The sequence below is a fragment of the Arachis hypogaea genome, chromosome 14 (assembly GCF_003086295.3).
Source record: "Arachis hypogaea cultivar Tifrunner chromosome 14, arahy.Tifrunner.gnm2.J5K5, whole genome shotgun sequence".
NCBI lineage: Eukaryota > Viridiplantae > Streptophyta > Magnoliopsida > Fabales > Fabaceae > Arachis > Arachis hypogaea.
The window spans coordinates 7,795,953-7,868,041 of NC_092049.1; the positions used below are offsets into that span (position 1 = coordinate 7,795,953).

At 26.8% G+C, this 72,089-nt stretch overlaps 5 protein-coding genes across 8 annotated transcripts; 3 read left to right on the forward strand and 2 right to left on the reverse strand.

Moving 5' to 3' along the window:
* Positions 1–7,394: 7,394 nt before the first annotated feature.
* LOC112741315 (NADH-ubiquinone oxidoreductase 20.9 kDa subunit) lies at positions 7,395–8,171 on the reverse strand. Its single transcript, XM_025790244.2, has 2 exons — positions 7,929–8,171; positions 7,395–7,819 (listed from the first exon to the last, which is right to left on the reverse strand). Exons 1-2 carry the CDS (start codon positions 8,080–8,082, stop codon positions 7,668–7,670), a joined length of 306 nt encoding a protein of 101 aa, XP_025646029.1. The 5' UTR covers positions 8,083–8,171; the 3' UTR covers positions 7,395–7,667.
* Positions 8,172–14,381: 6,210 nt separating this feature from the next.
* On the reverse strand, positions 14,382–14,879 carry LOC112742173 (FAS1 domain-containing protein SELMODRAFT_448915-like). The gene has a single exon (XM_025791416.1). The coding sequence runs from the start codon at positions 14,877–14,879 to the stop codon at positions 14,382–14,384; it is 498 nt and encodes a 165-aa protein (XP_025647201.1).
* A 7,093-nt stretch (positions 14,880–21,972) lies between these two features.
* On the forward strand, positions 21,973–25,979 carry LOC112741316 (DEAD-box ATP-dependent RNA helicase 36). The gene is made up of 6 exons (XM_025790245.3): positions 21,973–22,723; positions 23,189–23,511; positions 24,291–24,494; positions 24,588–24,669; positions 25,161–25,259; positions 25,386–25,979. The coding sequence occupies exons 1-6, from the start codon at positions 22,124–22,126 to the stop codon at positions 25,578–25,580; spliced, it is 1,503 nt and encodes a 500-aa protein (XP_025646030.1). The 5' UTR covers positions 21,973–22,123; the 3' UTR covers positions 25,581–25,979.
* Positions 25,980–29,179: 3,200 nt separating this feature from the next.
* Positions 29,180–32,579, forward strand: LOC112741317 (CASP-like protein 2B1). Its single transcript, XM_025790246.3, has 3 exons — positions 29,180–30,249; positions 30,344–30,476; positions 32,024–32,579. Exons 1-3 carry the CDS (start codon positions 30,026–30,028, stop codon positions 32,270–32,272), a joined length of 606 nt encoding a protein of 201 aa, XP_025646031.1. The 5' UTR covers positions 29,180–30,025; the 3' UTR covers positions 32,273–32,579.
* Positions 32,580–33,329: 750 nt separating this feature from the next.
* On the forward strand, positions 33,330–41,668 carry LOC112741318 (protein NAR1). 4 transcript variants are annotated; one of them, XM_025790250.3, is made up of 12 exons: positions 33,330–33,702; positions 37,046–37,193; positions 37,360–37,433; positions 38,369–38,522; positions 38,728–38,914; positions 39,545–39,671; positions 39,837–40,014; positions 40,110–40,159; positions 40,239–40,410; positions 40,579–40,705; positions 40,794–40,885; positions 41,022–41,668. In XM_025790250.3, the coding sequence occupies exons 2-12, from the start codon at positions 37,071–37,073 to the stop codon at positions 41,172–41,174; spliced, it is 1,437 nt and encodes a 478-aa protein (XP_025646035.1). In that variant the 5' UTR covers positions 33,330–33,702; positions 37,046–37,070; the 3' UTR covers positions 41,175–41,668. The 4 variants fall into 4 exon arrangements, with proteins under 4 accessions (XP_025646035.1, XP_025646034.1, XP_025646036.1 ...); XM_025790249.3 differs by having other exon boundaries at positions 33,331–33,702; positions 36,981–37,193; XM_025790251.3 differs by having other exon boundaries at positions 33,382–33,702; positions 36,981–37,193; positions 37,367–37,433.
* The last annotated feature ends 30,421 nt before the right edge of the window (positions 41,669–72,089 follow it).

Genomic DNA, 72,089 nt, shown 5'->3' on the forward strand with positions numbered 1-72,089 from the left:
ATAGAATTTTGTCATTCACGAATAGATTAAATCCACGGCATAATTAAGTCAGAGTAGAACACCTATTTGATATTTAAAAGATTAGAACCCTTATAAATTAGCTCCAAAAGCTACTATATTCTCATATGATATCTGAATGATCAATATACTAACAAGAAATGATAACAACACATCACAAGAAATGAACTGATATAGAACTTCCATGAAATTACTAGGAAAAATTAAGAATAAAGAGTACGAATAGAAGAAGCATAGCAGCAGAAACCTAATGAAGAATGGGAACGATATACTACAACTAAGTTAATTGGAACATCAAGTTCGTATTTAATTAAACTCAAATTATATATACGGGTTGCGCTGCGAAGATGAGGGGACGAGAGAGACAGCAGAAGGAGAGGAAGAAAAGGGATCCATGAATTGAAAAGGCATAATGATTAACTAACCTCCAAGCGTTGAGGCAGCGTCTTGCGCGGCGGCGGCAGCGTCTTACGCAGCGACAACAGCAGGTGCGCAGCGGGGGCAGGTTGCGCGGCGGCGGCGGAGGCGTATTGCGGCGGCGAGGATATGCTGAACGAGATTTGCAGCAGAGGAAGAAGATGAGAGAAAGGCAGGAATTAAAATTGGATGAAAAACCTAGCAGACATTCTCTTCTCTGAATGCTTCTAATATGAAATCAAAAAGAAAAAGAAAAAATTTTAAAAACCAAAACTTTGAGGGATCAAAATCTAATTAGTAATTTTTTCAAAAAAAAGGGGATATATTTTATAATTATTTTAATGATGGTTAATGATACTCCTATAAAAAATAAAAAAAGAAATCCATAGCTAAAATTATAATATTAAAGTATATCATTCGTGTCACTTTTATATCTAAATTTTTTAACCTAAATCACGTACCTAACTTGCTCCTCCACATTAATTATTTCAGATATATGTATATGCTTCTTTATTTTTCTGTTTATTATTGTTGGCCACTAATCATATCTAACTTGAATATGTTATCTATTTTTATATATTATTTATATTTTTTAATTCATGATTTAATGATTAAATAGTCCTGTGTTGAGATATTTTCATCGAATGTAACTTCAAAATTGAAGATTTTTGCACATCAATACGAAGATAGAATAATTCTATTTTAATTTTTTTAAATTTAATTCTATTTTATTTGTGAGTTGAAAATTTTTTAATTTTAACTCTACCTACATTTTAAAATTTTTAATTCTATTCTATCCAATTCTATTCATAGAAAAATAAAATATTTTTAAGTAAATATAAAATTTAATTATTCTATAATTTATATATATTAATTAATAAAATATAAAAAATTAAGTTTAAATTAAAACTAAAAATAATAAAATTTTTAAAAAATTTAACATTAATTTACAAATAGCATAATCATAAAGTTCTTAATAAAATTAAAATAACATAAATAAAAATAAATATTTTGTCACTTTTTTTAATTCAAATTTTTACAACATTACTCTTTAAATTACAAATATATTAATTAAGTAATTTAAATAATTAGTTTAATAGTTATTTTGAGTTTTTATAAAAAAAAATTGTAAATTTAATACTCATTTTTTACTATATATATAATTTTTAAATATATATTATATAATATATTAAGACTGCAGATAAAATAAAATAGAATATACCTTAAATTCGTAACAAATTTTATCTACATTTAATCATATCAAATAGACAATTCTATCCAATCGGATTAGATATCCGTGAGTAGAATATATATTATTAGTTTTATATGCATAAATTTTTTTATTTAAAAAATGCCAGTTTTGAATTCCAAAATATTATACTCTTATTTAAAAAATGCCATCTGGCTTAGGTTTAGTGTTTTAAAGTTCAAAATTCTAAATTGAACTTTAAAATATAGAAGTGGGTCACTGTTTAGTGGAGAATTAAAAATAAAAATGATCGCACGTCAGTACGTCACAAATATAGGTCCAGATGCGTCAGCTAGAGCGTCATATGAGGTAGACAAAATAAATAATATTGAGTTATTGACAAATTATAATCTTATCTTATAATAGGACAACATATAATTGAATAAACAGATATGTGGAATTTTAAATTTGTAAGAAGTCAAATGGCTACTCTTGATGTCTTCACCAAAAAATTGATATAGCTATCAGTAATTTGAAATTTAAATATTTTTATTTTATTGTTAGAGAATGTATTGTGACATATATAACCATAATAAATTTAACATAAAATCAAAATTTTGTTTAGTAGAAATTATTTGATATATTTCTTATATCTAAGATAAATTATCCAAAGATGATCCTAAATGATTTGTCGTGATCGCACCGGTTCCAAGTTCCAACCAACCATACCAACTGATCACATCTATGGAATGTCTTAACTCAGTGATAAAAATAAATAAATAAATAAATAAAAATATAAGGGAGTATATTTAATTCAGAAATCACTTCAAGATTATTTCTAAAGACTTATAATTAACTATTCTTGAGTGGCTTTTATTATGTTATCTCCATCTTTCTATGGTGATTTTTATGGTAATTTTTACCGTTCACAATTGGCGTGAAATTTTTTATTTCTTTCTAATCATATAAAATTAATTATCAATTTAGTATTCAAAAGGTTCGCTATTGATAAAAATTTTTAAAAATATTATTAATAAAACAGACTTTGAATAATTTAAAAATTGGACAAAAAATATAGTCATTGTAAAGAACTACTAATTCAGTATATTTGGTCTCTAGAAAATTTATTTTTCTTAAAAAATTGTAGTCATTCACAATAAAAAATTCACTTAACATAAAATTATCAAATTTTAAGAATAAAAAATTTTATTTTTTAAATAATAATTATAAAAATTTATATCAAAATTTTATTTTTAAATATTTTTTAAAATATATATTTAATATCTAATTTTTTTATTTTATCATATTTTTAAATTTTTTTACGAGTTTCTTTTTCTTCAGCAACAACGTGAATTTTTTTAGTATTATTTTAATAGTTTACTCTAATCATAATTATATTCTACTAATTAAAAGCGGTTAATCTCTTAACGCACAATATTTGTTAATTAATTGAGTTATAAACTCAATTTTATTCATATAGTAATAATTATGCATTTTTTAAAAACATTTAAATAGGTTCAATATTCATCATCTACCAAAATTATATATATCTAAATGTTTAACAAGTTATTAAAATTGACTTTGTATCAATAACGAAAATCAAACTTAAGTCTTAAACAGTTAAATCCTTACAAATTTAATTTTATTTCTAATTAATTAATTATATCATATTTTGTAAATATACAAAGTTTGTGAACAGGTCTAGCAACACGTGAGTAGCTCTCACAATATTCCGTCACCCCACTTAGCCATTTTTTCCTCTTTGGGGACAACCAGGAAAGTTCAGAAGATAGAAATATAAATGGCTCACTTTAAAATAAAGAGGGACAAGATTGAGATAAGTAAAGTGAGTATGGTTAATTGCTTATGTAATGCGTGTACTAGAAAAGTATAATAAGTTCCTTTTTCTACCATCCTATCATTGCACTCATCTCATCCAATTTAGAGTAACAATGATGATATCTATGCATGATCTATCTAGCTTTATCATTCGCAAAATAATAGTAATAATAAAAAAATATTACAGTTATCGTTGTGACAGATATAAAGTTTAATGGTTTAGATTTTTTTTTTCCCTACTATTTTGTGAACTCTATACTTACAAAATTGTTATTTGTTAACAACTTAACATCTAAGTATTTGATTTAATAATAATAATAATAATAATAATAATAATAATAATAATAATAATAATAATAAAATGAAGAGTTTACATGTTACAATGTTAAATGCACCAAGATCTAAAACGACGAATATTTTAATGTACGAATAATATTTTTGTATCTCAAAATAATAAACTAAAAGCCTAAATAATATACTGAGTTCAATGTTCAAAAAACATTATTTAGTCGAATTAACTTTGTGTATTTTCACTGCCAAAAAAAAAAAAATCATACCTATTCAGTATGACTATAGGTAGGATATTCATGTTAAGATTATGAAATTTCAAATTTCACACCATTATTTGGCTGCTAAAAAAGCACAATGAAAAAAAAATCATGACTTGATCTCTGATCTCAATACATGTAATGCTGTGGGATTTTTTTTATTTAAATTAAATAAATATAGTAATTAAAAAAATGAATAAACAGTGAAGTATTTATAAAAATACATTCTGAGACACATTTCGAACGCTGAGGGGGTAATCTTAAAATAGTCATATCTCGGATATTGTGACCTCGTACTGTGAAAGTGTGATGGCGAATCACATCCTGGATTCACCCGGGATATGTATAAGGGTTTAAATCGGATACTAAGCATCTGAGATAGACGCATAACGTGTAGAAGGTCTCAGCACCCGAGATATGAGCAATCGTCGTGGATGGAGTCTCAGCATCCGAGATAACCGGTTGGTAAATCCACCGTTCGGAAGCATGTGCAAAAATCTATATGCAACCCACCCAACCTCCTTCGTACCTACTCCCCCCCATATTGTTCAGGATGACGGTCTTAGCCCATCCAGGCTATCAACCTAGTTTGTACGCAACATCACAGTCTTATTAGACTCGAAAATCACTCCTTCATCACCGTCTCATACTACCCCATTGGGATAAACCACAACAAAGAAGAATTGATTATTCTCCATCGGAACAAAACGGAAAGAAGAGAAAGAAAAGATTGGTTTGTGAATTGTGTGGGGGGAGGTATTAGGATGAGCTTTATAAATAGACTTATTCTCCAACATATCTTGGATGCAGAGACATCTAAACCATAATACACATATCTCGGGTGTTGAGATCCTAATTAAATCTTTGACTATATCTCAGATGTTGAGGGGGGAATTAGGGAGTTACTCATATCTCGTGCTAATACCCTCTACACGTTATGCGCCTATCTCAAATGTTCAGTATCCGATTTCAACTTCTATACATTTCTCGGGTGCACTCAGGATGTGACTCACTGTTACCCTATCACAACACGGGGTCACAGCATCCAAGATATAGCTATTTTGGGGTTATCCCTCACCATCTGAGTGTCCCAAAATACATTTTCGTAAATAGCTCATCGTTGATTCATTTTCGTAATTATTATATTTATTTAATTAAAATAAAAAAAATCCTGTGCTGTGCCACCATATATAGTCACACTCATATCAGTATACCAATGTTATGACTTCTAGTTTTAATTTATTTTTATTTTTTGGACTGAATAACTTGATTATGTTAAAAGATAGATGAACATTTAAAGGAAGATACTTAAAATAAGCCAAATAAAATTTAAGAAGACTATATTTTGAGTGAGTTTATTTTTGTTATCATATATTTGGTCATAATCAAAATAAATATGAGATAATCCTATCCCATCAATGAATAGCTTAAGACAAACATACCCAAGTTCTTCGGCAGATTGACACTTCTTAAAGAAATTGAGATGTTTCCAAAAGAAAAAGGAAACTGAATCATTTTATTATACATGAAAATTCTGTGCTTCGATCAACAGCTTTTTTTTAATTAGTATAACAAAAATGTTTAAAAAATCATTAAATTTATAGATTTTGTGTCAATCATTTCCATGCTATATTTTTTTTTGAAAAAAGAAAAGAAGAAAGAAGAAAGAACTATCTACTTTTGAGGTCATCCACGCCCTCCAAATCCAATCAATCTCCCCTGTTTCTACTTTTGTGTAGTGTAGAGTGTATAGTACTATATAATACCAATCCTATCCCATCATCCTTCGGCCGCAAAGCAATTCAAATGTCACCAGTCTCCACACATTCAAGCTCTCACCATATAACGATAAACGTAATTATGAGGTGTGAATTCCTTTTCTCTCTAAATAGCTCATGTCACCTTCACTTGGAGTAAATCTAGTATTAAGTAATAACCCTTGTTCCCACTTGTCTCTTAGCTGATTTTTATCTCTTTCCACTTCAAAACTATGCAAAAAGCTCATAAATGAGGCTCCTTATAACCACAAATAAAGAAACATGAACGATAAAAAGAGTTCATACCGTAGTATGAACTCTTTTTGTCATTCACTAAATCAATGTGAACGCATTCTCTATTCTTGCCAAAACAAGGTGATGAAAGTTAGATATCATGTCACATAAAGGTAACCCTTTAACTCTGTCAGCTTTAAAGTTTATAAATAGCACTTTACTAAGTGATTAGTTGATTACTATTCACCCAATGTAACTAGGCATTAGGATTTACATTTCTGACCCATGAAACTCACCATGCTTTTGTAATTAGTCCAGATATAGCAACTGTGCAAGATCACATGGCTTGTAATTAATATTTAATAATACACAAAAATTGATTATTACAAGAGTATTCTATGAAGTTTAAAGATATTGATGCCATTCAGCTATTATAGCTAAAAACAACCTATCTCACCAACTCAATTATTCTTATGAAAGTCTATATATCCACCAAACAAATATTGGATACAAGGTATCGGCATCAGAATAAGAATTGGGTACAGAAAAAAAATCCAAATATGTTCAACTATAGTAATAAAATCCATTCATATGCTTCCTTTTTTTCCCTACCAATTTATACAGTAACATGACCATGTTGCTCCTACCAAGGATAATCACAGGTTGAAGAAAAAACGATAAAAAAAATAACCCCATGAAGCATAACCCAAGCAGCTTATAAATTATGTATTAGTGTATTACCAAATTTAGATTTTTTCATTCACAACAACATAAGCTCTGGGGGAGAAAAAATCAGTATCTCCTTAACTCCTTAGCCACCAAGCACATAACATATGACACATATTCATTGCAATAAAAGTAGTACATAAGCATGTATTAACTGGTGCTACAATTTGAAACAGCATGAAACAAGGTGGTTTTAGATTCAGAATTTAATAGCAGAGCAGAGAGTTGGACAATGTAGAACCTTTCGCATGGAGAAACTGGTTGCAAGTATTAGCACCAGAGTTGGACTCACTCTTTATCTCTACACATTCTCTATATGGGGAACAATGACCGTTTTAGTGTTATCACATCCCCTATTTCTCATCTTCTGAACATTCTAAGTGTTAACTGTGCACCTAGTGTTTTATCTCAATCAGAAAAGGGAAAGGCTGATGGCATGTTAATGATTAGCACGACTTCATGTTTAATTTGGTAGCAAATATGGTGACCAATGCTAACATAAGTAAATTCCCCCTTATACCATCTATTAACTTGTATAACAAATGTTCCCTTAGAATCCCTCAAAGATAAGATAACATTGCATTATGAAGGAACTGGTTTAAAGAATGACTATGACTCTTAACTCTTTTCCATCTGAAACTATCTGGAAAGAACAAAACCCCAAACTTGCAAACACACCACAAACTCTCTTGGTATATTACTAAATCGAACCTCAATCATACAGAGCCACAGAAAAATCCACATAACATTGACTTATCATTCCAACAAGACAAGCTCGTCACAAAGGAAATGCAGCTCAAGAAACAAGCAATCCCAACAATAAAGGGAGATCAAATTATTCAGAGCTAGCACCGTAGAGTTAAAAAGTAATAGAGAGGTCCCAAATGTGAAAATAACAACTAATAAAAAAAATTAAATAGTAAAAAAAAAAAAAGAAGCTTATTTCTTCTTGTAGCGAGCTACCTCATCGTCGTTGGGGAAGAAACCCATGAGTCTACCCGCTGAGTTCTGGTAAGCGTACATGAACCCGCCCATGAGCCCAATGAGTCCCCCAGTCACCATGGAAGGTCCCTTGATTCCAGGCTTAATCCCTAATTTCAACCAAATTGGGGGCAATTTTTAATTTTATCATCATTATTATTATTCAATTGAATTGATTAATTGAAATATAACTAATAGAGAGGGAAAAAGAGAGGTGACCGGAGAGGTAACCGACGGTGACCGAAATGCCGGTGAGGGTGGAGAATCGGAGATAATCGAGGGTGCTGAAGTTGCCTACGACTTTGGTGAAGGGAGGGTTGCGATCGATTACAGGGTACTCTGGCTTCGTCGATGCTGTGATGTCTGTGTTCATCTTCGCTTCTTCCTCTTCTTCGCTGAATCTCTCACTCTAGATCGATTACTATAACAGATTAACAGACGCACGCACCACAACACAGCTACTGTAACAGCAGAACTAAGAAGAGACACTGTTTTTTGTGTTGTTGGGCTTTCTATTGGGCCTTACCTCCAGCTTTAGGGATAACACTTTTGGCCCACTCTATATTGGGCTTCAACTTTGCTTTCAAAATTACTTCTCTACAGTACTTAATTTTCTTTACTTATTCTTTTTTTCTTTTTTTTTTAATCTTACCAGAAACCTGCGCAGTATTTAAGACATATTTTTCTGGATACAAATTCAAGTGCAGTCGACTTCACATGAAATTAATAGTTGAGAATCATTAGATAAAAATTTAGTCAGTCAAATAAACCATTTAACAGGTCTCAACTATCAACTTCACGTAAAGTCGACTGCACTTGAGTCTCTACCATTTTTCTGATTTTTTTTTTGTGACTAGACATATTTTTCTGATTAAAAAACTGTTTGAAATTCTATATAAAATTTTTGATTTCTTATACAGAATTTTAACTTCTTATACAGTATATGACAACATTTTATGTTTACTACTATTTTACTGCACTTTTACGGTGTATGACACTCTCATTTTATGATTTTAAAATTTAATTTGTATTTTTTAAAATTGAAAGTTTAATATAATTTTATATAATAATAAATATCTATTCTTTATTAAAGTAATTTTAAATGTTAAAAGTAATTTTATCAAATACAATTTTTATAATCAAGTTAAGTATATAAAATTAATTAGTAGTATTATACAAGGACCGAACTCGGCTAAACATAGCTATTATAATAGCAGTTGTTAATTTTGTTTTATAAAAAATATTCAAGTTTTCAAGAATGGTGATTTAGTAGCGTCATATAGTAGACATGAATGTGATGATGAGGTGAAATATATAATGTAATGAATCATGTTGGAGACAACTCAGATTCAATCAAACTTGCCGTTGATAATCTCGAGATTCCATTATTTAGCGGAACAATCAACAATCTGCATGTTTGCATTCCTGAAGTACCCATGTTTTCCACTATCCACCAAATTATATCTCACTTCTTCTCGTACTTTTTTACCGCTTTCTTTTCCCCATTAAATAACTGCTTCTAAAGCTTAATTTGGTCCAAGTTTATAGAGAGAGATAATATCATGTTTAACTTAATCATATCTTCATCCTAGTAATATAAATTGTAAAAGTTTCTTATAGGTATCAACTTTAATGATTTTTTAACATGCACGCTGAATATTAAAAATGTTACATACATAAAAAAAAATAATTACCATATATTTATGTTTAAATATTATGTATTATTTTATTTTTTTAATATGTATTTTTTATAATTTAATATATATTTTATAAATGGATTAATAATTACTAGTCAGTTCACTAGTCCACTTAAACAATCTCAAATTTAAATCTCGCCTTATGCAATAACCCACTAATTGAAAATACAGTAGAAAAATAAACAAAACGAAGAAACATGATAATTTAAACATTCAAAAATCAGTTTTGAACTTTTGATTGAATTAATTAGTCCCACCATCATGATCATATGATTCATACAGGCTGTTCAAGTACATGAACTTCTAGCTACTTACAATGTCATTACTCATTAGGCATTTTGTTTTGATACCTTTTCTGATTTGAAGCAAACCTAACATCTTCCCTTCTGAGGCTGCTACATGCATGTCCAATTCAAAGCTCAACTCCAAAAACGCCTCTTTCTTTATTGGACATAGCGATGCACAAGTTTATATATTATTACACCACACTAACTACATAATAATAGTAGTAATAAACTGTCACAGATAATTCTAATCAAGTCATCAAAATGGTAGCACCTTAACCTTATTATTATTGCACCTTCAATCAACTTTTTATGCTTGTTATGTTCCTAATTTGGACTAATATACCAACATATCTATATCTATATTTTTACCTAAACATAATGTAGTCCAATGAGAAGAAAAATTAATATAATAAGATTTGTAATGCACGCCTTGTCTTGTAATTTAATCTTCAATCAGTCAAATCTTTGTTCCAAAGCAAGAAGATCTAAGAAGGGGGGGGAGCTAGAAAATAATAGAGGGAAGAAGAATTGAAGTGGGGGTAGCTAGCTTCATTCTGATGGATGCATATATAAAAGAAAGAAATGAGAGGAAAATCCAATCTAAAGCATTAGTGGTATCTGCAGCTTTCATTAGTGCATGCCATTCACATCCAAATGCTTGTGGACAAAGGAGTTGCATAGAGATATGAAGAGAGAGAAAGGAATGTTGGTATGTTTGTACTTGTCATACATAATTTCTTCAATCAAAGCATCATTACCTCCAAACATTATTCCTCCTTCTAAGCCTTTGTCTTCTTCCTATTATACACTGCCCCCAATTCCTCAACCAACAAAAGGAAAAGGTTCATTGTGGTAGAAACACCTAATAATAAATCTAATAACTAGAGGTGAAACAAATAATGTATTATATCAAATAATATCATTTTCATTTTAGTTGAAATTGATTAGAAGAAGCAATAACATTATACAAAGTGTTTTTTTTTTTTTTTTTTTTTTTGGTCAGTGGATTGGACAACCCCCAATCCTAGGTACCCCAATGGATTGGACAACCCCCAATCCTAGGTACACAACACACCCACACACTCCTCATATATTTACCACATTTTTTCCCTCAAATGCATCCTCTAGAGTTTGAACTCTAGACCTTAGTGATGGGGAGGGGGTGAGATGCCACTTGAGCTAAAGCTCTTCGGCACATTATACAAAGTGTTAAGAGATGACCCAAAGGCAACCTCTTGGATCTATCTTGGCGAAGGCCCAAACCGGCGATGCCCATCCCAACCAAAGACTTGGGGGGCACACAAGTTACGGCTCAAAAGGCTCACGTCCAAGCCTAAATCTGAAAATTGTGGATATTGATTTGATTCGCATACTAATAGGATCGAATTACAGATTTCACGTAGTTATTCATATATTGATTCTTTGCGACTCCCAAAGGATAAATAAATAAGTAAATATTTTTTTATGTTTTATTTCCACTAATAATTATCATATATGTTGAATTATTTTATTTTTATTATTTTCAAAAATATGTTTAATAATATTTTAAAATAAACATGTTTAAAAGAGTGCAAAAAAGGAATTTTATTGATATTTTTGAATAAAAATAAATTTTTTAAATATTTGTATGTTTTGCGGATATATCCGATATTCGATCCGTAAATGTGGAGATCAGATCCGAACTTGAAAACGCAAATATTAAATCCAATCCAATGATTTTAGTGCGAACCGGATTGAGATTTTGACCATATTCAATTCCGATCCAATCCGTTTTCACCCCTAAGCCTAAACCTAGTATCACTTTGGCTTTTTTAATTTGGCGAAATATCTTTGTAGGCACGACCGTCGCGAAATCCGCTCACTCTAGTACGCCGGGAACTGGTGTCCTGTATCGTGTATCCTTGTCAAGGGGAGAGTTGAGAAAGAAGCAATAGCATAAGCAAAGATGAATAGGGAGAGGAAGTACTTTTGGGACATGTTGGCAGTGCCTCACTCGACTTATTATTCCTCCAAACACACCCTTCCATGTGCTTGCTTCCGACATTCTCTTGGACTATTCTACTCGCTCCTTTTCTGCTTTAGCAATGCTTTTGCCTCTTTGTACCGAAAAAGAAGGAGCTCCCTCCTTCCCCCACCATCCCCGAGCCCTCAGATTGCCCTTTCAACTTCTTCCTTTTGGACTTTCCACCCTTTCTGCCGATTCTCATTCATTTCACATCACTCCATCACACCATTTTTATTTAGTTCTTTTCTCTTTTTAGTATTATTATAATTCTATTTTTTACTACACTTAATTTTACATTTTTATAAGATATTTTTGTGTAAAGATAATAATTGAAATAGAGTAATATCAGAGAATCAATCAAAATTTATTATTTTTAACTATAAGATAGTTATCAATGTTTAAAAATATAAAATAAAATATATTGAATTGATAAAATATAATAAGTACTGATAACTCTAACATTTCTCATTGAGATATTTATATATATTATGTTAAATATTTTAGCTGAAGGTAATTTAAACCAACTCTATTTATAAAGTATTAGTGGGTATGAATTTTTAATAATAAAATATCGAGAGATATTGAGTAAATAGTTAAATTAATTTTTAAAAAATTATTTATTTTTTAAATTGGTCTTCAAATATTTTTTTATTCAAATTCATCTTTTAGAATATTTTTTTTATTCAAATTCATCTTTCAAAAATTTTAAATTAGTTATATTAGTCCTTCTTTTATTTCCGTTACTAATAGCGTTAGAGTTTAGAATTTGCAGATGTGATACGTTAAGTGACACCGCAACACATACTTAGTAATCTTAATTGGCGAATAACATGATAAGTCTATGAAATTAGATGAAATCAATCCCAAATTAAGAAATTCTAATGTCTCAAAATTCCTATTAATTAAATTTTAATTTGATATAATTTTATAAACTTATCATGTTAATAGTCAATTAAAACTCCTAAATATATATTGTGATGTTATTTAACGTGTTATATTAATAAATTTTGATATTGTCAACAAAAAAAAATAATAAAAAAACCAACGTGATGATTAACTTAAATTTTTTTAAAGAATAAATTTAACCAAAAAAAAAGTTCAAAAACTAATTTAAAAAATAAGTGATTTTTTAGGGACAAATATTATTATTTACTCGATAATAAAACGAGTAACCGAATAAGCAGTTAATATTTGAAACAGGCGTAGATATTAAAATACTGATGACGTCCTATTTTATTACTATTCCTACCTATAAAACCATCTAACCTTTTTTCAGATACATTTTTATACTACATCTTCACGTGAGTAGCCTTATTTTGAAAAGAAAGAAGAGTAGTAGTCCAATAACATGTTCCAACAAGTTATTAAAAAGTTTAGTACATCATTATATAAGCAAATCTCAAATGATCACCCTATATATACACACGTACATCAACTCATGCTTCCTTATACCCTTATTGCACCCTTTTCTTCTTCTTCAAAATGGGTAGGGAAAGTCACAACAACAACAATCATTCAACTGTGGCTCGTCATTCCTCCATTGCTCTTCTACAAGAGAGGTTTAGGCAACTCCAGAGAGTGAAGGAAATGAGACAAGAGAGAGAGCTCAGAAAGTTAATGCTAACTACTGAGTCTATTAACAATAATAAACACTTATTCATCAGTCCCATTCATAATAATCACAATTATGTATCAGCAGCAGCAACAACAAGTAGTAGAACAAGATCATCATCATCAAGGTCATCTTCACCATCCCCACCACCCCATGTTTCTCTTTCTCTTTGGCCAACAACTACAACTTCACAGGAAGAGGAGGATCAGGACCACAGAAGAAGAAGCTTCCAGAAGAACTATACATCTCATGCAGAGCCATGGAAGAATAACAACAACAACAATAATAATAATGACGATTTGTATGATTGGGACTCTTGTGCTTCTGGTGATTCTGGTGTTGACACTTCTCTTCATCTCTAAAACTATATATTATATATGATGATGATGATGATGATGGGTCACATAAAATGTACACCTAGTACAATCAATAATGTGACACATTACACATTCCATATATATATGGTGGGTTATTGGCACATATCATCATGTCTAGTTAGTATTATTGTATGATTTATGTGCTATGATCACTATATATCTGTATGTGATGGTGATGAATACATGCTATATAACTTACCTTATATATAGTATGTTCATGACGATGAGAAGGATCTTTAGAGAATGTTTTAATTTGTTTTCTATAGTATGTTCTTTTAATATATAGATTTAGAAATAGGAACATGTAATTACTGTTTTCAAGAGCAGAAACAAGAAGTAACAAATCCCTCTGAACAAGTAAACGGTTTTCATGCAATAAGGTTTTGTAGAAAGTACAACAATGAAGATGACTTGAAAGTTCAATTGAGTCCAAATTGTCTCTTCTATGTGTTTAGGTGTTAGGTAACCACATAAAATCCAACCACAAACGTCACTACTACTCATACCTATATATATTTATATAATACAATGATCCAATTAATTAATCTTTAAAGTATAATTAAACAACAGAAATCATCAAAATAAGAGAATTGTTATTGGTTTTATTTCTGATATTTCATCATCATATAGGCAGGGTGGATTGCTTGCAAGTGAAGGATCCTAAGAACAATAACAATAATAATGTGGAATGATGTCAAGCATCATATTCAATAATTGCATCAATGCCATGGCACTTGATGACAGAGCCCAAGCAAACATTAGCAGAAACAATCTGAGCATTATTAACAAAGAAATCACCCCTTCCACGGTTATGGATCCTAATCATTTTGGTGCTTATGCCTGAGGGAACAAGGGTCCCAGTTGGGAAATGAGATAAATCATTGAAGTAGAGTGGCATTGGAATTGCATGGCTTAGCAAGAAATCTTCAATTTCATCAGCAGCAATGGCTGATGTTGATAGTTCCCTATCATCTGGCATCAAGAATGTTAAGGAGCTACTTGGTTGTGATGTTCCATTTAGCATTTGCAATAGCATTGCAAATCCATAGTAAGATTTTGTTCTCATGTCAGATATTGCTGCTTGTAAATCAGTGTGGTTAAAAGGGTGAAAAATTGGCTGTGATTCTGCATAACCAGTTACAAGAACAAGCATCATCAACAAATAATAATGATAATAACAATGCAACCCCATTTTTTGATTGTGGATAGAGACTTGTGTTTGTTTGTGTGTGTGAATAAATAAGTGAAGACAAGGAGGAAGGTGCTGAGGGATAAGAAGCATGAGGAGCTTCATAATATTATTTCACAGAACCTAATTCAGAGTAGGTTGTACATGAGAGGAAGCACTTTCTTGGAAACCATGCAATAAGCTTTTTTTTTTTTGGTATAATGTTGTATATGTAAATGTGTACTAGTGTGCTAAGGGTGCTCTCAATATGTTAATTAAGCATTTGATTAATCTTTTATCATCATGCACCTAATCCAACCGATCCCAAGAATTTTTTTTTTCAAATGAAAATTTGAGGGGTCATGAAGAAAGGGTATTTTACCTTTTTAAAAAATAATATTTTTTTAGTTGGGAGTTGCTATTGATTCCTATTTATTTAAATTTTGATCCTCTAAAATAAAAGAGTCAGTGAAAGGTTAATTACGATTGATTTTATAATTTTTATAAAATATATGCTCTACTATTTTAGTTTAAAAATAATTAACTTACTCATTTTACTAATTTATTAATTTTCTCATTTTACAAGATCTTAATCTTTTTTATTTATATAAGTTAACTTAATTATCAAATTAATGGGTCGTTTTGAGGGAAATTTTTTTTTTAAATTGATAAAATAAAATAAAAATACAAGTGTAATTATAACTTTTTTTTATTTTATCAATTTTTTCATTTAAAAAAAAAAATTAATCTCATCTTAATGGGATACCTATAAAAAGACTTAATAATTTGCATATTTAAGGCTTACTAGAACTGATCAATTAGATTCCTACTTTGATCCACCCCACACCCACAGGTTCACTAATCCGTAATAACTAACTAATAAGTGCTACTTCCGAAGTTCTTTTTTAATTAAGAAAACAAATTGGTTAAGGGAAACATTAGTTACTAACTTAGTGTTTGTTTGGGCGCTATTATATTGTTAAAAAAAATATCTTTTTTTAATAAAAAAGTTTTTTTTTTATATTTTTTAGTGTGTTTGACAAATTTTTAGTAGTAAAAGTAAAAGCACTAAAAAAATAAAAATAAAAAAACATTTTTTTGAGAAGTTGTAATTTATATTTTTTTTAAAAGATTTTTTTTCTTAAAAAAAAAAAATTTTCATGTGATAAATAAACAAAAAAGTACTTTGGATGTCAATGGGGCAGGGCGGGGGCGGGGGATGCCTCCCTGCTCCCCATCCCCGCCCTCAGATTTACTCCCCATCCCCGCCCCATTCCCCGCCGTGGGGGAAAATTGCTCCCCATCCCCGTTCCCCACGGAGCCCCATTCCCCGCGGGGACCCAATTTCTCATCTACATAATAGTTCTAACTAATTATTAATTTTCATATGAATAGAGTTACAAGTATCTATCTTATACAAAAACTGCAAGATTTTATACAAAAATATAAATAACACGATGGTGACTTCTTTCGAAATAACGCAATGGGGAGACGCAACGACGAGCCAAAGAAAAAAGCAGTGGACGAGGTGGAAGACGCGACAACAGAGAGGAGAATGGACACGACGGCAGAGTTACAAAAAGGAACGCCGTAAATAGAAATTACGACGCGGTAAGGGTGATGTCACGGTGAGGTGTGACGATGCGGTGAGAAGGGTGACGAGGGGGTGGCTGCAGAGATGTTGGATGGAGTATGGACAGCCTTAGGGATCTTTGAATTGAAGAGAGGTTATGCAAATAAAGATTAGGAGTTCTAGGTTTCCTATATATATGTGTGTGTGAGAAATGACTAAAAAACATATATGAGAAATAAACTATTAAGGATAATTCAAGGAATTCATAAATTTCGGGGAATAACGGGGACGGGACGGGGATCCCCGCTCGGGTCCCCGCGCCTGCTTCGGGGGAATTTTGTCCTCCATCCCCATCCCCGCAGGAAAAATTCCCCACAATCGGATCCCCATTCGGGGCAGTCCCCGCAGGAATCCCCGCGTCTCGGGGAATTTTGCCATCCCTATTTATATCGTTATACCCAAACATAATTAATAGATAAAAAGATCTTTTTGCATGTGATATCCAAACATAAAATTACTTTTACTTCTTCATAAAATCTTTTAAAAAAAATAACTCGAAAAAATATCTTTTTTTAAAAACTTACTCAAACAAACCCTTAGTATTATATATTCTCGTAAATTTCTAAAATATTAAATATATTCCGTTTTTACTTTGTTTAAAAATTTGGAGCATATTTAAAAGTACATATCATTACTAGTTTGAATCAAATTAAAATATTATACATTTACTGTTAGCTATCTCACGAGGGCAATTCAACATTATTAGGACGGAAATGAAGATCCAAACTAGCAGATGTAACACATTAAAGTAAGAGAATGTAAAATTTTCGTATGACAAAATGATGGTGATAGAGAAAACCTTAGACAAAGTGCCAAATCATCATATCACCCTGAAATTACATAAAGAACTTTAGTTTATTTTTTAAGAAAAGGATGTTGAAAGTGAGAGCGCCTCGCTCAATTTGTGCTCCTCTCTATTTTTTCCACAATAATATCTACAATAATTACCTACCAATTTGATATTCAAAAAATTCAAACGGACATAAAAAGGTTTTTAAAAAATATTAAAAATGTTATTAACAAAACAGACTCTAAATAATTTAAAAAATACATAAAAATAATTAATAAATATTATATTTTTTATAAATAACAAAAAAAATTATATTTATCAAACAGCTTATTTATTTAATTCGAATTTTTTACCAACATTTGAATAAATATTTAAAAAATGTACAAAAAATTCACAACAAAATTTAATCTTTAAAAATCTTATTTTTTTTAATAATATTTTCAAAAAATTACATTAGAATATAATTTTTATTTTATTTTAAAATATATTTAATATCTAATTTTTTTATCATATTTTTTATTTTTTGAGACTTATTTATCATTAATATCTTTTAGAATTATATCTATCATCAAAATAATTTTTTAGATACCATTTTAATAATTTATCCTATCTAAAATGTGTTGGTTAATTTGGTTTTGGGAGAGTTACTTTTTGGTGAGAAGGGGGTCAAAGATTCCAGGAAAGGAAAAAACAGAAGGAAGTAAATCAAGATCCCATGAAACCAAGGGTGCCAAAACAATCAAAGTTCATGAGGAGCACTATCAAAGATATGGAGAACTTAGGGGAGATTTTGAGGAACCTGCTTTAATGCTCCTTGAAGTTTTGGAGTATTAAAATTCTTTTAAAGAGTTAAACAAAAGTTAATATTTATTTTTTTATTTTTTTATTTAAAATTTGTTTAGACTAAGATTATTGTTTTAATTTGGGCCATTTTAAGCCCGTTATATTTTTGAATTAATATTACTCATATTAAATTATTATAAAAAGTTTAAAAAATTAAAAAGTCAAACATATTTTTTGGTATTAATTTTAAAAGACTAAAATATTTTTTTAAGATTAAAGTTATTTAATTTAAATTAAAAATTTAATTTAATTTTAAAAAGAGTGAAACTAAAAAAATTATATTTAAATTTAAAAAGATAAAATTATCTTTTTTAAAGATTAATTTAAAAATTATAAAATATTTATTTAAATATTAATAAAAAGGTAAAATTATCTTTTTGGTGTTGACGTTGTTTAAAATGTATCAAAAAACTAAAAATTTAAACAATAAAAATTATTTTAGAATTAAATTTATTTAAATGAATTAAAAAATATAATTTTAAATTTTAATTTATCAAATAATCTTATAGATAATTTTATAAAGACAAAAAATATCTTTATAAAAATTAAGGGCTGACTTACAAGTTCGAACAACCAATCTAACAACAAATCATAATATCATATAACTTTTATCTAATCCTAATTTCACTTCAATTATCATTCATCTCTTTTTTTATTCATATTTTTTTTTGTTGCAAATTTTTTCTTTTATTTAAAAATCTAATTCTAATTTGGATTGATATTATTTAATAAATTTATAATATTAAAATTTAAATTTAATTTTAAAAGACTAAAATGCACTTTTCATATAATTTTAAATGATAAAAATACTTTTTAAATAATTAAAGTTGTTTTATTAAATAAAAAAATAAAAATTTGAATTTGAATTTTTTTTCTTTAGTAATAAAAGAAACAACACGAAAATGTGAATTCGAATTTAATTAATAGAACCAAATATATTATTTAGTATTAAGCTTAAATATTAAGATATTTCTTTTAGGATTAGATTACTTAAACGAGGTAGAAAGTAAAATTTTAAATTTTAATTTAAAACACTAAAATCGGAGCAAAAATAGAAGACCAGAACAATTAAAATAGAAGAACAACAGAGGAGCACAACAGTATTACCACTCACACCACATGGGAGAAGTAGGCGGCGAGTGAGGGCGAAGTGCCTCCAAGACGGCGGCGACGCGATGATAGACGATAAAGGAGATGCGACGTTGAACGAGACGCCAATGATGGCGGTGAACGGTGGTGATGGATTTGGTTAGAAGTGAGATTTGAGAAAGAGAGTTGTGAGGTAGAATAAATATAAAAAGGGTTTTTTAATTTAAAGCAGAAGAGGTAAAATAAATATAAATAAAATAATAAAAATTTTAACTGCAAAAAACTAATTTAAAAAGATTTAAAAATAAAAATATATGGAGTATTGATTTATTAAATAATCAAAGACTTTAAAAATTCTCGATTCACCAAACTATTAGGGAGTAGTATAAAGGTAGTCATATTAAAAATAATACGAGTATATTAATTTTTTAATTTATAATTAACGGTTTTAAATAGTTACTTTTTTACTTTTTTAAAACCGAATAAATATAATTAATCATATAAGTATAATAATACAAATACGTTTATTTTTATCAAATTAAATTAAGTTATTAATTAAATTATATTTATTTAAATTTTAATTTAAAATTTTATAATTTAAAATTTTAAATTATGTGAATGAAATTAGATTAATTAAATATAAAAATATGCCAGTACGATTTAGATCATACTATAATGAATTTATAAAATTTTAAAACAAAATAAATCTTAAAAGATAAGAATAAAAAAATTGTTATGGGAAATAATAATTTTTTATTTTATTTCAGTAAAAAATTAACACTAATAAAACGTTAAAATTAAAAAAAATATTGCTTACTAAATAAATAAAAATGAGAGATTAATATTTTATGATTATTTTATATTTTTTATTTAAAAGTATAATTTTAAGTTAGTGTTAATTTTTTAAATATTAACATTTTTAAAAAGTATAATTTTTTGGCATTAATTATTTAATGATGTTATCAATATATAATAAAAGCTCCATTAATAAAATATTTTCTAAAATACTATGCTAACGCATGTTACAATATTAATAATATAAAGAAATTTCAAAACTCCAAACAATAAATAAGTATTGTAACATCCACCAAGATTTTGCCCTTTCTTTGCTATAATATTGGCAACATAATTTATAATTTGCTTCACGAAAAACATGTAACCAGCTAACGTAATAAATGCCTAAGTTCTGCTTAGACTTTGACATTATCAACGAGAGCAGTGCAAGGAGGAGCTAAAGGGCAGTCATCACTCAAAAAGTTCTATCATGTTTTATAGTTCATGACATAAGAATTTTCTTGTTTCGCACTTTAATTTGCTTTAAAGCTACTGAATTTGGGATAGTAGTACCTTCAAAAAGTGTAAAACCATAAAGAGAGATTATTAGGAGAAGAGAGATTATTTTCAATCCAGCTCATCAAATCCAAGTTGAACAAAGTGTTGGTTTGCTTAGGGGAAATAAGGGCTTGCCATATACTTTTAGCATTAAACCAGTCTCCAACAACAGAGGCGGAGCTTTACTAGGATAATGTGCCATGGTCCCTCTAAATTTTTTATAAAAATATTAGTAGTAATTTTTTAAAAAATAAGAAATAATTAAGTTAGCTCAAATATTTTATTATAATTTAAAATATTTAGGTTCAATTCTTATCTTATATTTTTATTGTATAATAATTTTTAGGTTTAAAGTTATAATACATCAAAATTAAACGATAAAATTAAATATCAAAAAAATTATTTAACAAAAAAAATAAAAATAAAAAAGATCATCTAACAATCAAATCAAATCAAAAAAGTTATTTAACAAAAAAAAAGTTATCTAATAAAAAGAGATAAGAATAAAAAAAAATCATCTAACAAAATAAAAAATAAAAATCATCATTATAAAAACACTATAAAGACACTCTTCTTGTTACTTGCTTACTTTGCTAAAAAATTAGGTATTTTCTATTATTTAATTTAATATTATTTTATATATTATTACTTATTTAATTTAATTTTTTATATGATAAAAATATTAGAATATTCAATAAATATTGATATTATTGTATTTGTATAAATTGATAAAAAAATCAATAAATATTATAAATTTTAATATTTATCTTTCTAATTTTTTTTACATATTTTACAGGATATATATTCAAATTTTTATACAAAATAATGATGAAAAATTAAAGAATTGATACATTTTTTAAGAGGAAGACTAATATTTAAGAAGGAGAACATATAACTTGTACAATATCAACACTTGTAAATAGTTTTCTACTTTAATGAATCACGAAGAAAGTGAAATACAACTTTCAAAAATTTAAAGAGTTGCATCTGATGAATTTGACCTTAATTTTTTGGAAGGAGACACTGAAAAATTGGCTTCAAATTTGACAATATCACTCAAATGAGAGAGACGAGGTTACACGAATTTATCTTAAATGGGGTCTATATCAAAAGCATCTTAACAATTATCCTCTATCTTGTAGAATTTTTTATTTAAAAGTATTCTTAACACTAACGAAAAAATATAAAAAAATTATCAAATTTTAAATATAAAAATATCCTATTTTTTAAATCATATTTATAAAAAATTAATCAAAATTAATATGTAAAAAAACTTTTGAAAATAATTATGTAATGTTTGAGTATTTTTATAATATTTTAAAATAATTTATCGGCAAATTAAAAAATTAGACATAATTTTAGTAGCGTAATCTAATAATAAGAATAATATTATAGTAAAGAATAAAGATTATTTTTTAATAAAAAGATATATGCAATGCATATATTTTTCTAAATTTAATAAAAATCTTGGTTGTTCAAACAAAATTTCTCTAATAATAAAAAATAAAAGAGGTTAGTAATTAACTGATGCCCAAAAAGTGAATATTAGGGAAACATGTTGGCTTACACTTAGGAAACATAATGGAGCAGCAAATCCTTGCAGACCAAAACTTCCCTCTCTTCAAACCCACCTCCAAACCCTCCCGAAACCCTATCTCCACCGTCAACAACAATCACTCAACCTCTAAGCCAGCAGCTGCCGCCGCATCCACCACCACAGATTCCTCCTCTTCCTCCGCCTCCACATTCGCCGAACTCGGCCTTGCCGAATGGGCTGTCAAGACTTGCGGCGAGCTCGGGATGAAGCGTCCCCGGCGTGTTCAGTCGCGCTGCATCCCGCGCGTGCTGGAGGGCCGCCACGTGCTCGGCATCGATGAAACTGGCAGCGGCAAGACCGCCGCCTTCGCCCTCCCGATCCTCCACCGCCTGTCGGAGCACCCGTTCGGTGTGTTCGCGTTGGTGGTGACGCCCACTAGGGAACTGGCGTTCCAGCTAGCGGAGCAGTTCCGCGCCCTCGGTTCCTGCCTCCACCTCCGCATTGCAGTGGTTGTCGGCGGCATGGACATGCTTCGGCAGACCAAGGAGCTTGCTGCCAGGCCCCACGTCGTTATTGCCACGCCGGGGAGGATCAAGGCCTTGCTCGAGAATCCTGATATTCCTCCAGTTTTTGCTAGAACTAAGGTAATAACTAGGTTCAACTCTTTCGTGTTTGTATAGTCTAAAAATATGTGATTGTTCATAATTTCTCAAACTATTAGTACTGTTTGTGAAGAGTGACTTGCTTAAAAAAATGTTTAATTTGAAGAATTCAATTGCAATTTTTAAATTATAGGAGGGTTTAAAAGTCAGGGAATTTCTAGGAAGCAACTTTCAGTGGATTTATTTTAATCTATGTATTAGTGGTCGTGATGTTTTTTTGTTCTGTTAATGGATAATAAGGTTTTGATGTTGCTGTTGTGTGGTTCTGGTTTACTGTGAATGATGCTGTGATTTTCAATGGAGGTATATGGAGGGCTTGTAGTGTAGAACTGTGTCCCAGAAGCTTGGAAGGTAGGACATAGGTTATATATATGTGTATATATATATGGAACTACATTGTGTATATCTAAATGTTATGCATTTCTTTACCTTCATATTTATATGCAGTTCCTTGTCCTGGATGAAGCAGATCGAGTTCTTGATGTCGGTTTTCAGGAGGAATTGAAATTTATCTTTAAGTGCTTACCAGAAAATCGGCAAAATCTGTTCTTTTCTGCAACAACCACAAGTAATCTGCAAAAGTTGTCTGAGCGTTACCAGGATAGACTGTATGTCTACGAGGCATATGAAGGCCTGAAAACTGTAGAAACACTTAAGCAACAGGCTATGTTCATCCCTAAAAAGGTCAAGGAGGTATATTTGATGCATATTTTATCAAAAATGGAAGATATGGACATCCGATCTGCCATTGTATTTATCTCTACATGCAGGTATCTCTCTTAATAACATTAGTGAACTTTCATAACCCGCTTTTGTTTTCTGTCTTATGGTTTCCTGTTCATTTTTTCTTATCTATGGTGCATAATCTTATTTATTTATTTTGGGTTCTAATGCACCGTGCTGCCATTTTGGGTAATATCTCAAACAAGTATGCCGACTTATTTTTCTAATGTTATAGTTGGCACTTATGCATCTATGGAAAACTATCAGCTAATCCCAGACAACTTTCACAGTTTTAACAGCAACTTTATTTCACTTATCAGAGTACTGTCTATGAATCAAATGACATTATGTGTCCTACTGTAAACAATGTTTATGGCTGAGCGCCCGATCCATTAATTAAAATCCAAGTCTTGTTTAATGTTTCTGTCCATAGTTTTCTTTGTTTTCCTTATCCCTCCTACCTATTGAACTATCCTCAATTTGATCTACTCTTCTGTTTGGGTTAAAAAAAGTGATGATAGTTAAGTAATCTGATGCAACTTTTAATTAACTATGACCAGACCTGGAAGAGTGATAATAGCATACAATGGTTTTTTGACATAGAATAACTACTATAATACAGTTAAATTCTTGCAATTTCGGTAGATTATTGTTATGCATTTATACTTTTCAAGGAATGGTCATAGTCTCTTAGTTAATGAAAATATTAATTTTATGTTTAGTTAACTGTACTGGCTTTTCCGCTTTCTATGTAAAGGTTGTTTGTGCTGCCTGTCACTGATATCCCCATATAAGATTGATAACATCTATTGTTCCTCAATTGCAGAGATTGTCATCGTTTAAGTTTAATGCTAGAAGTGCTTGATCTTGAAGCGGCAGCCCTATATTCATTTAAATCGCAGGCTCAAAGGCTTGAGGCACTTCAACGGTTTAAATCAGGGAAGGTCTCTGTACTGCTAGCAACAGATGTTGCCAGCCGTGGTTTGGATATCCCGACAGTCGACCTTGTTATCAATTATGATGTTCCAAGGTTATTTTTCTTGACCATCTTTTATAATATTTCGTAGTTGACTTCTGAAGCACCTGATATTTGATAAAAGGTAGTTCAACTTCTCATCTGCAGGTTTCCACGAGACTATGTTCATCGTGTTGGTCGTACTGCCAGAGCAGGTAGAGGAGGACTGGCTTTGAGCCTTGTCACCCAGGTAAATCATATTCTTAGAAATATAATGAGCTGCTAATATGAAGCAATATTTGGAATACCTTTTGGTAAGTATATTGATTTGTTTGTCTTTCACCCCTTCTAATTCTTACTTTGTATGGCTACTTTGCTTGAACAAAGACCACTGTACTATCTGGCTTATTACTTCTGACCACTCTTAGTGGAAAGTACCAGCGAATAAAATTGAATTCCCAGAAGCTTACTTTCCTCCTCTTCCTTTTCATTCTTTGTCCTCTTGTTTTCTGTAGAGGGCAGTGAAATTTTGGGGTAGTGGTGGTTGCTAGTTGCTCGATATCTCTCCTTTTATTTATTTGTGTGATAGGTGTCTTTTTGTGTTGTAACTTTATAGGCTTTGCAGTTGCAGTGTCCTTATTATTTGATTTGTTTCATGTCATTAATGAGAACATCAAGGATTGTGATTTTACATTGCATTGATTTTGTAACTGTGTTATCATTTTAACTTGGCTCTTGCAGAATGATGTTGAACTTGTTCGTGAAATAGAAGCTCTTATTGAAAGGCAACTTGAAATGATTGAATACAAAGAAAATGAGGTTCTTTCTATCATGAAAAAGGTATGGCTGAATTTCATATTTGGTTCCCTCCCCTATCACTTTTGTGGTTGTGGCTTGTTCAATCAGAAACTCTGCAAAGTTTAAAATTTTCCAATTTCCTTTTTTTTCCCCTTTGTGGTGTTGTAGGTTTTCAGTGCCAAAAATGTGGCAGAAATGAAGATGATGGATGATGGATTTGAGGAGAAAGCAAAGGAGAGGAAAAAACAGAAACTGAAAATGCTAGCAGAGAAAGGATTGTTAAATAAAAGAGGTAATAAGAGAAAAAGAAACAAATTTGCAGAAGGAAAGAAGCAGAAAAAAGGTGGAAGCATCAGCAGATAAATCATCCTTAAAGAAGGTGAGTAAGAAGAGGGAGTAAACTGGTATGACTATGGGGAAAGCCCCTCAAAGGACAAATTGGAATTATTAAAGAAAAGGGCCTAGAAGTAGTCAAAATTCAAAGCAAAAGGAAGAGGAGAAAGATCATTGAAGTAGAGGACTAAATGGAACTAAAACATAGTAGTGTTTTGATAAGTTATGGCTGTTCCAACAATTTGGAGTGGTTTTCACTTTTCACATCTTTACAAGGTGGCAGATTTTGTTTGTCACTTGGTCTAATTTTTGAAAAATTACACTCGATGCATGTATTACTAACGTTAAATTTTAGGACTAGAATTTTTTATAAGAAGTTTTATCATTCTCTGTGGAGGAAAAGATTTATACACCACATTGCTTTTCAAATTTTCACCAGTGTTTAGAACTTTTTGGAACCTGAGAGAATCTCCAATGTATGCACGGTACGGTGGGAGTATTTACAAAGTCTGAGGCAATTGGTGAGGTTTATTTTGGGGGTTGTAACACTCTTTGGAGAGCTCTAGGTTTCGGTACTTATAAAGATATTCCGACTAATGGAGATTAGATGTAGGCATTTTAAGTCGAATAAGTATATATCGTTAGTGTATATTATTTGAACTCTTATCTCTTGTAGAGTTATTTAGTCCACCAAAACCTTCTAAACCTTTTTTTTATTCAGTTGCACTAAATTAGGTATCATCATTAAATTTCGAGACTCAACTCACATAATTCCAAGACATATAAATACTTGGGGAAAGGGGGGCCCGGGGGGGGGGGGGTTTGGGGGACTTAATATAGAGATGAACAATAGAAAAGATAAGAAAAAGTTTGTAAACGTTATTATTGCAATGATGCAGAGGAGAATGCAGCCTTTTATTTTACCCACCAAATATTATCACTTAGTTGTTTTTTCTTTTTACCAGAGCAGATACAGGGTTCAAGGCTTCAAGCATCAAACCTATCATAATTTTCATTTATTTATTTATTTTTTGGTGACTAATTTTCATTTATTAATTTGTAGGGGTCCCAATGCGGCAATGTGGGCTTCCTATTTTTACTTGGGTTGGGCCCTAATGGGACACACGGAAAGTTTCAAACTTCGTGGTCTTCTACTTCCAAAAACACAAAGGCCCTTTGCCTATGATATACGGAAATATCCCAGTTTATTTTCCAAAAAAATAAATAAATTAGAGAAAAAATACAATTAGTTCGTTAGTCAGTACTCAGTAGTCACTGCAAGATCCCAAAAAAAAAATAAAAAATAAAAATAAAAATAAAAAATAAAAACGAAAAACTGATCTCAGCGCATGGATGACCAAAGACAGAGATGTCATCACTTATTATTTATTAGAAGCCCTTTAAATGGTATTCGTACGTCATACCTACACTATGAAGGAAAAACATCGCATGGTTTCCTACCACGTTTTTATTTACGTTCCAGTTCCATTAATAATTCAAAATTTTTTTAGTTAGAATATAGTATCAAGTTTAGTAAAAAAAATTTTGAAAAGGTATTTATAATTTTAAAAAATATAAATATTTCACTGTGGTTGATAAATAAAAAATCATATATTTATATTTGTAACTTCACTTAAAAAATAATTTTCTAAATTAACTCATATTTATTAAAATAAAAAAGTTTCATGTAACTCTACATATTAATAAATATTTATATTTATTATTTATTATAAGACCTAATAACCCAAAAATTTGATGTGACTTAGGTGCACTAATAAATTGATTAGAAAATTTTCAAATAATCTAAAAATACTAGTGTTCTAGTCATTTTAATCATTAATCTTAATTATATATATGTCTTATGATTGAAACTTGAAAGTGATAGTTAAAACTGTTGAAACGCTAATATTGCAATAGATTGTGAAGGAAAATGAATGGAGAGGAAGAGACATTTTGATTTGAATGTGTACCTAACATAGCAGGTAGAAGCAAACCTTCCTATCTCTTTGGACCCAACATGAACACGCGTAGCAATGAAACGGCTTCAAAGTAGTTGTGACTTGTGAACCTGTTTGGTATGTGACGTTGAACAAAGTAGTTGGCATATAGTGGGAGTGGGACATAATCATTTTGGATTATCTTTCTTTCATTGGACATTGCTAATGCAATCCATTATATCCATCCATTTTCTATTTGAGACTAGCTAGTCACATTCTCACAAACCCTTTTGGTTTGATGCGATTTGTGGACAATTATAAACCCCTACTACTTCATGCATATGCCCCCACAAAGTAGATACAATAGACGACCTTCATATGAAATCAACTTTAATCGTCCTCAATTTTCCAACAACCATGTTTCTCCATTGGCCCAACCAAAACAAACTCATCTCTATTCTGCTTTTCTTTTCCTTTAGATCAAGCTAGAAAGGTGATAAAATGAAAAACTAAAGTTTAATCATCCTTTAATTAAAAATACTAATTTGACTAATTTCTAATCCCTAATTTTTATTTCCTACCAAAATTTTCAACTCCTATTGATTTTTTTTTTATAAATTATTTATTAAACTAAGTTAACCAAAATATTAAGATGTCATTTCGAATATGACTCTAAAAACTTTAGTCTCTAATTATATACTGCATCAACAAAAAATAAATAAACGTACTCTCACCATATATATATGATTAAACTTAACAATATTTATATTGGGTGAAACATGAAATTTAAAATTTAAGGTGTAGAGTTTAGGTTTTAGAATTTAGAATTTAGGTTTAAAATATAAATATTAAAAATTTAACATAAAAATTTTAAGATTATTGTTTAAGGTTTCAAAATTTGGAGCATAATTGAGAGTTTGAACATCAAAATCAACTTAAATCTGTTTTATTTTATTTAGAATTTTTTCTTCATCATAATGGTGCTTGATTCAGCATTGTTATAAATAATACATATACCAGTATTGCTTATTAGGCCTTTGAAATACTTCCTTGATGGAGGCCCAAAAATCCTATATATTTGTATCCAACCATGCTACCTATACAGAAACAATCAGTTATGTGTATTAAAATATAAAATATATATTAAAAATATGGTAAATAATACATGTATTTATATACAAATAATATTATGTAATTAAGTTTTTTCAATTTATATCAATCAATTTTTTAAAAGTTATTTTGTTTATTTTAATTTTAAATTTTAAATCATAAATTTTTAACTTTAAATTTTAAATTATAAATATAAATACCAAAGTTGACTAATATTAGTTAACTAAAAGTTAGTTTCATATAAATTTTTTTATATAAATACATGATGATTTATCTAGTAGATAATTTTTTTTTATGTATACAAATTTTTTTTTCACTTGCAAAACTAATAATTTTGATGACCTAGAAATAATGCAAGAGTTCAACTGACATATTCACTAAGACACATATTAAAGATATTATTAGTAAAGTTTTTAGTAAATGTACATTAAAAAATATTTTTTTATTTTTTTAAAGATTTAATTAATATATGTCCCAAAAAATAAGTTAATATTATTATTAATGGAAGATTTTAACTTTTTATTTTAACAAATACATAATAATTACATTAAAAACTTAACTTTGCATATTTTTTTATAATAATTTTTTTTTTGGTTGCCCATGGTATCCCCCAACCCGACAGGTCAAGGACTAATCTGTCGCGGATCTGAGTTCCATTTAAGGGGTCTGCCGCTGACCAATGGGTTGCTGCATGCACAAGGCAGGATTCGAACCCCCGACACTTGTTTAAGCAGACGAGTGAGCTAACCACTCGACCAACCCAAATTGGTTTAATAAATTTTTTATTAATAATTTTAATTTATAGTCTTAAGATACATGTTAGCTAATTTTTTTTTATACCAATTTTGTTATTCTTAGCTAAGCCCATAATGTAAATTGTTTTGGATAACCCATCTCTATTTCCCAAGCTCCAAAAGAAATGGTAAAAACCTAAAAACAAGGCAAGTTGTATTGTTTTGCCTTGTACTAATTGGTATGGTCTATAAATTGTTACCATTTACCACACCACACTGTCCCTTCAATGATCAGAGATATTTTTTCTTGGGACATGAAAAATGTTACTTCTTTCTAGACACCATAAACATAAAGGAGCACTAAAAACCACATTTTCTTCCTTCTTTCTTTCTTTTCATTTACCATTCCCTTAAATGCAAAACCAGACCCTATTTAATGACCCCTTATGTGTGTGAATATGAATATCAATACTGAGTCTGAAGTGCCTTTGTCATTTGTACCAGTTCACTGTTCTCACTCCTCACACCCTCAAACTTTGACCACTTGGCACAATCTAAGCTCCACACACCATTAGTACTATCTTACAAAAACTTAAATGCATAATTGAAACCTGTGTCTATTTAAGTGGTGAAGAATTTAGTGGTTGGTGTTCATCTCCATTGTTTTCTTTTGCATTGTTAGTGTCTAGAGAAAATGAGTTATTTGGGTGTAGGTGTTAGTCCTGGAACAGTTCCAGTGTACCATAGTACAAACCTGAAATTGTTGGATAAGAGGATCAAGATAGCTGAGTTGGTGTTAAGGTTTATGATTCTTGGTCTTGGAGTTGTTGCAGCTGTTCTTATTGGAACTGATTCACAAGTGAAGGTGTTTTTCTCCTTTGAGAAGGAAGCTAAATTTACTGATGTTAAGGCTTTGGTGTAAGTATCTATTAATCTATGTTCTATGTTAATTTCTAGCAATAAAAGTGTTGTCCTAATTCATTAGTTTTTGATGGATTAAAAAACTTTGCAGATTCTTGGTAGTTGCTAATGGTTTGGCTGCTGGATACTCTTTGATTCAAGGATTCCGTTGTGTTGTGAATTTGGTTAGGGGAAGTGTTCTCTTCAACAAGCCCTTAGCTTGGGCCATTTTCTCTGCTGATCAGGTACCCTTTTATATTTGAAAGATCACATCCTGCTTTTTTTTGTTGTTGTCTTATACATTGTGGTCAAAACTCAAAACACAAGATTATCAAGATTCTTGCATCAACATCTTGCTTTTTCCTCAAACATTTTGTTGCCATGTTGATTAATATCACTTATTTTTTTATAAATTCATGGAAAGACATAATAAAAAGATAATTTATCATTATGTCCATAGTGATATAACATGAGTGACAATATATATATTTTTATTTTATAATTTTAAGTTTTCTAAGTTCCACAAGTTTAGGTAAACTTTCAAGTTTGATAGGCTTAATTTAAAAAGGAAGTTTTATTTGTTTTTTCTGCACATCAACTTGGTGTATGAATTATGAAATGAGGTGATGAACCCATGTGAAATTAATTAGGCAAAACTGTCATAGGACATAGTGTGAATTATTTGATTGACTTTTCTTGTTGACTTCCAATACAAAGAATATGATCTGATTTAATATGCTATGGAGACTCAAAGAGAGTAGGGTCAGTTTGGAAAATATCATAGATAGAGACTCTGTTTCTCTTAACCTTTCAATTTTTCACACTTAAATGTTTTAGAAAAAGTTTGTTTTAATCTTTACAAATAAAAAAAATTAATAATTTGAAAGGAGTTAGGATAACATATCAGAAAAATACATAGTTAAATGTAAGAGGTAATGATGACCCACAAAATTGAGGTGTTTCAATATCAATCATGAAATATTAATGTATGGCCCATTGAGGGACCACTTTGGTTTTAGGTACCATATCATAAGATATACTTAACCTCAAGGTTTGGTATGTCACAAATGCCTTCTGATTGTTTAGATTTTTAATATGTGGTTGGGAATCTCCAAAGCAATTACATTTCATGGGTATGGTAGATGTGCCCTGCCCCACAACTTGTATAGACTTTTATTGTACAAATATTTTTCTCTCTTCTAAATACATCATTCCCAATTCCCAAAGAATAGGTCCCCATTCAGTGTCACCAAATAAGTTTTTTTTTTTTAATTCATATATATAATGAAAATATGAGAATGATTAGTGCTCACTTTTTTTTTAAATACTTTTTATTATGGGAAAGTATGAGGAGCCAATGAAATATTTGTATAATATGTACAATGGAAATTTAGGGAGTATTAGAGATATAATCATTAGTGTTATCTTTTCCCATCAGCTGAAGCTTTTAGGATGAGTAGTATCATGACATGGTATTAGAACTTTAGATCCGAAAGGTCAACAGTTCGATCCTTGGTGAACCTGAAAATCAGCCCATTGTACACATTGTATAAATAGGCCATTGTCTTCCTAGCTGGACTCTTTTATTATATATAATATATAAAAATATTTATTTTTGTTATTTTCAAAATTTAAATTCAAGACTTATTAGTTAAATTATAAGAAATTTACCATCTCAGTTATTTTTACACACATTTAATAGATAAAAAAGTGAATCAATAAATATGTTTACACACATTGATATTACTAGAAATTCAAAGGTACTGATAATATGTTTTGGGAATGTATGCAGATAATGGCATATGTAACAGTTTCAGCAGTGGCGGGTGCAGGGCAATCAGCAGTGTTTGCAAAGGAGGGGCAGCAAGAACTGCAATGGATGAAAGTATGCAACATGTATGAGAAATTCTGCAACCAAGTGGGAGAAGGAGTGGCTAGTGCTGTTGTAGCTTGCATCAGCATGGTGCTCCTCTCTTGCATTTCTTCTTTCACTCTCTTCCGTTTGTATGGTCCTAACAAAACCAAATCTGCTGCTTGGTAATAATAATGCATTACTCTGCAACTAAGAAGTAACCTAGCTAGCTACCTCTGTTTTGGACCATTACAATAGTTATTTATGTAATTTAGGAAACAAAAATGTTTTTTTTTTCTCTTGTGTACGCCTCTTTGAATATTTTTCATTTTTTGGTATACTATCAAAAGATTAAAAATGTACAAAAGAGATGTACACAATCTTAGTGCATGTAACATTCTACTTTTTTAAGACATGGTTCTTTTTGTGTATATGTATGGATCTAGTTGTGGTGAATGATGTTGTTATTTGATAATATGAAAGGATATTTTACTGATCAAGGGCTTAATTATTTATGCCATTTAAGTTGAAAGTTGTTGACTTCTTTGTTATGTGCGTGGAAGGTTAATAATCAAGAGACATGATTCTGAATTAGAATATATGTGATAGATGCTAGTTTAAGTAATTTTGATATTTTGTTCTAAAATATCAATGGAGCATATATGTCTATGATCAATACATAGCTACTCATGCCAATCTCCACTTTTTAACACTCAAAGTTCTTATTTGCTTTCTACTTTTTTTTCTTTCATCACTTTTATTATTTTGCCAGAGTATTAATAAATTAAAGGATTTTAGAGGAAAAAAAAAATCTTAATCAAAGGAAAGAAGAAAAGTAAGAAAACCAAATTTTGTGGTGAATGTTATTAATGTGCACAATTTGTAAATGACATGGCATATAATTTGCGGGTATCTAAATCCGGATGAGTTAGCGAATGATGCTAGCACACAAGGACTTGTTTCAAATTTTCTGACTCATTTCAAATTTTCAAGGAAGTTTTAAGCAAGAAATGTATTAAATAGCTAAATAGCAAGTGTGAGCAGTTTAAAGTTTAGTCTCACGTTAAAAAACTGGTAAGAAGAAGTAAGAAATATCAAATTCGGTTCGATTCGGTCGGTTTGACCAAAAACCTGCTCACCCGGTTACTTGGCCAGGCCAAAGCCACTCGTTGGACCGCTCATGTTTCAGACCCGGACCGGATAATTTTTTTTTGGGGATAAAAATGGAAACGACGTCGTTCGAAGCCAACCCCAAGCCCAAATGCCCTAATTCTGCAGTGCAGTGATCACCCACGACCAAGCCTCAACGTCTCTCTTCTCTAGGGTCTCTTTCGCGCCACTCTCTCCCTCAAGCTTTCTCACCTCTCTCACGCCACTCTTGTCTCCGGTGTCTCACTTCTCTGGCAGTCATCGTTTCAGACTCAAGCTCGTCACGCTGTGTCCTCACCGTCTCAAGCTCAGTCGCCGCCGTTCTGCGCTCGCTTCGACGGCGGCAGAATCAGACGGAACTAGCATCTGGTCCCTCGGGTGGTGGTCATTGTCGTCTTCTTGCTTCCGCCGTCAGTTCAGTTGGTCAGCTTCCTTCCTTCGCCGTCAGTTGGTCCGTGGCAGGTGCTGAGGTGAGCTTCCTTCGGCCCTGTTATTTCTTTTTCAATTTTAATTGCTGTATATCATCACTACACCTCGATTTTGTTGCTGAAAGTTGAATTTGTTGCTGAAATAATGATATAGTTTTTTTTTTTTTTTGTTGCTGTAAATCATATTTGTAGGTAAAGTTTTTGTTGCTGAAAATTATCCTAGTTGATTTGTTGTTGAAAATTATGAATGAGCTGAATTTGTTGCTGAATATATTGCTCAGCAAATTTTTTCGTTGCTGGAAAACATGTTGAATTGATGAAGCATTTTATTGTGACAGATGAGTATGATAGAATACCTATCTTTTATTGCTTTTAAATTGTTGCTCTAAGTTCAATTTGTTGCTGAATATCACTTAACTAAATCTTTTATTGTTGTAATTCTTTTATTTCTTTTGTCCCTGCATTCCCCTCTTCTATCTTTTTCAATTTTTCCTTTTCCCTTGTCCTTGTCAATTTGTTGTTGTAAATCATTACTGAACCATCTTTTGTTGCTGTGAATTTGTTGCTGTATTGAGCTAAATTTATTGTTGCTGTTGAGTTTAATTTGTTGCTGTAAATCATCTTTTGAACTATATTTTTTGTTGCTGAAAATCATGGGTGAGTTGAATTTGTTGTTGAAAATCGTCACCAAGATGAATTTATTACTGTAAGAATAGATAGTTTCTGTGTAGAGACTCATAGTCTTAGTCTTAGCCTTTAATTGTAATAATAAGAGTTGATTTAATATTGAGTATTGACAATTACATAGGCAATATTGGACTATTTGTATAATGTGGGTATTTGATGGATTGATTTATAAATTAGTTGCATTTATGTTTTTGATTAGTTTGTTAATCATTAATTTCCTGAGTGTGTTATGTTTTGCTTTCTTTTTTATTTAAATTAAAAAAGTATTTTGTATTAGTGACTTATGTTTATATAGTTAGTTATGTGACTTATATATACAAGTTGATACTTAATTATTATTATGTTTGTAAAGAATTCATTTTAACTTTTTTTATAATTTTATATTTTTATTTAATTATGACTAGATCAACTGGGTGGTGAATCAGTGACCCACCGATTGAATTAGTGATCCGGTGATCCAGTCGTATGACCGAATAAATTACCGGTTCGATTTTGATAACCAATGATAAAAAGTTTATAAGATGAGAGATCTATTAATTAACACTTTAAAATTTTGAATTGAATGTAGTGTCTTTTTATTTTATGTTCTCTCACTTGATTTTTTGTCAAAGTCTTTTCAGTGGTCTTTTCAGTGGTCGAGATAATTTCATTTGTACAATTTCTATTTTATATTTTTTATTGTATAAAAGAATTATTTATTTCACTTATTTTTTATCAATTATTTTAATACTAAACATAAAAATAAAAGCCGTTAAAAAATTATACAAATATATAATATTATTCTTATTTGGGATTAGGATTCTATTTCATGAATTAAGTTAGAGAAGTTTTTTAGAAAAATAACTTAATTCAAAAGTAAAATTTGATATTCACGTCCTAAATAATCACAATGTTTTTTTTTCTTTTTTCTTTGTTCACCAAGAATAATTAAATGTAAAATCACAATTAGGAGTTTTAATTCATCCTCGTAATACTTAAAAAAAAAATAAATTTGAATATATATAAAAAGTTTTAAAAGAATTGAAAAGATAAAAAAATTTGAATTTTTTTTCGAAAAATTAAGAAGATAATTAAAAAAATAAATTAGAACTCCTAATTAATAATTATTGTTGTCCAATACATATTATTTAAGGTTAATACATGTCTTAAAGATATATTTTAATAATATTATAAAAATATTTTATTAAAAATTATTAATTTTTTTATATTTTTAATATATTAAATACATAAAAAAATTTAAAATTTTTTCTTATTATCATTTAAAATGTGAGCTTGTTTATATTCAAAACTCCTAATCATTTTTCTTAAACATATTATTGTTGCCCAATACACAATTAAACAATGAACAAACAGAAAAATAGTCATATTCGTTTTTAAAAAATTACTTATTTTTTAAATTGGTTTTTGAAACATATTTTTTTATAAAATATTCTTTTTAAAATTTTATATTAGTCATATTAGTTATTTATTTATGTTACTAACAATGTCAAAATTCATTGATATAACACGCTAGATAAAACCAAACTACAATACACATTTAACGATTAGCTACTAACATAATAAATTTATGTAATTAGATTAAATAAACTCTAAATTGAAAAAACTTTTTATTTGTGGTTGATTTTATAATTTTATAAATTTATTATGTCAGTAGTTATATATATATATATATATATATATATATATATATATATATATATATATATATACTGTGGTGTTATTTAATATAAAATAATATTATACATTTAAATATTTTTATTAATTAAATTTAATTAAGTTAATCTAATATAACAAAAATTAGTATAACTAATACTATTTTGAGTTTTATTATTTAATTAATTTAGTTAAACTTAGTTCATAAAAAAATTTAAATATATAGTATTATTTTTTGATATGCTATATTATCAACAAACTTTAACGAAAGTGATGAAAAGATTTAAAATCTTTAGAGCTTGTCTAAAAAACATTTAACATGAGAAAAAAATTTTATTTTTTTAAAAAGAATTTATTTTTAATATATTAAATTATTAATAAATAGAATTTAAATTTAAAAAGTGTACGAGTAGATTTAGAAATTAGACTCTTTTTATTCTGATATATAAATAAAAAAATGAGAAAATTTATGGGCTAGCATTTTTATTGAAATTTAGCCATTAGATGTTATCTCACACCATTAAAAAAAATGAGTAATTTTATATCATTAGATGTCATCTCACACTATTAAAAATATTGATGATAACTAATTAATGGTTATACATTACAAATTCTGCTGGTCTTCGGCATTTCTATAAAAAAATAGGAATTAAAATTTTTAGAATAATTCAAATTATTCATTTTTAATGATTTTAAAATAAAAAAAATAATTGTTGAACGGGTTTTAATTCCTAACTTTCTAAATTCTTAAAGAATAAATTTAAATTAAAAAAATTTGGTGATCAATTTACAAAACGGGTGAACATTTCGAGGACGGATTTGACATTTTATTCGACGAAACAAATGAATACTGAATCGATCATCTTCACTCCTCTCCCTCTTCTTCATTTGACCGACCTAACTTAGATTCCTCTCCAACTTTCTGGGCGCGTCCCAATATTTGTTCCCCTCCCAAAACCCTAACTTTTCATCATTTACAGACACCCTCTGCTTCCTTATCATCAATCAACTTACCGAGTACCGCCACCTGACCTCTCTTTTTCAGCTTCCCCAACTACAAATTGTTGATCATGTCGGAAAAATTCTCGGCGGCGCTTCGGATTGGGGACCTCAACGATTTCATAGCGCCGTCTCAGGCATGCATAGTATCGCTCAAGGGCTTGAAAGCGAACGCCAACAAGCCCGATTCCGAGGTAATTTCCGCAACTCACTTTTCAATCCTCTTCTTGTTATAGAAAGAAAATAAGTGTTCTTTTGTTTAAAAAAAAATGCTCTTTTTTATATTCAGCTGAAACTTTCATTGTTTTTTTCTTTTGGGTCTTTATTCATATATAATTTTCGTTATTGGTGTGCCGGTAGGTTTCAGTTGGCAGAAGCAAGCAAGTTCAGTCAGAGCCTGTTAAGATTTCTCTAAAGGATTGTTTGGCATGCAGGTTTGTCCTCTCTTAACATTCAGCGAGTGTGAAGTGATTTTTTTTTAGTATTATTATTACTTTTTTTCCCATGACCTTGGACATCCAGCGAACTTTCACTAGGAAAACAATGAAAAGTACACTAGTTGATGATTGAATTTAGACCTTTCATGACGTTTTTGTTCTGTCAGTAATATTATGATTGTGATAGGGCTGTATTGGGATTTTGGACTACGGGATTATGGAATGATCAGATCACTTTGCATCAAGATGAAAACATTCTATGAATTATGAGAGAACTGATATACAAAGACATAGTAGTTTGTTGTTGGAGATATAACCGCACAATGCATGCTTAGGAGTCTTAATCTTATAATATAGCTTAAGGAGAGTTGGTATTTTAATTTATGTTGAAGCATTTATTCGTTTTGGCTCTTAGAATGCAATAAAGGGTGTATTGGATGAAACTATTTTAGAAATTACTTCTAAGACACTAGTCCAAGTTGTTCTTTATATCAAAAGCAACTCTTTCCAAATTCTCTAAAAAGTCGAAAATTCAAAGTCTGAGAATCAGAACATCCTTAAAAACCCAATTATCAGAATTCCACAATGCCTAAGCAATTTATTTATTATCCAAACAAAACCCTTAGCACCATAAAGAAGACTTCGATCTTCTATAAAGAATTCATTAAAGTTGAAATTTATATAGAAGGATTAGATATTAGCAGTCTAAAATAGATTTATGGGGAAATATTCTGAAGGTTCTGAAGGCCAAACATGAGAATCTGGGTTACACCAAGGGAAAGTTTTATGACTGACCATCCAAGATACCTAATGTCAATAGGTCATACGTGTGGTTATTTTTTAGCATTAAAAAAATAAGATATTCCCCTATGTTTATGGGATGGTTAATAAGGCCAATATGGCTTACATAATGAGTTTTTCTGACAATACAGTGGCTGTGTGACATCTGCGGAGACAGTTATGCTGGAGAAACAAAGTTTGGATGAGTTCTTATCTAATATTAACAAAGGGAAAGCAGTGATTATGTCTGTTTCTCCCCAGTCAAGGGCCTCCCTTGCAGCTCATTTTGGCATTTCTCCCCTTCAGGTGATGCTTTAGATATTTGCTTTTAGTCTATGAATTGAAGTCTATGAATTATGTGGCTATGCCATTATTTAAACAACCATTTTGAATTCTAGCCTGCTACATTCAGTTTCTATGAATTCTGGCTTGTTTGGTTTATCTTTGTACCAGAATGCTTTTCTCTTATTCTTTTACTCATGGTTTAAATGTGAAATATTTGCTATTACAGGTTTTCAAGAAGCTGACAAGATTTTTCAAATCATTGGGAGTGAAGGCAATTTTCGATACAAGTTGCAGTAGAGATTTAACCCTTATTGAATCTTGTATGGAGTTCATGTCAAGGTACAAACAGAGTCAACTGTCTGATGATGAGAAGAATAAGTCGAGCCTACCTATGATTGCTTCTGCATGCCCAGGTATATAAATTTAACTCTTTATTAGTTTTGGTAATGGCTACATTTAAGGCCTGGTTGTTTAATCTAATTAAACGAGACCAATACAGACTTCTAAGAATTATATAAATATTTGTGAAAAGACTAAAAGTTTAAGAGCATTTCCTATAAGCTAAAAAAAGTACCTTATGTAATAGACTCTTACTGAAAACTATATGATAAAAAACACTCCTTTTTCTTATCTCAACCAAATGCACTCGAAAACTGTCTCAAGCACATACACCTGGATGCTGGACAAAACGATATTGTGATTTGTGAAAGTACTTGGCTTATATTTAATATTACCTGGAGAAGTATTGGAGAAATATTGGATTTGCAATTGTTTTTGGTACTGAATTTGGAAATAGGAACTTCAACTGGGATCTTAACTTATTAATTCTGTAAATTTTCTGTCTTGATCACAAAAAAAAAAAAATGAAAAATGGCTTCTTTCTTTAGTTACTAGTGACTTTATGGTATAGCATTTGGAGTTTGAGATAAGGAAGGGGGAACTGAAAATTTTACTTTCAAAGTATTTAGAATAGGTTTTAGTGAGGATTCAAGTAGGAGGGAAAAATGCTAACTGATTGCTGTGATGTGAACATATGTTTTCAGGTTGGATATGCTATGCAGAGAAGCAACTTGGGTCGTTTGTTTTACCAAATATTTCAAAAGTAAAGAGTCCACAACAAACAATTGGAGCCATCATAAAACACTATTTATGCCAAGATATGGGGCTTAGGTAGGGTGTTCACTCAACATAATAAAGTTTCTACTGATGAAAACTGAAAAGGTCCCCTGTTATTTTTATGATAATATATGATGTCTTAATTTTTTTGTTATGCTGAAAAAGAAGCCAACATTTCCAGTTATCTATGTAGTGAAATGCTTGGAAATTATTTAACAGGCCTGAAGAAATTTACCACGTCACTGTTATGCCTTGTTATGATAAAAAGCTTGAGGCTGCTAGGGATGACTTCGTTTTCCAACCGGAGTCCCATGATGAAGGGAGTGGGAATGAAGATAACATGATGACAGAGGTCGATTCGGTACTCACAACAGGAGAAGTTTTGGAATTGATTCAGGTTAGTATTCTCCATGCATCTCAGCAGTTTTGTGAATTCATTCACTTCTATCTAATGGTTTGTGAATAATTTTCTGCTCTGTTTCTATTTTGCAGTTAAAAGAAGTTGATTTTCAAAGCTTAGAAGAATCTCCTTTGGATAGACCGTAAGAAACTAAAAACTGCCTCTATCTTTTAGTTTCTTGTGTTTATGAAATAGTTTAGATGTGATGCACTTTCATGCAGGTTGACAAATATTAATGAAGAAGGTTACCTTTATGGGGTCCGTGGAAGCTCTGGAGGTTATGCAGAAACAATTTTCCGATATGCCGCTAGAACTTTTTTTGGAAGACAGATTGATGGCCCTCTGAACTTTAGAAATATACGGAATTCAGATTTTCAGGAAGTTACACTTGAGGCAAGTTTTCTTGTGAAAATATTTATATAGCTTTTTTTGTTTATGCTCGAGTATATGAAGGTTGTCAAAGTATTTAAGATATTGCATATTCATGCATAATAACAATTTATGGAATATATATCATTATCTTCATATAGTGATATAAATTGTTTTCTAATGTCTATATAGGTGGAGGGGAAAACAGTGTTGAGATTTGCTCTCTGTTATGGTTTCCGAAACCTGCAAAATGTTGTCAGAAAAGTTAAAACTGGTAAATGTGACTATCATTTCCTGGAGATCATGGCATGCCCGTCAGGTATTGCATTTTTCCTTTCCATCTCAAATGTTTTTTGATGGAGCCTTTTATTTATATGTTGATTTAACATGCTATTGATTTTAAGCAGGTTGCTTGAATGGCGGAGGTCAAATTAAACCAAAGAAAGGGCAATCTCCCAAAGAATTGAGCCAGTTGTTGGAAACTATTTACATGGAAAATGTAAGAACTGTTGCAAACTTGCCGTTAGTTTTCATGAATGATATAATTGTGGGGCATTGTAATTTAAGTTTTTTCTGCATTTTTCTCCTTACAACATTTCTGAATCAGTGAATGACTAAATTTCTGTATATGCTAGATTCGTGTAGCAGAACCATTCGATAACCCCATCGTAAGAGGCTTATATGACAAGTGGCTCGAGCAGCCTGGCTCCGATAAAGCCAAGAGACACCTTTACACGCAGTACCATCCCGTCGAGAAAAGCATTACCTCTCAATTGCATAATTGGTGAGAAAATTTCAGAAGTGAAGTTTGAACAGAAATGGGGTTGAAAGGAACAGGACCTTTTTCCCAGTAATTTTCTTCAATTAATCTTGTGGTATCAGAAGGGTCAATGGGTCATCATCATCCAATTTTGGTAGTGGGCAGTTTCTTTTTTTTCTTATGTATATATAGTTTACACCCTCCATATTTATACCAACCCCAGTCACCACCATTGAGTTTTGTATTGTATACCCTTCATCTCAAGTCAACCCAATTAGATTGCAAATGGAAAAATCACTTAGATATTTGTTTAGTTTTTTTCCCTTGGAGCCACTATTATTTGTGGGATCCAGGTTTGTCAATAATTTCAATGTGTAGATAACTAAACATACTGTTTTGTGTGTTGTTCCAACACATCTGCCAGTTCATTCCATGTATTAACTTCTAATGACAGTTGAGTTTAGTAAGGAAGCAAGTAAATCTTGACTATAGAGTCGAATAAGAGGCTATGGGTTATGTGTTGCTCTTTGCTGTAAACTTCTTTAATTGATATGTACAAGGTTTTATTAAAATTTAAACCGTTTCTAAATAAAGACAATCTTTTTTCACTCTTTAATATCCACTAATTTGACGAAATTCCTTTACTATGATGCTAAAGTTATTTGCAATTATACGTGACTGGTTTTCATCCGGTTCGACGGTTCAATGGTAATTTTCTAATTTTCCAATTTTGATATCTGTTTGAATCGCTTTATCTATCGGTTTGCAATTCGACCGGTTCGACCAATCGATTCAAACCGATTTTTAAAACTTTGTCGTATCTTTTTTTTGCTTTGTGAATTTGTAGCCCTTCAACTTTTAAAATATATAAATCAACCCATCAACATTGCAAAATATATAAATTAGTCAAATATAAGCATGTAACTTTTTTTTTCTTTTTGCCAACGAATTATAACTCAAATGACATAAATACGTTCGAATATAAATTACACATTAAAAATAATGTAATATATAATTAATTTAGTAGATAATTTTTTATGTATATATAATATTTTTTATTTATTTGTGATAAAAAATTGCATAAATAAGTTTTTGGTTCCGTAAAATATATGGACACGTATTTTTTGGTAAATATAACTTAAGGTATTTAGTTTTGCCTTTTATCGATTTTTTCTATTAAATTTAAATGCAAACACCATAAGATAGGACACTAAAATATATGGACACATGGTTTGCAAAAGGGCAAAACACAGAAATAAGCCAAGGGAGAAAATAATTTACGTGAATAAGCCAAAACGAAAACTGCTTCATGAATCTACCAACACATGTTTATATGTAGTTCGAACCAGCTTGGTTCGAACTCCATTTCTACATAATTCGAACCAGTTTGGTTCGAATTATACACAAACACATGCACAAACATAATTCGAACCAGCTTGGTTCGAATCACACACAGTAATTTATGGTATAATTCGAATTATGCTGTTAAAAAATTAATAATTTATTAAAAAAATTTTATTAAAAAATTTATTAAAAAAATTAATAATTTAAAAATTAAAAAAATATATATTTTTATTTCATACGTTAAAAAAAAGCTAACAAAATATTTAATTACGAGACTTCTTTAAAATATTAATGAGCTATCAATTCGAATTCCATACAATACTTTTCTGTCCATTTTTAATAGTTCATGAATATTTTTTAATAAATTTTTTTAATAAATTTTTTTAATAAATTTTTTTAAATTATACTACAAAAAATATTTTATCCTATGCAAAACAATTTAAAAAAAATGGCTTAAAAAATGTTAGGAGTACTATAAAAATTTGTAATGTTATAATAACTTAGGTAAATACATGCATGTACTCAAATTTTAAATAAAATATTATACATAGTCAATAATAATTTAGAAATGAAAGAAAATATTTTATTCCATACAAAATAATTAAAAAATATATTTTATTCTATACAAAATAATTTTAAAAAATGGCTTAAAATATGTTATGAGTACTATAAAAGTTTGTAATATTCTAGTGATTTAGGTAAATACATGATAAAAATATTTTTTCTTTAATTTCTAAATTATTAGTGACTATGTGGAGTATTTCTTTAATGTCTTAAGTCATTAGAACATTACAAATTTTTATAGTATAGTACTTCTAACATTTTTTAAGGCATTTTTTAAATTATTTTGCATAGAATAAAATATTTTTTTATGGTATAATTTAAATAAATTTATTAAAAAATATTCATGAGCTATCAAGAATGGGCAGAAGAGTATTGTATAGAATTCGAATTGCTCAACATATAATTTGAATCAGAGTAATTCGAACTTCCCTATGCGTAATTCGAATCATGTAATATCTCACCATATAATAAAAAATAATTTTATTAAAAAATTATCATGAATATTTTTTAATAAAATTATTTAAATTATACCATAAAAAATATTTTATTCTATGCAAAATAATTTAAAAAATGCCTTAAAAGATGTTAGAAGTACTATACTATAAAAATTTGTAATGTCCTAATGACTTAAGACATTAAAGAAATACTCCACATAGTCACTAATAATTTAGAAATTAAAGAAAAAAATATTTTTATCATGTATTTACCTAAATCACTAGAATATTACAAATTTTTATAGTACTCATAACATCTTTTAAGCCATTTTTTAAAATTATTTTGTATAGAATAAAATATATTTTTTAATTATTTTGTATGGAATAAAATATTTTCTTTCATTTCTAAATTATTATTGACTATGTAGAATATTTTATTTAAAATTTGAGTACATGCATGTATTTACCTAAGTTATTATAACATTACAAATTTTTATAGTACTCATAACATTTTTTAAGCCATTTTTTTTAAATTATTTTGCATAGGATAAAATATTTTTTGTAGTATAATTTAAAAAATTTATTAAAAAAATTTATTAAAAAATATTCATGAACTATTAAAAATGGACAGAAAAGTATTGTATGAAATTCGAATTGATAGCTCATTAATATTTTAAAGAAGTCTCATAATTAAATATTTTGTTAGCTTTTTTTTAACGTATGAAATAAAAATATATATTTTTTAATTTTTAAATTATTAATTTTTTTAATAATTTTTTTAATAATTTTTTTTAATAAATTATTAATTTTTTAACAGCATAATTCGAATTATACCATGAATTACTGTGTGTAATTCGAACCAAGCTGGTTCGAATTATGTAAAAATGGAGTTCGAACCAAACTGGTTCGAATTACATAAAAATAACTTCTGGCTTATTACTGAAACGATTTTCAGTTTAGCGTATTTACGTTACACTATTTTTGGCTTGACTTATTAGAATTTTTTACCCTTAGTATAATTCAAGGCATTTAGTTTCATTTGTTATCATTTTTTTTTTATCATATGTGAACATGTGAGGACTGAACAATACGATTAGATAAAGAACATAATTTTCTTCAACTACGAATACGATAAGACAAAATAGTATGATTACTTGATTAGACATAAGCTACGACAAGACTTAATAAATAAAATGTGTATGGTAATTTGGTAAGATATAAAGATATTGAAATATAAACGTAACATGACAAGACATAATAAATAAAATGAGCACAATAAGATATTGAATAATACGATGAGGTGACAAATTATAGCAAGTAGAATGTACATGATAAGATATGGAGTAACATTTTAAGATGTTTAATAACTAGGAGATAGAATACCAAAAAAAAAAAAAAAAACTAGGAGATAGAATATGTATATAGTAAGTAAACTTAACACAGTGAAATAAGGCACGTAAAACAGAACACAAGATATAGGTGAGTTTGGATTTTGGATTGATTTTTAAAAAAGTATTTATTATTTTATTTTTTTAAAATAATTTTTAACAGATAAAAAATATTTTATATTTAAATATATTTTTAAAAAAATTTAAATATCAAAAATATTTTTTGTTTTTATTTTTTAAAATAAAATATTACTAATTTTAAAAAAAAGTAAATAATTTATTTTTTTAATAAAAATATTTTTTTTAAATATTTAAATAAATTTTAAATTAAATAAAGTATTTTATTAAAAAAATATTTTTTCATTTAAAAAAGTCAATCTAAATCAACACATAATATGTAAAATAAAATGCTTAAATATTGGTGTGGGTTGATAAAACTTTAGTTTTTCAAAAATTATTTGATAAAATAATTTTTAATATTTAAAATGACTTTAATAATCGTGAATTTATTAATACATAGTTATAATTTTTTTTGTCGTGACATAAAGAGTAAAATATATATTTTGTCCCTAAAGTTTGGCAAAAGTTTTAAAAATATCCCTAAGTTTTATTTTGTTTTAATTTTATCTCAAAAATGTTCGATTTGCGTCAAATATACCCCTAACGACTAATTTTTCAAAAAATTTAAAATCAATTCAACAACATTTTCATAAGAACAACTTTCAACACAAACAAATCAAGCATAACTTTCATGCATTATTGTTAGATTGGTCTTAAATATTTTGAAAATTTAGCCGTCAAGAGTATATTTGATACAAATTGAAAATTTTTAAGACAAAATTAAAAATAAAATAAAATTTAAAAATATTTTTAAAATTTTTACTAAATTTTAAAAATAAAAAATATATTTTACCCTGACATAAAAGTATAGAAAAATTATCATATATTCCGGTAAAAGAACTGAAATATGATATTTCATGTACGAAATGTTTGTTAAGTAGCTATTTGCCTTGTAGCGAGTATGGAAATGACAAAAATAATTCCCCTTGTAGAATTGATTCAAAAGACCAACTCACAAAGATGGTTCGTGGCTCGTGGATAATAAGTAACAACTTATGGTGAAAAGGTTATTTTATAGATATAAAAAATATTATTTGTACAATAAAATTTAATTTTTAATTAATTTTTAATATTATTTAATTATTTTTTAATTAAAATATATTTTTATTTTTTAGATACATATTTATAATTAAGATTAATTTAAATTTTAAAAACTAAATTTTTTTTAATTTTTTACCCACTTCATAGTTAGTTATTGTTTCTTTCTTTACATTCCTTTTCTCTTTGTAACACGATTTTCTTCTTTTTTCTATCCTTCTATCAGATTCTCCGTTTCTTTCTTATAGTAGCCGTAATTTCTTTTTCAATTATTACACATCTAAAGTTATTAACCTTTATGGAAAATGTTTTTAAAACATATCCAAAATCATAAATCTAAAATTTAAATTTAAACATTAAAAACCAATTGTAACACATCTAAAATTATGAAGTGATACACAAAATATTTTTAAAACACATTCAAAATCATAAATAAAAAAATTAAACTCTTGCAGTGGTCGTAATTGACTAATTGCATATATAACAGTTGTTCTTTTACCTAAACCATTCTCCAATGCAAATTAGGATGTTGTACATGGCATGTAAAATTAATGTGATTGAATAACTAAACAGATACATATGGTTAACTATGAATCATTTTCTTTTACACACATCCAAAATACTTGAGGTCCACTTCCGACAAAGAAAGATTAGCGACGCTGATGAGGACTAACGCGATGAGGAGTAAGAAGAGGCGGACAACGGCATTGCAGAGGAACGGCAAAGCGGAAGAACGGCGCTGGGATGACGCGGACGAATAATCACACGAACAAATTAAAATCTTCAATTTTACTGAATTTATATTTTTGGAAATGTATTTAAATGATAATATGTTAATAATTAAAAATAATAAAAATGAAACAAAAATTTTAAATTTTAAATTTTAGTTTTATTTTGTTTATATTTTAGACGTGTATTTAATTTTAAAAAGACACTAAATCTATTTAAATATATTTATTTTACTTTTTTTTAATTATTGTAATAAAAAACTGAATATTATATAATTTTTTAAAAATATATTAACCCATAATTATTGTATTTAAATCCAATTTAATAGAAATTAATTTCCGGTGGATCTATATATAGACAATATCATAAATAAATTATATAAGTTAATATAATAAATAAATAGCTATAATTTAATATTTTAAAAAGTTTAATAAAGCGGTGGGTCATTAACTATATTATTTTTTATATTAAATATTAACTACTCATATAAAATATATATTAAAATATAAAATATATTAAAAATAAATTAAATATTATATATATTATATAAAAATATATAATAATTAATTTAATGACTGATTTATATATATATAATATTTTTACATAAATTATAGTATTAATATGCATAAAAGAACAACCGATCCTAAATATAATGTGACTTATTTAGTATTCGTTTAATATTAAATATATAAGTTTATTTTTAATATTTGCTAAATTATTATTTAATTTAATAATTAAATTATAGAGTTTAATTCGAATTTATTTTTAAGATTACTTAAAACACGCAAATTTTTTTACTTATATGTCAATATTTTATATATAAAACGATTTTAAGTCTTTTTTAATTTGTTTTTCTCACATGAATTAAGCAATCAAACACATAATAGTAAAATTTTATCTTACTTTATTAAATATTCTTTTTCTCTATTCTAATCATCTATCTTTAAATAAATTACAGACGTCTGATTTTAAAAAACTAAAATTTATTAGATATAAATGTTAAATTTTTTATTTTAAATTTTTAATTTAAAATTACATGTTTTAATACTTAAGAGGTCAAAATAAATTTAAACTAGTATATTTGAGGGTTATCAAATTTATACAAATTTATGTAAATTTACAGAATCTATTCGAATTCATTTTAATTTATTTAAATTTAAATTATTAGTTATTAAACTTACTCATTTTATTAATCTAAATTCGTTAACTTGTAAGAATTTAAGAATTAACTCAAAAATTTAACAATTTTTTTCTATAAAATAAAATCCTTTGATATATATTATAATATGTAAAAGCAAATTATGAATATATTAATCAAAACTTATAAGTATTACTAATTTGGTCTCAAAAAATAAAAAAAAAATTAACAAAATTATATATGAAAAGAATATTCTTTACTTGTTAATCTTAAATACACACTTTAATTAAGATAGAACCTTTATTCGTAATGAACAAATTATATGGTGAAAAAAAAACATGTATTAAATACATGATATACGTTAAAACTAGTTTTAAAAAAAAAAAAAAAATTAAAGACGAATAAAAATAATAAAAAAAAGATAAATATAGGTCCTGACATTTTAGTTTGAAGATACGTAAATTTTTTATTAATTAAAAATATAAAAATGTTTTTCATCTTTTAAAACATGAAATATTTAAGTTTTTTCGTTCAAAATATATAAAGATAAATAAGTCTTTTGAAAAAATTTAAATATCTCATTTTTTAAAAAGTGAAAAATATTTTTGTATTTTCAATTAGTTGAGAACTTATTTATTTTCGAAATAAAAGATCAATGATCTATTTATCATTTTTTCAAAAAAAGACCAAGATTTGTGAAGTAAAAAATATGATTCAATTAATTCAATCTTAAAGTACAAATAACAATTAATTTAAGCCATTTGACATTTTGATGTAGTGCTTGAGAAATGGCTCAGTTAAAAATAAAAAATAAAAAAATTACATTTAACATAGAAATATAATTTTTATAGTGAGACTCAAAATGATTTTTTTTAAGATGTGTATATTTCGGGCTAAAATTTTTATATATGAAGAATTTTAATGTAAAATATAAAAATATTTTATTATTTTAGTGTTTTACAGAATTGTGGTGGTAGTGACGTTTTGTAATAAAAAATATTATTTTAAGTATTAAAACACAAAACGTCAATGACGTTTTGTTAAAAAAATATTATTTTAATTGAAGAAACACAAAATGTCACTGACGTTTTATATATGGTCATAGTAATGTTTAACACATAGTTTGGTTCATCATAGAAGATTTCATCCTTAATAATACAATATTAAAAAGAAAAAAAACGTATATTTCGCTTATATAAACGAAATATTTACATATTTTTTATACATAAAATTATAAAATATAACCAAAATTTTTTATATATTTTTTATTATTTTGTTACCAAAATATGAAAATGACATATAAAATAATAAATTTTAAAATTTTACACAATTAAATATTTTAAATAAATTTAAAAAGAACAAAATAAAACATTCTAACATTATTTTTCATCGATTTTTTAATAAGCTTTTAATCCCACAACATTCATGATAATACAATATACATGTATTTAAGAGGCTAATTTAAAAAAAAAAGGTTAAACCCACTATGAACAAAGTTGAACTGAGGACTCATGCTTTGGGATAAAAAAAAAAAAAAAGGCTCACAGAAGTCATTGACTCATCATATATCATGATTCATGATGCTACAGTTTAATGTAAGTTGGGTAAATTAAAAGAAAAAAAAAATCTGTTGCAGACTTTTTTTAGATTTTTTATGATTATTTTTAAAGTTAAGAATGAGATTTAAATTTGAGACTTTTAACTTTAAGTAAACATAAAAAAATTATATTATTTAAATTATAGTTCGTTTACAACTTTCTATAATTACTTATTCACCAAATCTTGACCACATATTATGTTTAATATAAATCTCAATAATTATAAAAGTTGAAATATTATATTCTAAATAAATATAATGGCTTACACGAACATCTTCCAAAAGTATATTTGATTTCTCAACTTTAAATGACATAAGTTAATTTTTAAAGATATTTTTTAAGTGATTTTAAAGTACTTTTAAATTTTCAAAACTAAAAAAACACGCTATAATTTTTTTTATTTATCAAACATGAAGTATATCTGACAAAAAAAATTGACCAAATCAATCTGACTATAAGTTATTATGTTACTTTTTTTTTTAAAGATAAATATTATTTTATTAATATAAAATAAAAATATTTCATAAGAAAGTACAAAAAAATTAAGTATTTTTATTTATCACTAACTGTAACTGAAAGAGTAAGAGCTTAAAGAAGAGTAAAGTAAGAGTAAAGAAAATTAGCAGCATCTATCAGGCTCACGAGTTCACGCACTAAATTACTGGCTTCTTTTACTATCTCTGGTGTCGGGCTTATTACTTTCTAAAAAACACACCAATTTTTTTTTTCATTTTCAAATAAGTGTTTTTTTTTATTTTTTTCTATAATTTTATAAGTTATTTTTTGACCGTAATGTTTATAATGTATTTTCTTTAAGTCATTTTTGGATGCAGTTCGATCGTATGTTTTAATGTTGTCAAATTTTTTCATTTGACTCCATTTCAATTTATTTTCATTCCAATTTTGACATTCAACATTATATCAGGAAAAGGATGAAATATACATGCACCTCACATAGACACCAAAACAATACACGTACCTCACATAGTCACATTAGTACTAGACTGAATACGGCACTTAAATCGTATTGACTGACTTTTTAGTTAATATGTGTTTTAAAAATTTATAATAAAATTATTATTAGAATTAAGTATGATTTTAATTTTTTAAGGTATAGATTAAATTTTTTTTTGTCTTGAATTTTTTTTTTTATATAAAATTTAACTTAATTTTAAAATCGTCCTTACCTTAAGAACTAAAATTATACGAAAGTGACGACAAAAGTGAAAATAGAAGTGAATTGTAGACCGATTTTTCTTCTTCTTCCCTTTCCAAAAAATTATTCTTTTTCTCTTTTTTTTATTATAAATAATTTGGTCTAAAATATTTTAATATTTAAATAAAAATAACGATTTTAAATTTTGATTTTAAACTTTAGAAACGATTTTATATATATAAAAAGTTAAAAACAAACAAAATTTTCGATCTATATAAAACTAAAATCGTATTTAACACTTATTATTACTATAAATTTTAATTTTGTTTTTACATTTATAACTTTAACATCAACCCTTAGGAGACAAATTAGCTAGATCAAGTAAATATTTTATTAAAAATTATTATGTTATTTAATTGTGATTATTTAATGTTCTTTAACACATTTGTTTTTTATAGCGATAACTCGATTTGCATTTAATTTTGGATAACAACGCATCTGTTAGAAATAAAATTTTTACAGTAACCGTTAAAAGTATGAATTCATTTTAAGGAAATTATATGGTACAGATCTAAATCTGTACAGATTTAAAGATTTGTTTCCTTAAATCACACTTTTTAAAGCCACACTTTTCACTTAAAACCGTAGCTCTTCACAAAGAAAAAACGTCACCTAATGGAAAAAAGTAAATTAGAAGATTTAAGAGAAGAAATAATTAAGTTATCGAAATTAATAGATCAAAAATTAATGATTTTAACTAATGTTAACTGTAATGACACCGAATTCTTAAAATCAATACAAAATGATTTTTCTCAAAATCTTTATTTTACTATAAGTTTTATTGAAGGACTTCAAAAACCTGAAAAAACTTATTTTTCACACGGAATTTCTAAGAAATGTTACCATGGAAATGATTCCCCACATCTTTATCATACTTTTAACCCACAATTAAATTCTACAAGTTTAATCACCCGTGCCATGCACGTGATAAGATTGAAATTATAATTTTAAGTTGTTATGTTAAATTTCATTTTAATTATAATAATTTAATTAATAAAAGAATAATTTGTATGCGTTGTTTTTCTTTTTTTAATATAGTATTAATTGTATTAACTATAAAATAGTTATTTAATCTACTTTTTTCAATAAATCAAGCATATATATTCAATATGACCATAAATAATCTAGTAATACTTAAATCTACCAACAAAATTTTATATGTTGGTTTACTATGAAGTAAGAAAATATCAAAATCAGCTCAAAATGAAGAACAATTAACCCGTGCCATGCCATGCACGTGATAAGATTAAAGTTGTTATTTAAACTTGTATTAACCCGTGCCATGCACGTGATAAGATTAAAATTATAATTTTAAATTATTTTGTTAAGATTAATTTAAATTATAATATTTTGATTAATAAAAATATAATATGTTATGATTTATTTGTCTTTTCTTAATCTAGTGTTAAATATATTAATTCTAAAATAGTTATTAATTGGTTTTAGTAATCTACTTTCATCAATAAATCAAACATATATACTCAATGTGACCATAAATAACTTAATAATACTTAGACCCACCAACAAATTTTTATATGTTGTTTTACTGTCAAGTAAGAACATATCAAAATTAACTCAAAATAAATAATAAATTATTAGAGAATTCTAATGCACAAAATTCTCTAATAAACAATAAATAATTTAAATCTACTAAAAAACAACTCAATACTTTTCTTTGATGCCTGCAAAATATATACTTAAAATAATATTATATCAATGTTAGCATATAGTTTTACAATCATCGACTGTATTTACTATACATGGCTCATTCTTAAAAGTTATTCTACACACATGTGCAGTCGGAAGATAAATTACTGGACTTTATTTTTCTAATTTATTATAATTATGCATTATTCATTAAATGCTAATTGTAATATTGTAATAAAATTATAATAAAGATAGTTTTCTAAAATAATTTAGAAGAGAGAATAGTGCTTTCATTTTGGAGGAAAAATGAATTCATGAGAAATTGTACCTCACTTTTATTAGTTGATAATGTATTAAATATTGATTTTATATGATTATAATAAAAATATTTCTCTAAATTAGTATAATCATGCATTATTCGTTAAATGTTAATTGTAATATAATTATAATAAATATATTTTTTTTTAAATAAATTTAGAAAAAAAAATAATGATTTCATTTTAGAGAAAAAATAAATTCATGAGAAATTAACACCCCACTTTTATTAGTTGGAGAAAAAATCCAGTTTTAGTATATTTTGTCATTATTATACATTTTTCTCTAATCATATATCCACCGTTTTCTTTTCTTTGTTTCAATATTTTGAACCTAGGTTTAACTTCTCGTAGTTCTCACTTCTTAGTTATTCTATTAGATGTAGTTGATAACTATTAAAATTCTTCGATTAATATAGGAGAAAAATATATTATTATATGATAGAATTAATATGAGTATATTTTATTATTAAATAAACAAAGTTAATATAAAATAAAATTATACATAAAAAAGCAAAAAAAAAATTAAAATAGCAAAAGTGATAAAAATATTATTTTTATAATTTTATTTTTTTATTTTTATGTATAGAAGATTAGAAAATAGTAAATTTTTAACTAAATTAATTTATATTTGTTGTATTCAATTTAAATAAGTAATAAATTATCTTATTTTAATTTATTTCTTAAATTTATATATCATAAAAATTAAATCAAATAATTAATATACCTAATTTTAAATTGTGTAATACTTAAATATCTATTCAAATCAATTAGTTGATATAATTAATTCATCATAATGAATTGTCTTTAATGAGTTAAACAAAATAAAGTAGAAGCATGCTATGTTGATTCTAGCATTAAAGGTAAAAATTCGATTTTTATATAATAGAATAGATAATATAATAGACGGCAAGAAAGAGAAAGATAAACATTTTAGATTCTAAGTTGTTTTATTTAGATGTTGCAATGTGTGTATCACATTATTTTACTTATTCTACCCTATGGACCCTTTTGTAACTTTATTTCAGTATCAATAGAATTTCACTACCTTTGTGTACTAAATTAAAATTCAAAATGAAACTGAAAAAAAAAATAAAGAGTATAAAATTATTGATTGAAAAACACTCTAAATAATAAAAAGTTAAATTAATTTTAATATTAAATTCATTAATACAGTTTTAATTTTATATAATAGTTAGATAATAAATTAGTAAAAGCAAATAGAAGAATGACTTTAATTAGTATTTGATAAAATATTCATTTAGAATAATTAAAAAATATAAAATTATGATATTATTAAAAATAATACATTTTTATGTTAAAAAAATTATATTTAAATAAAATATTTATAAAATATAAAATTTAGAGTAACATAGTTTCATAAACATTAATCATTAATCAATTATGAACTAACATAAAATTATAATATAATTTATTTATGAAAAAATAATCAATAATTAATATTAATAAATATAAAAATTATCCAAATACTTTGATAAAAAATATGAGTGGTTAATTATTATTCATTATTAATAATATTTTGTTCATAACAAAAACTAAAAATATAATTATTCAGATTTAGATTTTAAAAAAATAAACGTATAAGTAACAAATGATCTATTTTATCATGTATATTATAAATTAATTAATTAAAGTAACTGATATAATAAATTATAATTAATTAATTGGTATAAATTATAATAAATTATATGATATTAAAAAAATAAAATGAATACAAAAAATAAAAAAGAAATAGAAGAATAGAAGACTACAATAAAATAAATTGAATGTGAGATTTTTTTTCTTTTTACAAATTTTATATCACATCTGCTTCAATAATAATAAATAAAAGGGTAAAGTATACTTTTTGTCCCTGAAGTTTACTAAAAGTTTTAAAATTACCCCTAAGTTTCAATTTGTTTCAAATCGAAAACTTCTGGATAAAATTGAAACAAATTGAAACTTAGGGGTAATTTTGAAACTTTTAGAAAACTTCAGGGACAAAAAGTATACTTTACCCTAAATAAAAATACATCAACTTAATATCTAAGAGAAAATGATGAGATAAAATCATAACACAATTCTAAAATAAAAGCTTAAATTAAACCATAATATCATTGCACAACACAAATTAAAAGTAATTTCACACTACAATATACCACACAAATAGGTAAATAACTTAAGCTTAATTACGAATTTTTTACGGATTTTTTTTTATTTATGTATACATGATAACACCATGGTCTATAAATGCTTAATGGATAACATATCATATATTGCTCTGAATGATTAGCACATGAGTTGAAGAGTGTGTGCTGATTTGTGTCCATGATAGTTGCCTTGTGACAACGCCTCATAGGAAGAAAAAGAATTGTTGTAAAAGCTACCCAACGAAAGAGTAATTGGTAAATGAATAATATTTTCTTCTAGTATTTTTATAGTGGTAAAATAAAAACAAAAGGAATAAAATTTTGTATTTTTATATTAGAAATAGAATTTGATATTTATCCTAATAAAATTAAATAACTAATTAGCTATATTTAAATAAATTAAATAAATTAAATAAAAATATTTTTAAGAATTAACCAAATCAATTAGTCGATACAAATAATTAGTATAATTAATTTTATTTGATTTATTGAATTCAAAAAAATAAATTAGAAAATAATTGATTGAATTAATTAGTTGATATAATTAATTTATTATAATTGATTGGATTTAATGAATTAAAAAAATAAATAGAAAACATAGGAGACAATGATTTTTTTAACTAAATTAATATGTATTTATTGTATTTAATCAGTATAAGTAACAAATCATTTATGTTATTATGTACCTTATAAATCAATGAATTAAAATAATTGATATAATAAATTATAATTATTTGATTGATATAAATTATAATAAATCGTGTGATATTTAAATACCTAATCAAATCAATTAGTTGATATAATTAATTTACTGTAATAAATTGTATTCAATGAGTTATAAAAATAAATTAAGAAATACGCTAAGAAGTATCCCACGCCATCATGAAGTACAGAAATTCAATTTTTATATAATAAAAATATACATTCTTATATATGTTATAGAAATATGATTTGATTCCATTAACTTGCTTATTTTTTTTAACTTGCCACCTATATTCAGCATGGAATTTTTATTTTTCTAAAATAAATTTAGAAGAGAGAATAGTACTTTTATTTTGGAGAGAAAATGAATTCATTAAAAATTGACACCTCGCTTTCATTAGTTGATAATGCATTAAATATTAATTTTATATAATTATAATAAATATATTTTCCTAAATTAGTATAATCATACATTATTCATTAAATATTAATTGTAATATAAATATAATAAAGATATTTTTCTAAAATAAATTTAGAAGAGAGAATAGTGATTTCATTTTAGAAGAAAAATAAATTTATGAAAAATTGACACATCACTTCAATTAATTAGGAAAAAATACAATTTTAGTATATTAAGTAGAAGTATATTATTATTATTATTATTATTATTATTATTATTATTATTATTATTATTATTATTATTATTATTATTATTATTATTATTATTAAAAATATTTTCGATTAATAATTGATAAGTAGTTTAATAATGTATTAAATATAGATTTTATATAATTATAATAAAGATATTTTCCTAAATTAGTATAATTATGCATTATTCATTAAATGCATTCATTTTGGAGGAAAAATGAATTCATGAGAAATTCATACCTCACTCTCATTAGTTGAGAAAAAACCTAATTTTAATATATTAAGTAGATTATATAAATAGAAATACTTGCTAATTATATATAAAAGAGGAGATATATAATTATATATAATATGATTGCTATATATGTAACAGATATAAATTGTTATAATTATAGAGACTTACTATAATTATATTAAATTTAATTATGAATGTAAATAAATAAAAGTGATAATAATTAATATTATTTTTTTCTTTTCTATATTTAATATTTACCGTAAATATAAAAAATATTGAGAAAAAAAGTAGATACTGACTTTATTTTATTTTATTTTACGTCATGGATTTCTTTACTAAAATTAATGAAAGAAAAAAAAATCTTTGTTTATATATCAATCTCAATCACAATAAATAAGATGAATTGATTGAGCAACTAACAAATTTAACGGGTAAATGTTATTTTCCATTTATGAAAGAAAGGAGGTAATATACATGCGTATATTAATATAGAAAGAATATATACTCACAACTTTAAAATCTTCAAGAATATTCGATTGTATTATCCTTCAAACCAAAAAATTCATCCTTTATTTTCATTAAATATTTATATTAATTCAATTAGATGAGTGTTTTAATTAAAGAAAAGATTATTATTATTATTATTATTATTATTATTATTATTATTATTATTATTATTATTATTATTATTATTATTATTGAATAATAACGATAATTATCGTTATTAATATTAAATTGGTTATATATATATTGTTACTTCTACAATCGTGCAATAATATTTCCTTTTATTTGTTAACTAATTAAACTTAGTTATTTATATTAAATATATTTAATGATTACTAAAAATTAATCATATAATTATCATTATTAATAACCAATTTATATTTTCCTAAAATATTATTTTCTATCTTATTATTATTATTATTATTATTATTATTATTATTATTATTATTATTATTATAATTATAGGTTACCATTAAGATAATAACTTGTCACTAATAAAATTTTAGGATAATGAATAAAAAATAGAATTATATCAATATAATTAAAATAGTTAAAAATATTTCTGATTGATAATTAGGTTAATAATGCATTAATTATTGATTTTATATAATTATAGTAGAGATATTTTTCTAAATTAGTATAATTATGAATTATTCATTAAATATTAAGTATAATATTGTTATATAATTATAATTAAGATAATTTTCTGAAATAAATTTAAAAGAGATTAGTATAATTATAATAAAGAGATTATCTTAAATTAGTATAATTATGTATCATTGATTAAATATTAATTATAATACAATTATATCAATTAAAGATAATTTTTAAAAATAAATTTGAAAGAGAAAAATAGTGCAATCATTTTGGAGGGAAAATGGATTCACGAGAAAATGACACCTCACCATCATAAGTTGGGAAAAAAATTCAGTTTTAGTATATTAAATAGATAGATTGGTATAAATTATAATAAATTATATAACATTTAAAAAGAAAATAAAATGAATAAGAAGAAAATAAAAATAAATAGAATAGATAGAAGACTACAATAAAATAAATTGAATGTGAGAGTTTTTTTTTTGGGTACATTTCATATCACATCCGTTTCAATAATAATAATAAATAAAAATACGTCAACTTGATATCTAAGAAAAAATGATGAGATAAAATCATAATACAGTTCTAAAGTAAAAGTTTAAATTAGAACATAATAATATCGTTACACAATACATATTGAAAGTAATTTCACACTACAATATACTACAAACAGGTAAATGACTTAAATTTAAATACGAAACATTTTTTATTTATGCATACATGATAACACCATGGTCTATAAATACTTCATAGATAACATATCTTATATAGTTCCGAATGATGAGCACGAAAGTTGGAGAGTGTGGTAGTTTGTGTCCACGATAGTTGCCTTCTTGCAACGATGCCTCATAGGAAGAAAAAGAATTGTTGTAAAAGCTATCAAATGAAAGATTTATTGGTAAACGAATGATATTTTTTTCTAGTATACATGGTCTTTTATAGTGGTAAAATGAAGATGGAAGGAATTAAATTTTATATTTTTATATTAGGAATAGAATTTGATATTTATTCTAATAAAGTTATTATTATTATCAATATAAATGGGTTAACAACTTGCCACTAATAAAATATATGTTCTCAAATTTAGATTCATGTACCACAGAAAAACACTATATATAGACTTTAGTAAAACAAAAATAAATATGTAAATTACCTATTATTAAGGTAATTTTTTAATAATGCATTAAATTTTGATTTGATACAATTATAATGAAGATATGTTTCTAAATTAGTATAATTATATATTATTCATTAAATATTAATTACAATATAATTATATTAAAGATATTTTTTATAAAATAATTTAGAAAAATTATTTAATATACGTGAATAGGGTAACAAAGATTTTTTATTATTATTATTACTATTATTGATATTATTATTATCATTAAAATTATTAAAAGTATTTTTAATTGATAATTGATAAGTAGTTTAATAGTGCATTAAATATTGATTTGATATAATTATAATGAAGATATGTTGCTAAATTAGTATAATTATATATTATTAATTTAGTATTAATTATAATATAATTACAATAAAATAATTTAGAATAAAAAAAAGTTTATTCGTTTTGGAGGGAAAACGGAGGCATAAGAGATCGACACGTCACCTTTAGTAGCTGGGGAAAAACCCAGTTTTAGTATATTAAGTAGATAGTAGATATGCTTGAAGAAATATTAGTATCTATAAAATTTCAAAGAAATAAGGAAAAAGAAAATCCCAAAGAAGAAAAATTTCAAAATATAATCAACATAACAGATTTAAAAGTAAAACCACCACTAAAATTATGAATATTGAAGAAAAATTAGAAGAAGTTACAATGCTTTTTAAACAATTAAAAATGGCTCAAGAAAATAATATTATGGAACAGGGATTTCAGATAGAAGAAGATTTAGTAAATTCTGAAAATATAGAAAATGAAGAACACATCCTAGATTATTCAAGTGACGAAGAACCAGCAATTCCAATACAAGTAAAAAATGAAGCTGAAACATCTAGGGATAATCAATCTCAATTTAAATGGGAAACAGGTTTTGATAATTATGCTTTTAAAAAAGGATTTATAAATAAAGATTCAAAATATACAAAAACACCATCAAAATACGTTCCTAAAATTCAGGAAATGGAAGGAGAAAGAATGCTCGATTTAGACTGTAAAAAGAATGAAAAAGAAATTTTCGAAAACTGGTTGAATTCCTTCTTATTAGAAGCCTTTACTAATCCAAAACTTAACGAATTATCTGGAAGAGATATTTGGAATTACATAGGGTTTCATACTAAAGGAGCTATAAGAGATTATATGACATCAATAGAAAACCAAATAATAGAAGAATTAGCAACAAAAACAACAGCTTATGATAAGATATTATATATAATGATGATTCTATATAAAGAATTTTTTGGAAAAAATATTATAGATCATAAACAAGAAGTCTATAATAAAGAATATCAAGAAGCAAAAAATCATTTAGCTAACATTCAGATATATGATCTATGTAATGTGGAGTCTTATATATGTGAATATAGAATACATTATTACAAATTAAAAGAAGAAGATAAAAATCATTATCTTAGTATGTATATAACAAAACTTCCATATCCTGCTAATGAATTTATTATGGGAAGATTTATAAGAGAAATAAATAGAGGAACAATTGAAAATAATTTTGGCGGAGCAACCTCTGCAATAAGAGAGGAAATAAAAGAACGTTGTATGCAAGAAGCAACTCAAAAAAGATTTGCAAATATAATTAGAATTTGCTGTCAGGATAATGAAGAGATACCTCAAAAATATGGTCTTAATAAAAATTTTCAAAGAAAAAGAAAATATCAATTTAGAAAAAGAAAATATTATCCAAACTGGAGAAAAAAGAGGTATTTTAGAAAAAGAAATAACAATAAAAACAAAAGACAAAAAAGTGATTATTGTCCAAATAAAAAAGAAAATTGTAAGTGTTGGTATTGCCAAGAAGAAGGTCACTATGCAAATGAATGTCCGAAAAAGAAGGATAAAAAGGATCTTACTAAACAAATAGAAATTGCTAAGTCCTGTTTTATGGAACCATTAGAAGAATCTGATGATAACTTAGACTATATTTTTGAATATGTCTCGGAAACAGACTCAGAGACTGAGTAATAATGCTACATTTATTACTATAAAAATAACAGAAAAGTTTATAAATGCTTTCATAGATTCTGGAGCAACGCAATGCTTTGCTAGTTCAAACATAAAACTTGATTGGAAAAAATTAAAAAAACCATTAAGAGTTAGAATAGCTGACAAATCAATACATAAAATTAACCAAAAAGCAGAGATGGTTGAAATTTTTATTCAAAATTATAGGTTCATTGTTCCATCTATATATATGTTAGACTCTGGAATGGATTTTATCATAGGAAATAATTTTTTAAAACTATATCATCAATTCATTCAAGAATTAACATATATAGTTTTAAAAGCACCACACGATTCTTCAATAAATCAAAAATCAAAACGTATAAAAATACCAACTACCACTATAGATAAGATCTTAAAATTTAAAATATTTTCTATATTAGAGACATGTTATTTAAATCTATACTTTCAGATAAATATCCCAAAAAATAGTCTTGAAATAAAGATAGAAGAACTTTTGGATGAAATTTGTGCTGAAGATCCTTTAGATGTTAAAAATACAAATAACGAATTAGTAAGTATTAAATTAAAAGATCCTACAAAAGAGATAAATGTTCCAAATAAAATTCCTTATTCCGCAAGAGATAGAGAAGAGTTTTCATTAGAATGTAGAGATCTTTTGGAAAAAGGAATTATAAGATTAAGTAAAAGTCCTCATGCGGCTCCAGCCTTTTATGTCGAAAATAATAATGAAATTAAAAGGGGAAAACGAAGAATGGTTATTAACTATAAGAAGATGAATGAAGCAACTATTGGTGATGCTCATAAACTTCCAAGAAAAGATTCTATTTTAGAAAAAATCAAAGGAGCAACTTGGTTTTCATCTCTTGATGCAAAATCAGGATATTGGCAGCTTCGTTTAGACGAAGAAACAAAGAAATTAACTGCTTTTACTTGCCCAACAAAAGAATCAACAAGTGTGTTACTCTATGAATGGAATGTATTACCATTCGGATTAAAACAAGCCCCAGGTATTTACCAAAGATTTATGGAAGAAAATCTAAAAGAGTTAAATGAATTTGTTTTAGTGTATATTGATGATATACTAATTTTTACAAAACAGGATAGAGAAGATCATCTTCAAAAATTATTAATAGTTTTAGAAAGATGTAAAGAAAAAAGATTAGTTCTTAGCAAAAAGAAAGCAAGAATAGCAAAACAAGAAATAGAGTTTCTTGGATTAATTCTATCTACTCAAGGAAAGCTAAAACTTCAACCAAATGTCCTAGAAAAGGTAAATTTATTTCCTAATAAAATAGAAGATAGAAAACAATTACAAAGATTTTTAGGATGTATAAATTATATTTCAGATCAAGGATTTTTAAAGAATATAACAGAATACACTAAAAGCTTATTTCCAAAAATAAGTACTAAAAAAGAATGGAAATGGGATGAAAAAGATAGTATGCAAATTCAAAGGATTAAAGAATTATGTGAAAAACTTCCAGAACTTTATATTCCAGAAGAAAATGACTACTTAATAGTAGAAACAGATGCTTCAGACATAACCTGGTCAGGATGTCTAAAAGCTAAGAAAGCTATAAAAAGTTTGGAACAAGGAAAAGAATCACTAGATTCTAAAGATTCCCCAAAGGAATTACTTTGCAGGTATATTTCAGGAACTTTTACTCCAACAGAACAGAGATATACCACTCATGAAAAGGAAACTCTAGCAGCAATTAAATCTCTTAAGAAATGGAAAATTGATTTACTACCAAGAGAATTTACATTAAGGACAGATTCAAGCTACCTAACAGGTTTCATACGATATAATTTAAAAGTTGATTATAATCATGGACGATTGGTAAGATGGCAACTATTTTTGTTACAATATCCAATAAAAATTGAATATATTAAGGGTGACAAAAATGTTATTGCAGATACATTAACAAGAGAATGGAGTTCGTCTACAACGCATTAGATCAAGAAATTCAGAAATACGAACAAGAACTCGAAAAATGCAAGCATTGTCAGCAAATAAGGACACAGATCCAATCCCTCAAGAAGGCCATCGAAGCAATGAAATCAACACAACAACCACAACCATCAGAGCTCAGCCAGCTAAGCGTGGTGGACAAATCAGGTGAAGAAAAAATTCCAGAAAATAAAACAATTGCTGAAATTATCAAAAAATCCACCCAAGATAAAAAATATTATGTAATTTATAATGGCCCCATGAAAGGAGTTTATGATGCCTGGGAAAAAGCAGCACCATTTACACATCAATCAAGGATAATTCATAAAGGAGGGTTTTTAACACTGGAAGAAGCAAAGGAATCTTTCAGGGAATATGAAGCTCTTCATCCAGAGCAAACCCTAAAAAGAGCAGATAAAGCTCCAATTCAAACCCAGAGAACAGGGATAATAAGAAACATTCTTACAAGGGCTGAAATCAAAGAAAAGAAAAGGGTCTGTAGATCAAATCTCAGGGAAACCCTTAATATAGTCCTAAACTGGACTGAAGAAAAAAGAGCAATTTTGGGATATTATCCTATTGCCAAAGAACAGCTAACAAAGCTGGTTATATTTCCAGATGCATCCCCATCGGACACCTATCAGTTTTTCCAGTATGGATTAATTGATACAATTTTAATTTTTAATGATCTAAAAATTATTAGTGAGTTTCCTGCAGGATTCGTTGATGCAGTGAAGAGATTTAAAAATATGATTGACAACGTAAATCCAAGGGATATATCCCTAAAATTTACGAACAGTCAACCTATTTTTAATGAAGAAGAAGAATGCTTGGTTCCAGCACACCAAGTAATATTCATGTCTGTCTTCCCAGGAAATTTTCAACCAATTGATCAAGTTCAAGATTTAACAATCTACAGTCATGAAGGAAGGCTAGCCAGCACACTAGCAAGGGTCTTCGAAAGAACTCAAAAGATAACAAGGGAATCTCACACAAGAATTAATTATAAAAGCAGAAATACTTTGCTTGTGTCTAGTAAAAGGAATGAAATTGAAGAAAGAGAGATGAGACTCTTAGTGAAATTTGAATCAGCATTCTACAACTTATCTGGACTCTTAGAAAAGCTCCCTGAAGGGATAAAAAGGAATCTCTGCTATTTGATAAAAGACAGAGAAGACCACAAGTGCCAGCTATGCGTCTCAGAGTTATCTGAAGAAAGCAATAATAAAACGGAATCAACCCACATGATAAAGGAAGAAGACAACGCATCTGAAGGTCACATAATGAAAGAGGAAGACAGCACATCTGAAGCATCTCTCAACATTATTGCATAATGACGTAAGCGCTTAGGTCATAGAGCACCAACAATGTAGCTGGTGCAAGATAATAAACAATGACGTAAGCAATGACGTCATAAGAAGGGTAAGGATGGGAATTGTCCATCAGACCCAACCATTATAAATAGGTTGCTTAGGCAATTGTAGAAGGCATCAGAAAATAGAAAGCAGGAGGTAAAGAGTACTCAAATGCTAGGAGAGCAAGGAGGAAGCTACCGAGGCGATTCTATGATCTGAAGAAGAATTTCCATTAGGGAAAATAGTTCTAAACTCCCCTCTGGAGTTAGTATTTACAATCTCCCCTCTGGAGATAAAAACACCTTATGTAAAATATATTAAATAAAAGAAGTTTTTCTCCAGAAAGGTATGTATTCATTCTAGTCTTTCAATTATGAATTATTTAGAAAGTTTAGAATTAATAGAAGAATCTGATTATTATAGATTAACTGCTTTATTAGATAATGAAAAACAGGCTGTTTTAAAAACAGAATTAAATCTCAAATCAAACGAAAATTTTAATAAACAAAACCTTTTAAAAGAAGTTTTTAATAGAAAAAATATAATATACTATGGAAAAATTCAACTTGAAGCCCCTATAAAGATAAAATCCGCCAATGGAGAACTTGAAATAGCTTTGATAAATGATGAAGAATTAAGTAAACAGATTGAGAAAATTAAGGATCAACAAAAAAGATCTAAAATTGGATGGATTCATATTAGTACTATACAAGTCTTAATCAAATCTACATATATGAAAGGAATTAATTCACCAATAAGCTTAGCAATCTGTGACAAAAGAATTACTGATGACCCAATAGATCAAATAATTGGAATTGTTCATGGAAACTTGGCAAACGTAAATGTTAAATTTAATGCCCATCTGGGATATGCTATACCTTTATCAACTGAAAATCTTGGAAGATCTATAAGTCTGGCTTATAAATTTCACAGAAAGAATCTAATGGAACAAGATGATGAACCATTTTCAATTACATATGCAATAAATTATGCTTTAACAAATAGCCATCATAGTATAATATTTAAAAACAGAGAAAGAATTTATGTCGATGAATTATTTCAGAAAATTGTAAAAACAGAAATACCAAAATATAAAGCTATTGAAAACCCAGTTCTATTATTAAAAGAACCGTCAGGAAAATTAGTTTCATCGAATTTTCAAATTAGAGAATCTAAAATTAATAGTCCTTTAAGTCTATCTAAGTTGAAGATTAAAGAAGAAAATTCTGAAATCAAAGAATTAACAAAAAAGGTCGAAAAATTAAATGAAACTCTAAACACTAAATTATGACAATAAATAAAGAAGAAATATATGTAACTTATCAAGACAAGAAACAAGAGCTCTTTGAAAGAGAAAATCGTTTGAATTATTTACAGTTTTCTGAAATAAATCAAAGAGCATTTGAAGCTCTAAAAATAATCTATGACAAGTTAAAAAGAGAAGTTGAAGAGCTAGAAAAATTAATAGAATCTCTAGAAAATAGTAATGAATCAATGATAGAGTTTGCAGAAATTTTAAAATAAATAATGAAGCATAAAAAGATTGAAAAACCAGAAAATAAAATAAAAAGAAAAAGGGTAGAAAAATTAAAAAGTAAAATAAAAGAGTATAAAAAGGAATTAAATAACCTTCAGATCGAAATTGATGACCTTATAATAAAAAGGATAGAAATAAGAATAAATATAAACAAGTTGGAATTAAACTTAAAAAATTTATAAATGCCTGGAAAACCATATTATGACTTAAAAGAATTAAAGCTGTTGAAAGAAAAAATGGAAAATGAAGTTGAAAAATTAAGAAGGTATTTAGAAACAACAGAAAGTGTAGAAATAAAAGAAGTTTTTGAGGATTTAAGAAATTATATCAAAGAAAAAGACAAACAGATAAAAGATTTTATATACAATAATCCATGCAAAAAAGAATATTATAAACTAAAACAAGATTGAAAACTATAAAAAAAAAAAAATGGTATCATATAGTAAAAAAGATTGCAAAATTGGTATCAGAGCCAAGTTAACGATTAAGGGTAACACTTTCTCTTTAAGCAACACTTTTAGTGATACACTTTTAAACCAAATAAAAACAAAAATCTGTAAATCTGTACCAAAGTGCATCTGTACACTAGATGGACCCTTCATTTTATTAATAAGTAAAATGCAAGATATTTATTTATTTATTTAATTAAAATAATCATATTAATAAATCATTTCAACCTTAAAATTATGCTAATATTTTATTTTGATTTTCATTTTAAACATATCTTAAATGATTCTATATAAATCAAATAAATTAGATTCAATTTATACTGTTTTAATGTGAATAGATTCTATTCACACATATATGATGTATATTAGTAATAAATTAAATTTAGTTAATTCGATTTGATACTAATACAACATATACATGCTAATTGATTCGATTTATTACTGAACAGTACTTATATAATACATCAAATTAACTTGATTCGATTTACTATTTGTACATATTATTGACATTTACTATTTGTAATTTGAGAAATAATTAAAGTTCTAGTTATATATTATATAAATATAGTTGATTATTTTATATTGTATAACTATATGTTATTTCTGAAATTTGAAGAAATTTAAATTTTAAATTTTAACTTTGCCACCTTAAAAAGTTATACTTTATATTATTTTTTTTAACATCAAAATTCTGGTAATGATTCTTTAGTTACTAATGAGTCAAATGATGATTTTTAATGAATTTTTAAAAATTATTTATTATTCCATTTTAAATTCATAAATTTATAAAAATGTATATTTTCTAAAATTTAAACTACAATACAAAAGTTTGATTTCTATTCTTATTCGTTTTAAGTTTTTTATATTTTATTTAAATTTAAATGGGAACATTTTTTATTAATATTTATGTTTTAAAAATAATAAATATTAATAATATGTACAAGTAGTAAATCAAATTAAACTAATTTAATTTGATTTACTACTGATACAACATTTGATTTACATTAAAAAAATATAAATCAAATCTACATAGATATACAAACAAAATATGTATATAAATTATTTTGTTTTAGGAGATTTGTGTAATATTGGAGATTATTTAATTTGTTTATATTATTTATCTATTTAATTATGTTAATTATTCATAAAAAAAGGTAATCATCAATTACTTATTATATATAGATATATGTATTTAATATTTTATAATTTTTTATTATATTAATATAAATAAATTTGATCATACATAAAAAATTAATCACCAATTACTTATTATAATTTTTTATAGTATATATAATAAAGGGTAAGTTACCAAATAAATCAATTGAGAACCAAAATTACAGTATTATAATTTTTGAATATTGCATATGTAATTTTTACAAATCTATAAAAATCGTGAAAGAGGTTTTGCAAATTTTAAATACACGTAAACTGTTACACTTTTTTAGTGATTTATGTAAAATTTTATACTACTCAAAATTACTCTTAAATAAAAAATTGATTAAAAAGAATAAATTTAAATAATTATTTTATATTATTTTATTTTAAATATTTAAATAAATTTTAATATTCTTTATAATTTTAATATTATTTTCATGTTAATTTTTTATTTAATTTAGTCTTTCTAATAGGATTAATTAAATCACAATACAAAGTCAAAAAAATTCTATAAAAAAAAACAATTAAAAAAATGATATGAATAAAAATAATAAAAATTCTATAAAAAATAATAACATGCATGAAGAAGTACTAAAAAAAATATTATAAAAAGGAAAGACGACAGAATTCATGATGTGAATAATAAAGGATGAGATTAGTTGATAGAAAATAAATTCTCTTAATTATAGGGGTGAGTACGGGTCGGTTTGGTTTGGGTTATGGTAAAATTAGAATCGAACAGATCAAAATGTAATTGGTTCGATTTGGTTTGGATTTGTATTTTTTTGTACATGTACCCGAACCAAACCAAACCGATTAAGAACAGATTTGTTCGGTTCGGGTAATTGGGTACCCGATGACTTTGAAATTTATAAAAAAAAAAATCAAATTTTTATCCTAAAAATTTAACAAGTACAATAAACATGTAACATCAATAGAAATAATCCAAACATGTAAACACTAAATACATTAAAAACTAAATTCATTAAAATCCAAACATATTAATAATGAATAATTATTGTCTAATGTATGAAAAAGCCATATATATTTTTTTTAATTTTTTATTTAATTAATATATGATCAGGTTTCGCATCCCAAAATCGATACCCAAACTAATCACTAACAAAAACCATCGATTTAGTTTGGGTTGGACCCGATTATCCGTTGGTTTCAGAACCAATTTAATTGGTTCGGTTCGGATTTGGACGGATAATCGGGTATCCGCTATCCGTGCTCACCCCTACTTAATTAGTGGTCTAAGTAACGGGAAAGACAAAAAAAAAAAAAGAAAAAAGAAAGATACTATAGATACTGTCCATATGGCAGAAATTGAGGAGATGGGTAGATTGGTAACTCACACGAGTCATCTTTAGGCGTTGACATATAACTTAATATTCCGAAAACAATAATACCCTTCTCTGAATTCATCTTTTGTTTTTTCAATTTACTTATAATTGAAACTAGGGAACTGTGGTTAAACTCAGTGTGAAACTGTGGTTACATCACACGTTATTGTTTTATTAGGGAACAAAACCGAACAATAGTAAGCTGATTTTGTTTGATGTTACTTAAAACAATGCATTCTTCTCTCCAAAGAGTTCTTTGGCTATCTACTCTGCCCTACTAATGGTAAAGATTTTCACTTACTTTTTGTCCTATTTTCTATTTGTTTTTATTTGGTGATTTTGAGTTAGAATGAAATTGTGATATGTATGTTAAAATATTGATCTTGACAGCACAGAAATTTTGTTAAATTTAAAAGAGTCAATTAACCTTGACGGTTCAGAAACTCTTTTTTTATTCACTAAATGTTGACCACATCTATTATTTAATATAAATTTTAATGATTATAAAAGTTAAAATATTATATTCTAAACAAATATAGTGACATACATGAATATCTTCCAAAAATATATTTGATTTTTCAACTTTAAAAGACAAAAGTTAATTTTTAAAGATATTTTTGTAGGTATTTTTAAAATACTTTTAAAATTTTAAAATTAAAAAAACATGCTATTTTATTTATCAAAGATATTTGATTTTTTTTATTTATCAAATATAAAGTTATTATATATCTACCAAAAAATTTTGACCAAATCAAGATGGCTATAAGTTATTATGTTACTTCTTTTTCATTTTCAAACAAGTGTTTTTCTTTTAATTGTTTTTCTATAATTTTATAACTTGTTTTTCTATCGTAATGTTTATAACATATTTTGACAGTAAAAAATTACTATTTTAATTAATTGTGGTTATTTAATGTTCTTTAACACATTTGTTTTTTTATAGCAATAACCCGATTTGCATTTAATTCTAGATTACAACGTATCTGTTGGAGATAAAGTTTCCACGTAACCGTTAAAAGTATGAATTCATTTTATTAATATATAAGTAAAACGCAAGATATTTATTTATTTATGTATTTATTTAGGATCAAATACATTAATAATTATTTTAATTTTAAAATTATGTCAATATCTTATTTTAGTTTTTGTTATAAGTTTATTTTAAATAATTCTATATATTACAAAGATTATTTTTTTATTATTAATGTTGATAATAATTAATTATAATAAAAATACATAAAGAGAACATAACATTAATTATAAAATTTTTTTTTAGTTTTTTATTTTTATTTTTTTATTCTCCCAACAAAAAATATGTTTTCTGTTAATCTTATGTACTTTTACTATAATTAATTATTATCAATATTAAACTAATAAAAAAAATAATCTAAGTAAGATTATATAAATCAAATCAATTAAATCGAATCATCGATTTACTACTGTTATAACATATATATACTAACTCGAATCTAATTAAATTGATTTGATTTACTATTCGTACAAATTATTGACATTTATTATTTATAATTTGAGAAATAGTTAAAATTTTAATTATATATTGTATAAATATAATTGATTATTTTATATTGTATAACTATTTATTATTTCTGATTTTGAAAAAATTCAAGTTTAACTCCTATGCCACCTTAAAAAGTTATACTTTATATAAACTTTTTCAATATCAAAATCTCAATTATTCTTTAAATGCTAATGAGTTAAAGGATGATTTTTAATGAATTTTTAGAAATTATTTATTGTTCTATTTTAAATTCATAAATTTATAAAAATGTAAATTCTTTATAATTTGAAGTAAAACACAAAAATTAAATTTTTATTCTTATTTATTTTGATTTTTTAATATTTAATTTAAATCTATATAAAAATATTTTTTATTGATATTTATATTTTAAAAATAATAAATATTAATAATTTATATAAATAATAAATCAAATCAAATTGATTTAATTTATTACTGATACAATATATACATACTAAAATGAATTCAATTTATATTAAAAAAATATAAATTGAATCTACATAAATATAAAAACGAAATATACATATAAACCGTTTTATTTTAAGAGATTAATGTAATACTAAAGGGCATTTAATTTGTTCATGTCATTTACCTTCCAAACGCATAATTTTCCATTCAAAATAAATACAAAAAGAAAGAAAGTATATATTGCAGAAATTGAGGAGGTGGGTAGGTTGGCAACTCACACGAGTCATCTTTAGGTGTTGACATATAACATAAGATTCCAAAAACAATAACACCCTCCTCTGAATTCATCATTCATCTTCACCTCATTTGTTTTTTCAATTTATTTATAGGTGAAACTAGGGATCTTGTTGGGCTGCTCAGTGGTTACATCACACATTATTGTTTTATTAGGGAACAAAGCCGAACTATAGTGAGCTGCTTTTGTTTGATCTTAGAACATTGCATTCTTCTCTCCAAAGAGTTCTTTGGCTATCTACTCTGCCCTACTAATGGTAAAGATTTTCACTTACTTTTGTCCTATTTTCTATTTGTTTCTGATCATTATTTGTTGTTTTAATGCTGCTGTGTGTAACTAATATGGAGGTGTTTTTTTGTTGATTCTCAATTTCTCATTTGAATGCCATTGTTTTATCTCACCTGATCATTTTTCTGTGTATTTTTCAATAGAAAATAATTGTTTTTTTTTTCCTGCATTTTTTTTAATTTTTTATTCCATATTTTTTTGCTCTGCTGAGCTGATTCTAGGATGGCAGTGAAGATAGATTTTTCAAGCCAGTTAATAGCCTTTGAATTTGAAAATGATGAAACTCTGGAGTCTCTTTTCTTTTCTTTCCTTCAAAAAAAATTACATAGTCTCTTTTTTATTTTTAATTCTAAGTGGTTTTCGCTGTTGGAATTATTTTTGTGCAAAAAAGACATATAAAAGCCGCAAAAAATTCTATATTTACAGCATGCTAAAAAATAGATCAATCGCCCTACGTAATACGTATACCCTCTTAATAATCATATACCAGTTCTTTGTTTTTTTAATTAAAAATAAATAAATACGCCATTTTTATAGGTTTTTATGCGTACGTGAAGAGGGTTTGGTTTATAAATAATATTTTTCGAAATCGAAAATAGTAGTATTCTTGTGGGGATGAACTTTCGAGATATAGTTCGTTTCTTGAGTTGTTGTAAGATGTGTGTTTTTTTTTATGGGGTGAGTATAACTTAAACACCAAAAAACACTGTGGGTGGTACTTTCTCACGTTCAAGTAAGTAAGTGTTTAGGAGAGATATAAGAATTCTATGAATATAAAATGTTAGACATATGAAATAGAACTTATAAAATTTATCTTGCGAGTCTTTTCTTGAGATATAGAAATAGGTGTCTTTTATAGGCATAGAATTGATGAATAGAATTGATGTTATGACCGTTGGTCGTTAACTCGGAAATAATGGTTATTAAGATCGTTCGTAACAAGCTTAGAATGAATGCAAATGAAGTCGAGTAGACGGACTTATAATATAATCGATCAAGTATAAACAACATGGCTATGAAGAAAACACTTTAAATTTTTCCATGAAGAAAACACTTAAAATTTTTTTTTCTAAAAATCTCATCCTTTAGGAGTTTTGGTGTTTGTACTTTGTAG

Bases quoted from the DNA above. Each gene is read 5' to 3' on its own strand.
- LOC112741317 (XM_025790246.3), top strand. From the start codon at position 30,026: ATGAGTTATTTGGGTGTAGGTGTTAGTCCTGGAACAGTTCCAGTGTAC. The intron at 30,250-30,343 runs GTAAGTATCTAT...AAAACTTTGCAG, and splicing joins ACTGATGTTAAGGCTTTGGT to ATTCTTGGTAGTTGCTAATG. The intron at 30,477-32,023 runs GTACCCTTTTAT...GAATGTATGCAG, and splicing joins CCATTTTCTCTGCTGATCAG to ATAATGGCATATGTAACAGT.
- LOC112741318 (XM_025790250.3), top strand. From the start codon at position 37,071: ATGTCGGAAAAATTCTCGGCGGCGCTTCGGATTGGGGACCTCAACGAT. The intron at 39,672-39,836 runs GTAGGGTGTTCA...ATTATTTAACAG, and splicing joins TGCCAAGATATGGGGCTTAG to GCCTGAAGAAATTTACCACG. The intron at 40,015-40,109 runs GTTAGTATTCTC...TCTATTTTGCAG, and splicing joins AAGTTTTGGAATTGATTCAG to TTAAAAGAAGTTGATTTTCA.
- LOC112742173 (XM_025791416.1), bottom strand. From the start codon at position 14,879: ATGGGGTTGCATTGTTATTATCATTATTATTTGTTGATGATGCTTGTT.
- LOC112741316 (XM_025790245.3), top strand. From the start codon at position 22,124: ATGGAGCAGCAAATCCTTGCAGACCAAAACTTCCCTCTCTTCAAACCC. The intron at 24,495-24,587 runs GTTATTTTTCTT...TCTCATCTGCAG, and splicing joins ATCAATTATGATGTTCCAAG to GTTTCCACGAGACTATGTTC. The intron at 24,670-25,160 runs GTAAATCATATT...TGGCTCTTGCAG, and splicing joins CTTTGAGCCTTGTCACCCAG to AATGATGTTGAACTTGTTCG.
- LOC112741315 (XM_025790244.2), bottom strand. From the start codon at position 8,082: ATGAACACAGACATCACAGCATCGACGAAGCCAGAGTACCCTGTAATC. The intron at 7,820-7,928 runs GTCACCTCTCTT...GGTTGAAATTAG, and splicing joins CACCGTCGGTTACCTCTCCG to GGATTAAGCCTGGAATCAAG.